General features: G+C 35.9%; 1 protein-coding gene and 1 long non-coding RNA gene across 9 annotated transcripts; one reads left to right on the forward strand and one right to left on the reverse strand.

Annotated features, from left to right (window-relative positions):
• Positions 1-11,184: 11,184 nt before the first annotated feature.
• On the forward strand, positions 11,185-28,335 carry LOC121239872. Its single transcript, XR_005935402.1, has 2 exons — positions 11,185-11,388; positions 27,967-28,335. It is a non-coding gene; the product is annotated as an uncharacterized LOC121239872 (long non-coding RNA).
• Positions 28,336-37,796: 9,461 nt separating this feature from the next.
• LOC121239916 (peptidyl-tRNA hydrolase, mitochondrial) lies at positions 37,797-46,621 on the reverse strand. Of its 8 annotated transcripts, XR_005935409.1 has the most exons (11): positions 44,757-44,906; positions 40,674-40,867; positions 40,474-40,558; positions 40,301-40,368; positions 39,830-39,880; positions 39,665-39,738; positions 39,485-39,543; positions 39,247-39,323; positions 38,265-38,405; positions 37,993-38,048; positions 37,797-37,894 (listed from the first exon to the last, which is right to left on the reverse strand). XR_005935409.1 is itself a non-coding variant. In XM_041137290.1 (9 exons), the coding sequence occupies exons 2-9, from the start codon at positions 40,779-40,781 to the stop codon at positions 38,274-38,276; spliced, it is 654 nt and encodes a 217-aa protein (XP_040993224.1). In that variant the 5' UTR covers positions 40,782-40,867; positions 46,487-46,621; the 3' UTR covers positions 38,117-38,273. The 8 variants fall into 8 exon arrangements, 7 of the variants coding, with proteins under 7 accessions (XP_040993224.1, XP_040993228.1, XP_040993229.1 ...); XM_041137290.1 differs by lacking the exons at positions 37,797-37,894; positions 37,993-38,048; positions 44,757-44,906 and adding an exon at positions 46,487-46,621 and having other exon boundaries at positions 38,117-38,405; XM_041137294.1 differs by lacking the exons at positions 37,797-37,894; positions 37,993-38,048 and having other exon boundaries at positions 38,117-38,405; positions 39,194-39,323; positions 44,757-44,907.
• Positions 46,622-57,400: the final 10,779 nt, after the last annotated feature.

Raw genomic sequence — 57,400 nt, forward strand, 5'->3', positions numbered from 1 at the left:
AAAAAATTAAGATCAGTACTTTAATTCTCGCCCACCGGAATTTCTTTTTTTCTTTTTTTTGAAAAATTCTACTAACCATTATCCTCACACACACCACACACCACACTTTATTTATTTTTTTTTTCTTACCAAATGTATGGTATATTAATTATGAGTAAAAGAATTCAATTAGTTTAAAAAGAATAAAATAAAAAATAAATAAATAAAAATGTGGTGTATAGTGTGGTGTGTAAAAATGATAAATAGTGAAGTTTTTTTTTTTTTTTTTCTTTTAAGTGCAGTCATATATATTTTCCCTAGCTAGGCACTTCGGCCCAAAGTGGCTAGAACAGTAATATTACATGATAAATTAGTTGCAGCTAACGTGCGGGCCGGAATATATATAATGAGATATATTTTGATAAGAAAAAGTAATACAAATTAAATATTTAGAAAAATATTTTTATTTTAAAATGTTTTAAATATATTTAAACTTTTTAAAGAAATATTAAATGTGTCTTCTAATGCGTTACTTAATTGCATATATTATTTATTTTTCACTTAATAACAGCAAATTAGAGGGATGATGTCATTTTATAGGAATACTAATTTTCAATTGATAACAATAAAATGAGATAGCTAGTCATCATGCATGCTGATCTTGGCTTCATGAGAAGAAGATTTATGCTTTGAAAATCCTTTGGCCGTGTACATAATATATGTATGAAGAATTTTATATATTATTAAACCGGTGGGTAGAGCACACATGATAGTAAAGTAAATATATGACATAATTTAATTTGAAAAATAAATTTAAAAATTTGAATCTTATTAATCAAATTTTATTATTTAAGTGATGTGGATAATGTGTTCTACACACCATCACGTTGATATGTGTATATGTGTGTGTGGATGTCATATATGTTTAAATTAGCGGAAATAAATTGATGTATAGAAAGATTACTTGCAACTTCTACAAGCAGTACGTACGTACATCATGCAAAACAATAAAATATTTCAATACTGACCTAGATCAGCTGGAACTCAAACAAGATATATACAAAAGATCATCAGTTAATTGGAAAATGCAGATCGTGATAGCTAGCTAGCTAGTAGACCTGTGCATAAAAGGCCATAAACCGATCCGTCCGCAAGACCCGCATTTCTCAACCCGAACAAACACGGGTTCATCGGGTCAAAACTTAATTACGGGTTTTATACCAACAACCCGTCGAATCCATCGAAACCGAAAGAAAAACCCTATCAAAGACTCAAAACGAAAACACCTCAGACTCAAAAACAAAGACTCGTCGTTCGCCATCACCGTCTTCTGTGATTACAGAGGTGCATTCTCTCTCTCTCGGTAAGATTTAGGTTTTCTGCTCTTGGGTAGGCCCGCAAGTCGAAGAGGGAGTGGTGGGCCTGGGGATGTGTTTGGGACTTCTTAGTTGTGCGCCATCTACTGTTGTGTTCCTTTTTCCTTATCTCAATAAGTATTTAGATGAACTTGGACGAGAGCAAGTGTATAAAGCAAGTGGTGAATGGCAGATTCCTATATTTTTTAGTGATATAGCTGTAAACTGAAAAATCATGTTCCTTAGTCTAATTATGCTGTCTATAAATGTTGAATGATAATTATTTATTCGAATCTAGCTATATTTGTTAGTCTTTTGAAGTTCAATTTGGGTTTTTGCCGTAGAAGAACCTATTCTCCTAGTTATTAATAGGAATTTTGCCGCGTATGGTCAATGGGTAGAGCCCCGGAGTTTTTGAAAGAAATGGTGACTTATAATTGCTTGATTGATGGGTATGTTAGTTTGGGAGATGTGGAAGGAGCAGGAGGGGTGTTGAGGTTGTGAAAGGAGGACTTCGAGGACTGCGGTGACTTACACCCTTTGTTTGTGGAATAGTTGAATTGCAGGGTAGTTTGAAATAATACATAGTAGTTTGAAAATACCCTTTGTTTTGTGGAATACCTAGCTATCTGCACTATAATTGAGTTGTGTCAATGTGCTGTTATTATAAGAACTAAATAAATAAATACATTGTGGTTTTTGTTTCCTCTGGGTAGCTTTCCTAAAACTGGTCTAAATACATTGTTTTTTCGCTGAAATTCTATTATGAGGTTGAGTTTGAGGATGTGTACAATGTAGCTACGTATAGCAATTGGTATCACTTAAACCTAAGTACTGAAAAATAATTTATTTCGCTTGTCTTCTCATATGTTTTCTTCTGAGATTGTCAAGTAATGAAGAGGAGGACTTGGAGCATTGTTCATTTTTTTGTTTTTTTGAATTTACCTTTTACTGATCTGACAAATATTAGGGCCATAATTATATTCAAGCCTTTTCTTTTTTGCTTCTTTACTTTTTTTTTTTTTTTTTAACTTTCTTTAGCCAGGCAAGAAGTATCTTTACATTTTTTCCCCCTCTCATATTCATTATGTTGGTGCGGCTCTTTGTTTACACTGCTTATGGTGCTGCTTTTAAATTAGTGATTTTTTCTCTCCTTTCGATTTTACTGTTTTTTGCTATGAACTGCAGATCAGATCATTGAATTATTTTTACGATACATGTACGTTATATTACAGTATTAGCATCACTAATATATTAACTTTTGTATGTTATATTATATGTCAAGGCTTATGGTCTGAATGATGGTATGTTTTTTATTTTCACTCATTTGTTAGAGAAATTAAACCACTTTGTGTTGACTTGAATTATTTGATGTGCTATTATTAATTTGGTATTAGACTTTTTCATAATAGCAAATATAGAAGAAGAGATGGGAAGCTGTTGTAATTTGATCGTTGGATGCTCCTTAGTTCTTTATCAGTTATATTCATATTTTTGTAATTTAGATAGTTTTTGTAATAGATGGCTTTTGTACATTTTTTTATTAGTTCTAAGGAAGGACCTGAGGTGATTACTAATTAGTACGTATTATGGGCAGTATGGATAAAGTCCATCCAATGGCTCCTTATTTTTTATGAAAGTTTTTTTTTTAGTAAGTATTGCTGAAGTGAGGTTGACTGCTTTTTTATTACATTGTTATGCATGGTGGTTGTTGTTTTTAATTAGATTATTAACAGGATTTGAATGCAATGTAATAGGCCTGAATAGTTCTTTGCATATGCTTCCTTTTAATTCACATCATGCCTTTGCACCTTTACTTCTTTCTTCGAAGAATTAATATCCTTGTTCTTCTGGTCTATTTGTTTTTATTCATCTGGTTTATGTCAATAACCGTAGACATATTTGGATTGTTTACTCATTTTGAATTATACTATCTACAGAACGTTTCATGAACTTTCAGCTTGTGGGATTACCTCTTGCATATAATAAGTTCATCTTTATATTTTTGAGATCTTATTGACTTGTTTTGCATGCAATAATCCGTCCATTCAGCTGGTAACTTAACACAGGTTACTAACATTCATATATAGTTTATATAGGAGGAGGAACTCAAAAAAAAAAAAAAAAGGGACCTGCATAGTATGGGTCGGGTTGGACCGGTTTGACGCGCAAATAGTATCAGGTTGGGTCAGACCGGGTTCAGACCCGGTTAGATGGTATCGGGTTGCAGCCCTACGAGCTAGGGCATGCAGGTAACCATTTTTGACAAATAATCCGGCCTCGGCCTTACGCTGATCAGATGATGATCATATAATATTAGAGTTCATGCTTCGATCGTGCATGCTTCACGTATTGACGTACGTACATGATCATCGTAAATATAGCTTGAGACGAATTTAAGACTTCTCATCATAATTCCTACAGTGACCTGATCCATATATATATAAATATATATATATATAGAATAAATGATATTTCTAATAGGAAAATAATTTATATACAATATTTTTTATAATATATTTCACAATAATGTATTAAATAAGGAATAATTTTATAAAATATTTTATAAAAATAATATTATTTTATAAAATTACTTTTATCTTATTATATTATTGTAAAATTATGTATGAATACTCACCCCAATAAAGTAGCATTGCATGCATCCTCGAGGCCAGAGAGCTGTTTCCATTAATGCAGTACCAATGCTTTTATGACAAATCTAGTACATACGTACTCCCACGTACGGTTCGCTCATCTGTGCATGTAATCGGCCATTATAAGAATACTAGCTAGTTCCAACCATAAGGCCGCCGCCAGCTTCATCTGTTAATTAATTAAGGATGGAAAGGTAGTACTAGAAAAGTTGCTCATGACATCGATCCTATCTTCCTTTCTAGCAAATTAAGAAACTTGAAACACCGGATATACACACCTTGCAGGATCTGATCCCTAATTTGGAATAGCCTAACGACATGCCACGTACGTACGTACAGCCCCACCTCGACGTACAACAATGACTTGAAATGAGCCGAAACAAACAGCAACCCAACTTTTTATGTTGTGCTCTTGATCAGCAATGTTAAATCTCCACATGATCATCACATGCATATGATATATAGACCCAATCACCTGCAATATGCATGCCATAAAGTTTTCCTCCCTTGCATCAATTTGAGATCAGGGATATAATGCCTGATCTCCCGTAGGCCATAGCTTATTATCAATTAACAAAGAGCGATGTGCATGGACCGGTTGAGTAGGGATATATGCAGCTGCATGAACTGGTCGGGCATGATAGGCGCGCGGTAGTGTCACACACTTCTCAAAGGTAGCACTGTTCATCCGGGCCGAATTTTTTCCCGGCCCGGTCCGGAACCCGGAAAACCGGATTCCGGTTCCAGGTTCCGGCCCAGATCAAAACTGATCCGGAACCCAGATTGCAAAACCCGGACCAACACGGTCCAGGTACGGGTTGGGGACCTTGGTACAGGGTTTAAACCCGGTACCCGGGTTTTTTTAAAATGAATTCCGTGTGATTGCCCCCCCAACTCACCTCTCTCTCTCTCTCTCTCGTCTCTGGTTCTCTCTCTCGTTGCAGAAGCAGAAACCCTAGGTCCCTAGCCGTCGCTATCGTGACCCTATCGCCGCATCTCCTTCGTAGTCGCCGCATCTCTATCGTCGTAGACCTTTGCCTGTAGGTCGTTGTTCCGGTACTTTCACCCTCTCACTCGCTCTCTCTCTCTCTCTCTCTCTCTCTCTCTCTCTCTCTCTCTCTCTCTCTCTCAATCTGAAGAAACCCTAGCCTTCCCCCTCAGTGCCGATCGAAGAAATCTCGTCATCCTCGTGACCCCATCATCGTTGTTGTTGACTCACCTCATCGTCGTGACCAAGGTTTGTTCTCTGCAATTGGGTCCCTTTTATTCCGATTTGGGTCTGTTTTATTTCCTTGGAATGACGACGATGAAATGCTACGGCTTGTGTAACTTTTGTTCAGGTAAGATCTGGGTTTTTTTTTTTGTGTTAAATATGGGTATAAAGTATATGCTGTAAGTTTGATAGATCTGAGTTTTTTTTTTTTTTGTTATTTTGCTAGTAAAATGGCTTAGATAACGCGCCCTTTCTACAGAAGACTACAGTTTCTCATTTGGCCTTAGGTATTTTTCTACAATGAACATGCTACTGGGGTCCTGCATGCCAAATATTAATTCTTTTCATCATTTATATGACAGTGATGGCAGCAGAACTAGTTCGTGCTTCAAGAAGTGAAATTAATGGTGAGCCAGAGAGACTACGGTAATTGCTTCCATTTTATTTTACATGTTATTTTTACTGATAATATATTTAATATGTTTATTTCTTTTGTTTGGCACCGCAGCTGACACATAGAACTATAGATAGAGTTGAGAGGAAACCAATGTACATTTCTTTTCCCTAAGCATGTACAAAAGTCGTGTTAAGAAAATCATGTATATCAGAGTACAATCAGGATGCAAAGAACCAGAGACATCAAAAAGTGAGGGTGAGAAAAAAACTGTTAAGATTAGTAATCCTTGCAGAAAGAATGTGTAAAATGGTTAATTTATCTTGAGCCAAAAATACAATCTCTGTGGAAGTACACTAATTCTGCTCTGTGCATGGGCCTGCAAACATAACAGAGTAGCCCACCAAGCACCCAATTAGGAGGTGAGCGACAACATACCTTAGATAAGATAAAATGACAGAAAAAGATGCATGTGGTTGTCTCTGATTATTTGCAAATTAAGGCTAAGTTTGGTTGTGTTTATATGAGTTCTATTTTTCTTAATTCTAGCATTCTGACGTATGCAGCCTGGTATCCTCATCTCAGTCACACCAAACTTATGCATCTATAATCCTAACATGATTTTTGATTGACTACTTCATGCTCAAAGGAAAAAAAAAAATAGAATTAACTATGTAGAAATACAATTATGACATGCAAATGCAACATCTATAATCCTACTATCTTAGCTACTAGTTTTTTACTTCTTGGAGAGGAAGTGGCTGCATATAATAAAGGTCAGTTTCAAAAGCACTATACAAATAAAGAATTCATTTTCTCTTTAGATAGCTCACGATTTTGCATTTGATGCTAACTATGATGGTTGACTATTCAATCAAGATAAATGATCAAGCTGAAGGCTTATAGTGGGATGCTCAATATTGACTTCGGAAAAGGAATTGGAAAGAGAGATGTTTATCTTCTGTAAGTTCTGTTGGCAACAAAAGCTTTCAAAGCAGTGAATTTCATGCACCTGATGCAAGAGTTTCATCCATTATGTCCACCAATGTTCAAGTTTCTGGTCTGTACATTATTGGTGAAAAAAGATCTAAGACCTTAGATCTGGTTTTTTTTTTGTTAAACATGAGTATAAAGTATATGCTGTAAGTTTGAAAGATCTGGGTTTTTTTTGTTATTTTGTTAGTAAAATGGCTTAGGTAACGCGCCCTTTCTACAGAAGAATTAATATCCTGATTGTACTAATATAAATCATTGTAGTTTTGTATTTTGCAATGTAATGTAATGTAATATGTAAATAACAAAATAGTGTAATATGTAGTGGATTGCATGTACTTATAAAAAAAAATGTAGTGGATTGCATGTATTTTTGTTTTTTATTTTTATATATTTTTAATATTCTGGAAAATGTTAGTATTATGCTTTTTAATGAAGACTGAGAAATTGCTTTCATAAAATATTATGATTTTATAAAAAATTCGGGTTTCGGCTCGGATTTGAAATCTGGGTTCCGGTCTGGGTATATCCGAGTTCTCAGGTCAGAACCCGGATGAACACCCCTTCTTAAAGAAACTGTACGTGACACTCTCACATGATGCAACTTCGTCTTGAAATAGGACCTCTTCTGTCCTTTGACCGAAGGACTCTTGAGCAATGTTTTAAATACCGTACCGGATAGCGTACCGGTCAAGGCACTGGAACGAAATATTTCGGTACCAGTACCGTTTCGGGATAGCGTTTCGGGATAACGTTTCGGGATAGTCGATCTATAAATAAATTATATATATAAATATATATAAAAATTATATTCTAAAATAATAGTCTATATATAAATAAATTATATACAAATACATATATATATATATAAATTATAAATAGTCTAGTCTGAATTGAGGGTTAAAAAATAAGTTTGTAGTTTGAAAAAAAGAAAAAATGAAAAAAAAAAAAAAACACAGGCCGAAATATCGGCCGATACCGGCCGAAATATAGGCCGGTACATGCCGAAATTGAGGCCGGAATGACCTGTACCGGTCGATATTTTGGTCGGTACGGAATAGGTATAATACCTGTACCGGCCGGACGGTCGAAACGAAAAATTTCGACTGTACCAATCGGTACGGTACGAAATTTAAAACTTTGCTCTCGAGCCAACCTATCCTCCCACTTTAAAAATATTTAAATAATGAATTTGTACAATATCCTTATAATATTTAGTTATTTATTAAAAAATGGAAAGGAGTTAAGCATCCTTAATGGCCCACATCATATGGCCGTCCTTGGCCACCTCATGTGTTGTGGGTACGTGGCCCAAGTCCCCACGCCCCTCGGCCGGTAGTGGTCATGATCAACCGTTCTAGGCCATCTGGAGCGAGGTGGCCCAAAGATCCGGCATTAACCGGTCATGAAATCCGCTCCAGATTTGGCCTTAAGTCACGGGATCCAATTAGATTTGGCGAGATCTCTTCGGCACCCGAGTAATATTATCCAGACTTTCTTATAGCATAATTATACAAATGCAAATCCAATAAAGAGTTTAGCTAATGAATCCCAAAAATAGTCTACATTAAATTATGTAAATCTAATCAAATTGATTAAAATATATTTTCTCTTTCCTTCGATACTCCTCTCCCGAACGCATTTTCCCTTTCTTCCTCCCGCGATTTTTCCCCTCCATTTCTTCTTCCTCATTCCTTTTTTCCTTTCGTTTCTCCATTTCTCCATTTCTCCATACCACCTTCCCATCGCAGCACCATTTCTCCATTTCTCCTTTCTTCCTTTCATTTCTCCATCGTAGCACTGACCAGAGGCAAAAGATCGAAGGTCACCTGCACCCGCGGTATTATTGCTGGTAAACTCCCCCTCTCTCCCGTTTGTTTCTCTCTCTCTGTCTGATTTTCTCTCTCTCTCAACATTCTCGCAGACTCGCATCTGGTGTGGCTATTGAGGAACGCCCACACATCTGCCTGCCCCTCTCGGTTTTCTTTGAACGCCCTTCCTTGCCCGTATGTGTTACTTGCTTCTTACTTTTACATAATTTTTGAAACGTGTCAAATAGAAAAGGAAATATGACTGATAGAAAACATCCAACAGTCCAATTTCCCATGTTTGGAACTTTGAAATCCTCGTGGCCCAAGTGTCAATCCCAGATTGGGATGGTGAAATCATTAGGTCAATCTGGTTTCATTTCTGAGGTTCCTAAGGCGATTGATGCGGTACTTCTCCGTGGACTTGATTGCCATTTGGTATTCTTTGCTTGCGAGGCATTGGGAAGTAAAGAAAAGGGGAGTGAGAAATGAATACTGGTGAAGGATGCCCACAGTGAAAAGTACAAGAAAAAGCAAAAAGCATTGATTATTACATCACTAATTTTTAGTTGATATTTTTCCTCAAGCCTAACTAATTTTTGGAGTTAATCTCTTATATTTTCCCATATATGCCTGGATTTATACTTTGGGATCTTAGTTGATTGGGAATTCCTTGAATATAGACATCACTGTTACCTTTTACGTAAACAAATACGATGAGGGGGTTAATTATTTAAGTGTGATGGGCAAAGTAATTTGATGGCGAAACTGTGCTTTCTGTGGTAGTTGAATCTGAGAGATAATTCAGCAGAATAATAATTGTGGTAAAGAAGATTAAACAACATAGTATGAGAGGTTGCTCAATGCCCCCAACTCCGCTCACTTGAACATGTAAACTTGAGGTACAATTACTAGGTTCGAGAGAACTTAGATGCATCTTTACAACCTTAAAAGATTTATATGCTTACTAATTTTCAAAGATGAAAAGCAATTGAAGTGACTTAAATGGAACAGTAGGTGGTACAGATCTGGAGTTTGGCCTTTTACTTTCTATAGGGCTCTTGGCCTTGTCCTTCTTTAGCTCCTAATACTACTTTATTGAGCAGGGGACTTTGTAGGGTGGTAGACTAACAACTTGTTAAAGGCTCAAAGCAATTTATCATTAGATTCATTACCGTAGAGGAAAAAGAAGTGGTTTTAAGGAAGTGCTAGTTCTGCTGTATGGATTTACTTTGTCAAAACGATAAAGTCATATGATTTACATCCTAAGATTTCAGAGTCTGGCAATGCAAGCCTAAAGATCAGTGACAAATAATCTGTGTGAGAGAGAGGGGAGAAACAACACTTGTGGAGAGATCTTCTGAGTCTGACAGCTGGTGAACCCCTCTTTTTTTAGCATTATAGATGCCTGATGCCAGATGTCATTAGGACAATTTTTTTAGCTCTTAAAACTGAGACTCATCCTTTAGGACAAAACTTTCGACATGCTTGATGCCAGATGTCATTACTTGAATATCATGTGCAGACTTCACCTTGTCCCTCTTTTGGGAATTAAAAAATAAAAACTAAAGTTGCTCAAGAAAAAAAAAAAAAAAAAGGTACTAAGTAGTAGAGAGGTAGTGATTTTGTTCTCATGAAGAGGGATTACTAATTAGTGAATTTTCACACAGATCTTTTGAGTACAACCCAAACTTTCTGTTGTCATTATTATTGACTTCGGGGATAATATTGAAATTGGGATGATAATGGCCATGGGGACCATGATTTTGTTCTTGCTTCTATTTTCTTTTCTTTTCTTTTCTTTTCTTTTCATGATGATGTATAATAAAAATTGAAAAAAATATATTATTAAATTTATAATATTTTATTATTATTTTGACTAATAGATAGATAATCCAATGTGGGAATAAGTTTTGAGTGGAATAGTCAAATGCAAAATCATGTCATATTATGCAAATTTTGCATTTGCATTTGCATAATCCAATGCTAATGTTTAGGATGGCGGTGGTCACCCGAGAGACTCGGGCAAGAAGTGACTGAAAATAGTAAAAAATGATTTATAGAGTTAGGGTGGAATTTTTTGTGATTTTAGAATTTATGGTTTATATTTTGGAAAAGTCTTCTTGCAAGTGAGTTCGCGCACCAAACCGCACACCAATGCTGACATGTAACGCATCCGTTTAATGAAACAATGCGAATTGAAACAAAAATAATTTTCGTGAGACAAAGGACCTTATTCTCTCAAAAATTTCCTTTTTTTGTTTTTCTTTTCAATAAAAATAAAATCATGTCAGCATCGATAAGTAGTTTGGTGCGCCAAATAATTTGTACCTAGCTAGGCTCGTCAAGTAAAGATTGGAGGGTGTAAAACTTTACACCGCATCCGGTACCAAAAAGGGACTGTTCTCTAAATATTAACATGCAATATCCAGCTCCTGGTCCCGCTGATAGGCAGGTGTGCAAGAGAAAGGTTGGTGTGTCTAACGAATACTTGGAACGTTTGGTTGATCGCACATTTTTAGTTCAGCCCTAGTCTACCCCGGCCCGCCATATTTATATACAGATCACAAAACTACCAGCCAATCCAAACTAACCCCGGCTCCCAACTATATATATTTTGGTAGTACTCTTCGATCTCAACATATATTGGATGGTACAATTTTTTTTCTATCACCCACCATATAACCTACACATGTCCATCATGAGTCTTAGAGATCTATGGGGACATATATATATGTGTGTGTGTGTGTGTGTATGGTCATCTTTGTGTGATATAGAAGATTTTATAAAAAAATCTCAGCTTTTCTTTCTTATGGCACATGAAGTTTCTTTAACTCTCCTGATCTCTCCTGTCATACCTTTTCTTCTTCATTTTTAGCAGCTCAAACTCGCTTAGATCGATTTTCCTGATGATCACTGTGATCAGATCATGCTCTGCTCTGCTCTGCATTAATGCAGTTTGTTCTTGTTTCAAGCTGGATTTTTCCCGCGGGTAAGTCATCAATCGTATATAGTTTCAAAGCTTTTCCTGCTCTGTCATATATATTCTTGAAAATTAAATAGTTAATGGCAAGGAACATGTTTCTTCTTTTCTGTTTTCGGAGTTATGATCTGCGCATATAATATATAACTTTGTCGTCCAAGTTTGTGAATGTTAAAATTCCTTTCTTCTCTGGAGAAGAAAGTTGTTTCTACATATAATGGCCGGGTGTTGCTTTTTCTCTTATAATGTCAAAGACGTGAGCAAACAGCTCTCAAAATTATATGTTGGGCCTAAAGTCTCGAATTCACTCCTCCCTTCAGAGTGGCTTAAGTTGTAGGGGCATTTCTTTTGATTTGCTATATAATATATTAAGCTCTGTACGTAGGAAATGCAACTGTCGTATCGATGCATTGAATAGACAGAATTAAGCAAGCAGCACCATCCTCATGACTGTATCCTACCTTAAACCAAAGAATATATGGAAGGAACCAATGAAACCCATGAGTACCCCATATTTTTGGTTGCTCAAGTTTCTTGAGGTTCAAATATTCAATATTGCTGGATGCCCTATATATATACGTACAAAACCGTTGTAGGAAAATGCTATGGATTTGTTGAAATATTGGGTTTCATAGTGTAAGTATTTGTCTTTTCTGTTTGTTGTAAGTCTTTGATTGTAAGTGTTGTAATTGTTAGGTGTAGGTTTCGGTGATTGGAAGTGTTAGGTGCATGTTAGGTGTGGACAAGTAGCATGATTGTAGGAAATCCATCTCTATATGTAAAACAGACTCATTGAGTACAATCCCTGCGTTGAAGGATGAACCTTCGGATTGAACAATAATAGGACCAGATTTGTTCCCAGATTCTTCAGAATCTGACTTGCTCATGGTGTGGCGTCGTTAATGGAGGACAAGATAAAAAAAAAAAAAAAAAAAAAAAAGAGAAAAAAAGAAGAAGAGAGGTCCTTACGGAGCTCTGATACCAACTTGAAATGATATATTTTTTCCGTATGTATTTCTCAATGAGTCTGTTTTACATATAGAGATGGATTTCCTACAATTATGCTACTTGTCCACACATAACATGCACCTAACACTTACAATCATCGAAACCTACACCTTACAATCAATAACAACACTTACAATCAAAGACTAAAAACAAGACAAATAGAAAAGACAAATACTTACACTATGAAACCCAATATTTCAACACGATTCATGACTCTCTGATCTCTCTCTCTCACACGCACACACAGAGAGACACAACACAACATACATATCATGTATAGTTTTCTAAAGCCATTTTTTTAGCATTTGAGAGTACTCAGAAGGTCAATATGGATAGTTTGAAAAGCATATATACACCAAAGTTTTGTTAGCTACTTGCATGGTGAATGTTTTCTGTTTCTAGCTATCAGATGTTTTTGTTTTCCATGGCTAAAAATTGTCTTCCATATGATCTAAACGGTAACGTCGTAGGATGCGAAACTGATCGTAAAGAATTAACACAAATACAACATTGTACCAAAGTTTAAAGAACCAAAAATCTAATGTAATGTATGTGTCGGTGTCAACCGTAACTACCACTCCCAACGTACGTGCATGTATATATGTTGAGTGGTAGTTTGAAGCAGAGGGTCAGACAGATATGTAACGACTGCATGCTTTCAACCATATTGCATACACGATAGATAGATACTGCATGCAGCTTTGGAATATTATACAATTAATATTAACTCCGAATAAACAGATGGAGCAAAGGGCTGTTAACTTTGGTCATTATTTAGTTGACATTTCCCAATAATCTATGATCAATTCAAGGTTTTCTCCCATAATTACTATAAGAAAACTGCTTAATTGTGGTCAATTATTTCTGATAAAAATAATTATTTTTTGTCAAAATGAGTTTGTTTTCGTCACAAATAATTATTCTCATCGTAAATAATCTATCACAAATATATATGTTTTTTTAAAGGACTGTGGCATGGAATGTGGTTTCCATATCGATGATTCAAATGCAGGCAGGCTGTCCTGCTACTACGACTACTCTCGATTGCACAACTACTACTTGGGTCTAGTACTACTAGTCTACTACCGCTGCTGCAAATAGTAAGCACGCACTTGTTCCTCTCTCTAGCTACTGTACATGATGGCTTGTTTCAAATTAATTAATAAAATACTCAATACATATATGAACGGGAAATATGGCTTTCTCAGTCTTAATCAATCTCATTAATTTGTTAATGCAATATTAATTGTTTACTAAATTAATCTAAAAATCTTTAAATTAGTTTCCAGTTGCAGTCAAAATACCTTATTCTTTCACACACCCAAGAATATGTATATCATGTCCGAGTAGGGGCACTGATACTCTCTCTCTCTCTCTCTCTCTCTCTCTCTCTCACACACACACACACACACACTAGTTGACTGTACTGCAACATGCAAGGGACGTTTTCCCAATTGTAAAAAAAAAAATTCTAGAAATAACATCTATAAACATTAAATAAAATATGGTTGAAAATAAGATAATGTAGAGTAGCATAAAGACTTGGAATAAAAATCTGAAATTTGTTTCTTGTCAAAAACCTTTAGTGGTCACATAGCCTAAAATAAAAAATTTCTACTCAGTTATTTGAATTTTATTTATGCTGTTTGGATTGATGTTTCATGTCTGGGTGAGTTCAAATAAATTACATAGAGTTGCATCGAGCACTGAAAGGAGTATACACAGCTTAGAGATGGACATAGATGTAATGCATGCCATGAAAATATTTTTATTTCATCATCTCAAATGACTTACAAAAACTTGAGATTTTTAGCCTCATTTTTTAAGCGCTCTTGCTCTCCATATATTAACATGTTATCCTTATCTAAAAGTGTAGGAAGTCGAACTGAAGAGGCAAGTAAGGATTTTAAATCCTTATTCTCCTGCTTTAAGTCTCTGATTTTTTTGTTAGACTCATGATCAAGTCGTTGAAGTTCATAAATCTTCTCGTTAAGATTTTCAACCTCACGAGTTCTGAATTGTAGTCGTCGGAAAAATGCGACAATGGATTATGAGTATCGAGTACCGAGATGCACCAGTTCATAAATGACATCATCATCCAACTTGTTAGTCAAATCATTTTCATGCTGCATCATGGCACTTATGGTGGATGCAGAAATAATTGGTTGCCGAGATGCAAAATGCCCCATATAGTGAAAAAGAGGATTGTTGGAAGAAAAGTACTGAGCCATTAAAGAAAAAGTTTAGAAAGCGATAATGCAGATGGATTTCAAAGAACAAAAAAGAGTTGATGCAAATGAAATGAAACACAAGACTGATTTTATAGGGATGGAAATGAGAACAAGACAAGCTATCAGATTATAAGATATGTTGGGTACATATTTTATTTAGCTAAACTAACGAGATTAACTGCAGACTGTCCCTATATTTCTCATAAACGTTGAACCTCTGCTATTAACCGTTGCTGTTAACTTTGTATTTGTAACCCCTCTCCTTCCAGCTCCTCTATGCATGGTTGCAAGTCATGAGCATACCGGTCCACAAATTTCTTCAACTCTTTATTTTCTTGTTTTAATATTTTATTCTTTCTCATTTTATTGGTAAGCTTTTGTTACAATTCAGATATTTGATTTTTAAGCTGATTAGTCTCACTCACATGTTACAGTAACCTTCGAGACATGGTCGTAATAGAGACATCATATTGAGCATCGATCATTCTCGACCCTACAACAACCTCAGTATCAGCCCTACTAGAAAAATACATATATGCTCTTATCATGGCATTGACGGCTTTAAGGGAAAAGATTAATGGTTTAGGCATAAATGGTTCTTGATTCAAATCGGGAATATTATTGGAAGAATGTTGCTCGACCATTTGACAAATTGTGAGAAATTGTGAGAAATGAGAGAAATTGTTTTGTGTGTATTTCGAAGGGTGAAAATGGTCGTTTAAATAAAAATTCAAATGGAGTCCGACAAGTGCTGTAAATCATGGAGTCTTGGATCTTCTTTTGTGTTGTAAAGCTCATGCCGACAACGCTTTAGAACCTCGAGCCCCGCCCCGGGTCTTATCTAGATCAACTTTTGCAGAGCCTTGAATGCTCTGGATTTTTATTTAAACGACTATTTTCACCCTTCGAAATACACAACAATTTCTCTCATTTTTAACAATTTCTCACACTTTGTCAAATGGTCAAGCAACATTCTTCCAATAATGTTCCCAATTTGAATCAAGAACCATTTACACCTCAAACACTAATATTTTTCGATCTCCTAAGTCGGTTAATGCCATAATAGGAGCATAAATGTATTTTTCTAGTAGGACTAATGTTGAGGTTGTTGCAGGGTCGAGAATGCTCGGTGCTCAATATGATGCATCTATTACGACCGTGTCTCAAAGGTTACTGTCACGAGTGAGTGAGACTGATCAGCTTAAAAATCAAATATCTAAGTTGCAACAAAGACTTACCAATAAAAGGAGAAATAATAAAATATTAAAACAAAAAAATAAGAAGTTGAAGAAATTTGTGGACCGATATGCTCATGACTTGCAACTACGCATAGAGGAGCTAGAACGAGAGAGGGTACAAATACAAAGTGAACTGCAGCGATTAACAACAGAAGTTCAGCGTTTACGAGAAACATAGATACAGTCTGCAGTTAATCTCGCTGGTTTAGCTAAATAAAATATGTACCCAACATATCTTGTAATCTAATTGGTTGTCTTGTTCTCATTTACATCCCTATAAAATTAGTCTTGCATTTCATTTCATTTGCATAAACTCTTATTTGTTATCTGAAATCCATCTACATTTTCACTTTTTAAGTTTTTTCTTTAATGGCTCATCAATCTTCTCCCAACAATCCCATTTTTCATCATATGGGGCATTCTGCATCTCGACCACCAATTATTTATGTATTCACCATAGGTGACATGATGCAACATGAAAATGATTTGACTAACAAGTCGGATGATGATGTCATTTATGAACTGGTGAGTCTCAGTACTCGATACTCATAATCCATTGTTGCATTTTCCCGACGATTGCAGTTCAGAACTCGTGAGGTTGAAAAGTTTAACGAGAAGATTTATGAACTTCAACGACTTGATCATGAGTCTAACAAAAAAATCGAAGACTTAAAGCAGAAGAATAAAGATTTAAAATCCTTACTTGCCTCTTCATTTCGACTTCCTACTCATTTAGATAAGGATAACATGTTGATGTATGAATAGCAAGAGTGCTTGAAAAATGCGGCTAAAAATCTCAAGTTTTTGTAAGTCATTTGAGATGATGAATTAAAAATGTTTTCATGGCATGCATTACATCTCTGTCCATCTCTAAGCTGTGTATACTCCTTTTAGTGCTCGATGCAACTCTACGTAATTTATTTGAACTCATCCAGACATGAAACATCAGTCCAAATAGCATAAATAAAATTCAAACAACTGAGTAGAAAAATTTTTATTTTATTTTTTTATTGGCTACGACATGCATTGATGTAAGAACCACTAAAAGCTTTGAACAAGAAACAAATTTCAGATTTTTATACCAAGTCTTTATGTTACTTTACATTATCTTATTTTTAACCACATTTTATTTACTGTTTATAGATGTTATTTTCAGGATTTTTTCCACAACTAGGAAAACGTGCCTTGCACGTTGCACCGTCAATATATATATATATATATATATATATTTATATGGAAACATTAATGCTATCAACATAAGGTAAAGTAACAAAAAGATGCAAAATATTGCAAGAAAGTAAGTGACAAGATCATAGGAGTAGTGTGCAAGTAAATAAATAAATAACTACTCAAAATACTCACAAATTATCAATTGAAACAGTTGGTTGTTCTTCATATTAGATGAATAATAATACATGAAAAAATTTTAAGAATTACAAGGGGAAAACAAGAAAGCAGGAGAAGATCCTTAGGTTCTGAAGCTCCTAAAAGATTTCTTAATAAAGTTCTGCTCTTCAACAAAGTCAAGCATTCCTTATATAGGCAAAAAGTGGCTTAATACATAGTATAATAATTCTAGAGATGAATAGTAATGACCAATAATTTTAACTTTTTTACTATTCATTTGACCAGAGAAAAGCTATTTAAAACAGGGGTAAAGCAGCGAGAATCTCTGACTTTGCCATGATTTAATGTTGCTAGTTCCGTAATTCCAGCTATTGTAAAGTCAGAGATTCTCACTGCTTTATCCCTACTTTTAATGGTTTTTTTTGGACAAATAAATAGTAAAAAAAAGTCAAAATTATTGTTGATCTCAAGCCTTATTGTACTAGTAAGCTGCTTTTTACCTACATAAGGAGGCTTTCACTTTATTGAAAGGCAAGATCTTATTACGAGAATCATTAGGAGTTTCAGAACCTAAGAGCCATTCTCTTCTCTTGCTGTTTTGTTCTCTCATTGTAATTCTTAAATATTTTTCATGTATTAATATTCATCTAATATGAAGAATAACCACAAATGTTTTAATTGATAATATGTGATTATTTTGAGTATTTTTTTTTTTACTTGCACATTACTCCAATCCGCTGGTTCCTTTGGACTCCAATCATCTTGTCATTTACTTTTTTGCATATATAAATATAATATATATATATATATATATATATATATATATATGTTAGCTAGGTAGCCTATATATAGTGCAAGCTAGCGCATCAAGCAAAATGCCCTTGAAAAACCCCATGTTAGCATCTATCTAGGATAATAACTTCCAAAATGCAAACGTTGTTCAATATTAAGGTCCACATACACAAGTTTGGGTGTGAAATTCAGAATAAATGAAGTTTAGGACGTCAATCTCTCAAGCGCCCATACTCTCTAATGATGTGGGAAAAATCGTACAACAGGCTGGAAGGAGATAAAGAGTCATTCCTGGTTTACTAGTCGACTTGGGTCTTAATCAGTATTGTTTGGAGCCCCCAGCAGTATTTCGGTGTGGCTATATTGTATCGATGCGTACATCCATAGAGGTGAATAGAAAACAAGTGCAACGAAAATAAGAGAAATGGACATACAGATTTACGTGGTTCGGCATGTTGTCTACGTCTACTGGTATTTAGGGAAGGAAAATCCACTATAATATATTTTTTTACAATCTTTCATGGCCTCTCATTTCTCACTGTACAAAAAAAGTTGAAGATTTTCTTGTTGGAGAATGTCTCCCTCGAAAGGTTGAAGAAGAAGAGAGCCCGATTGGTCATCTAGTCCCTTGTTTTTATCTCACTCCCCTTGCGCGTGCTTACCTGCCATGATGTGACTGGTTCCTTTCAGTGTCTGTCAGTAAATGTGAGGTTTGACCCTTGGCATATCTGAGCATCCCTTCCATAGAGGTGAATAGAAAACAAGTGCAACAAAAATAAGAGAAAGGGACGCATAGATTTACATAGTTCGACATGTTGCCTACGTCTACGGGTGTTTGGGAAAGGAAAATCCACTATAATATATTTGTTTACAATCTTTCATGATCTCTCATTTCTCACTGTACAAAGAAAGCTGGAGATCTTCTTGCTGGAGATTATGTCTCCCTCGAGAGGTTGAAGAAGAAGAGAGCCCGATTGGTCATCTGGTCCCTTGCTTTTATTTCGCCCTCTTGCGCATGCCTGCCTGCCATGATGTGACTAGTTCCTTTCAGTGTCTGTCAGCGGGGGTGAGGTCTGACCCATGGCGTATCTGAGCATCCCTTCCTTTTTCCACTTTCCTCTGACACCCTCATCTTATACCTCCTGTGCCTATGGTCATTTCTTGTCTCCTAATCCCTTCCTTTCCATTTTGTCCTCTAGTGTGGTTTGATGGGCTGGGTCTAGCCTTCAATAGGCCGGATATTTTATCCTCTACAGATGCCCGTGATTCTTAAGGGCAACTCGTTCCAACAAAGACCTTGAAAATCCTTAAGATAAAATATGCAATAAAGGTCGTCAGTAAGAAAACAAATTTCAGAAACGGGTTATTCGTTTTCCATTTTGCTTGTGTTAAGTGATAAATGCCTACGGGGGTGAATTTAGGTGGGAGGTGAGTGCAACTGCCTACGGTGCGAGCGCAGATGTGGCGAGAGGTATACTTGACCACATATGATGCAAGCACAGGGCTCAGACGTGGTTGGAGGTGGACCTGACCGCGTGAGATGCCAGCGCAAAGTTCGGATGTGGCGGGAGGTATACTAGACCATGTATGATGCGAGCACAGAGCTCGAACATGGCGGGAGGTGGACTCGATCACGTGAGATGCAGCACAGGGCTCGGATGTGGCGGGAGGTATACTCAATTGTGTATGATTCGAGCGCAAAGCTCAAACGTGGCGAGAGGTAGACTCGATCGTGTGAGATGCGAGCGACACAGTACAGTCGCACTGGAACATTGCCGAAGGCTTCAAACAACAACGATCAAGGCCCAAGTCGACTAGTGGATCGGGAATGACTCGTTCTCTCTGTCCTGCCTATTGTGCGATTTTTCCTACATCAACAGTGGCGCCATCTATAGGATCTGATTTCCTCTCTTAGTCGAAGGTGGGAAAAAGGACGATTTTTCGGCATACTGAATAATTACAAGACAAGCAGACAACAGTCTTCCAAATAAGTGTCCTTAATTTTTCAACTTTTATATTTATGAAAAATACTGCTGCAAAAAAAAGGGTGAGTGAGCTTTTCCTTGCCCAGGCAGGAGCCCAAGCTCCTCGCCATTGGACTCTATACACTTCAGATGCACCATGCAAATAAGGGGTACATGGCAAGCACTATTCACATAACAGGCAGGTTACCCAGGCACATACATATATTTCCCGAGCCGTTAGCACAATTAACTGCACACTCCACGATACTGTACACTTAAGTGCATAGTGTCGTGCACAAGGGGATTGCACGGAGCCATGCACGTAACAACCACAGTGCCATGCATGGCAATGCACTTGAGACCCCACCTCGGGCACACACCGTGGGCCCACTGGAGAAAACTCCTAGCCACCATGGAGGTCGTCAGCATTGTCTGTCGTGGCCGTAGTGGTCACCGAAGATGATGGTTGTGCATGGCGGGCAACTATTGAGCATCAACTCACAAGCACTTGATAGGCTCACGAAGGCTAGGCTCACGGAGGCTAGGCCGTGAGCCCAACCCCCTCCAGCGGCCACCATTTGGGCCGCCGAGTTTCTGTTCCCAGTCAGCTACCTCCCGTGAATAGGGAGCAAACCGAGCCCGGTGCCATGCCCTACCCGGGGCAGCACGAGACTTGAGGCTCATGGAGAGCAACCGCGGGTCCAGCAAACCTGCCGGCGGCCACCACATGGTCCGCCAGTAGTTTCTGTCTGTACCGACTTATCTCCACCACTGGGACTAAGCACGGTGCGCCTACCGGGTGCACAACAACATGCACCCAAAAGGCTCACGACCCTCCTCTACTCATGGTAAGGGTGCTACCCGTCCCCGACCCGCTACCGGGGGGCGGGGTTGAAATCGCATCTCGGCCTGCCCACAACTCAACCCAATGTCTAAAAATTTTTTTTAGTCTAAAATTTTTTTGTAGACCTAAATTATAATATAATTTCAATTATAAATTGAAATTTATACATTTAAAAAATATATAAACTCATTAGAGTTATATTTTAGATTGTCTTGGCCTCCTAAACCTACTATTATATAGGAGGCTAATGTAATACAATGGTCATACTTAAGCAATGTGAGACTTACTGATTAACTTGAAGTTGAATTCAAGTTTTTAATGAATTGTATATATTTATATACAACAATATATTTATATAAATATTAAAAATTATAATTTTTTATATTAAAAATGGGGGGGGGGGGGGGGCGGGGTTAACCCGCCCCCCGCCCCTGCATGGGTGTTCCATGCTGGGCAGGCATGGGCAGTGCAAGGTAACCCGCTCGCCCATGCGGGGGCGAGGGCGGGGGCGTGGCCTCGTTGTCCACCCCTAGCTCACGACCCTCCTTGGCCACCCCATGGCGAGCAACCACCTCAACCGCACGAGGCTGTACTAGCTCGGGACTCAACCGCACGGGGCCCTCCTCTGCTCACGGCTCTCCTCGGCCACCCATGGCAGGCAACACCTCAACCTGCACTGGGCTCTCCTCTGCTTGGGACTCAATTGCACGGGGTTGTACTAGCTCAAGACTCAACTTCCACAAGACCCATCTGATTAGGTGCAGTACCTCAACTGCATGGGATCTCCTCTGCTCGGGACTCATCTACGCAGGACTCACTTGCTCGAGGCAATTCCTCAAATGCACGTGACCCATCTGATCAAGGGCAGTACCTCGGCTACACGAGACTCATCGGGCCACACATTGCACAGTCGCCCACGTGGTCGAAGTTATACCGCACTGACGGGTTTAGAGAGAGAGAGAGGAGAAGAAGAAGAATAAGGCGAAGAAATTGCAACTAGCTGCGGGCAATTTTCAGTCAAGCAAAAATTGACTATAGTGACTAAAAACTCATCGGTTTGTCTTTCTCAAAATTTGTGTGAATTTATTTCTACTGATAAAACTGCTTCCAGTGATGTAGAACACCGGTCACATAGCCCGACACTGGCGCGACCTAGACGTCCCAATATAACTCCATCAAGACAAATTGTTTGGCACTAACGCACATGCGAGCACAATTACCTCACTCGACGGGCAACTTCCTGACAACTAACAACCATTGTTTTAAGCATGTGCCACGCGTGTGGAATGTGCACCATGCATGAGCCATGCACGGTACACGTAGAGCAGAACAATGAACAACCCTTAAAATGCAATGTGTTCCACCAACTTGCTCGCCTAAGTCTACTCGATCGATTTCAGTCAAGTAATAATCGACTACAGCAACATTTACTCTCAAATTGCCTGGCATCGCAAGCACCTGAATCTACTTCATCACTGAAACATGACAATCCGCAAGCCCCAAGAGTGGCACATCTCCAACCTTCGCCACGCTCCGGCAGAGCAATTCAAGTTTACCACCCACTTTGTGATTTGGGTAATTTACGCTGACAGAGTTGATTTTTTCTAGCACGGACAAGCACTTCGCGCCAGCGAGGCTGAATCCCTTGACTCGCTGTGACATAAAGGTCGAACACAAATTCCTAGATTTTTCGACTTTCGCGCCAACAAAGCTGAGTCCCTAGACTCACCGCGACACAACGGTCGAACACAAGTCCCTAGATTTCTCGACCCTCGCACTAGCAAAGCCAAGTCTCTGGATTTGCCACAATGCATTGGCTAGGGCCACAGCCTTCCAAGCTCTGTCCCATTGACAGCCAGTCAGACATAAGTCCCTTGACTTGCCAACCTTTGTGCTACAAGTCGAGTCTCTGGAGTCGCACGATGCATTGACTAGGGCCAAAGCCTTCCGAGCTTTGCCCCATTGACAACCAGTCAGACATAAGTTCCTTGACTTGCCAACCTTTGTGCTACAAGTCATCTTTGAACTTGCCACGATGCATTGGCTAGGGCTAGGGCTAGGGCTAGGGCCTTCCAAGCTCTGCCCCATTGACAACTAGTCGAACATAAGTTCCTTGACTTGCCAATCTTTGTGCTACAAGCCAAGTCTCTAGACTCGTCATGATGCATTGGTCAAGCTAGAGTCATAGGGCTCACCCACACGATCAATCGGACATAATTTCTTAGACTTGCTGACCTTTGTGCTATCAAGCCGAGTGTCGCACTCGAGCCATAACTATTGCCAGCGGGTTACCTTCGAGAATGAGCCTTCGGAGTTAACAGGCCTCCAAGCTCCACAACCGCTTTGCGCAGGTTACCTTCAGGAACGAGCCAACGGGATTGACAACCGCCTAAGGTGGACCCAGGGGGTCAACGAGCCCTCTACTCACTTTACGTGGGTTACTTCACACAAACTCCAACTCTAAAAGTAAATCAAAAAGAAAAACATAGAACGAACATACACTTCTTAATAACGAGAAATATCTGAGCTTTGCGCTCGCATCACACGCGGTCGAGAACTTCTCCCACCACATCTGAGTTTCGCGCTCGCATCATACACGGTCGAGTATGCCTCTAGCCATATCTGCTCTCGCATCACACGCAGTCGAGTCCACCTCCCGCCACGTCCGAGCTCCATAATTGCATCATACACGATCGAGTATACCTCCCACCATACCCACGCTCACACCGTAGGCAGCTGCATGCACCTCCCACCTAAATTTTCCCCCGTAGGTATTTGTCACTTAACACAAGCAGAATGGAGAATGAAGAACCTGTTTCTGAAATTTGTTTTCTTATTGACAACTTTTGTTGCATATTTTATCTTAAAGATTCTCAAGGTCTTTGTTGGAACGAGTTGCCCTTAAGAATCGCGGGCATCAATGGAAGATAAAATATCCAGCCTATTGAAGGTTAAACCCAGCCCACCAAGCCACAATAGAGGACAAAGTGGAAAGAAATGGAGTAGGAGACAAGAAGTGACCATAGGTGCAGGAAGTGTAAGAGGAGGGTGTCAGAAGGAAGTTGGAAAAGGAAGGGATGCTCAGACAGGCCAAGGGTCAGACGTCGCCTCTGCTAACAGACACGCAAAGGGACCAGTCACATCATGGCAGGCAGGCAAGCACACGCAAGGGGGGTGAGATAAAAGCAAGGGACCAGATGACCAATTAGGCTCTCGTCTTCTTCAACCTCTCGAGAGAGACATCTTCTCCAGGAAAAAGATCTCCAGTTTCTTTGTACAGTGAGAAATGAGAGGCCATGAGAGACTGTAAACAAATATATTATAATGGATTTTTCCTCTCCAAAAGCCCATGGAAGTAGGCAACATGCATAACCATGTATATCTATGTGTCAATTTCTTTTATTTTCTCTGCAATTGTTTTCCATTTACTGCCATGGACTTACACATCGACATTGTGCAACGGTACTGGAACACTGTCAAGGGCTTCAAACAATACCGATTAAGGCTCAAGTCGACCAGTGGGCTAAGAATGATTCTCTTCTTCTGGCCTATTGTGCCATTTTTCTTGCATCAACACTCTCAATTACTGGGAGAATGTAGAAGGAAAAAGGAAGATCAAGGTGATAAGGAGCTAAATCTGGAAGTCAAAGTCTCTCTCTTTTCTCCGTTGTAGCCTTTCCTTTATGTTTTGAGTAATGATACTCACACAACATTTTTCACAACACATTTCACAATTATGTTTTAAAATAAATGTATTTTTGTAAAGTGATGTTACTTTTTTGAAATATTTTACAAAAATACCTCTCATTTTAAAATATAGTTGTGTAAAGTGTTGTGAAAAGTATATATTATGTGTTTATCTGTTTCCTTATATTTTCTGATCTGTCAACTTTCACACTTTTCTTATCTAGCCTTGTGCCATGTCCAATCAACACTTCTTTGACTCTTCTTTTAATGAATGTGGGACCCATTATGAGGTTTTGTCCCCAACAGTAAAACTGTCAGGATAAACAGTTAAATTGTTACGGTAAAATTTGACAATGGGCCCTAAAATAATTAAACTTATAGAGAGATTTGATTGAATGAGACATGCACAAAGCTCAAAGAAGAAAAAAAATGTAGAAGTTAAACAAAAGGTTGGTAGGAGGAATAGGGGCAGGGGGACTTCTTCTTGGCCTTCTCTCTCTAGTTTTTGAAGAAATTTAGGGGCCTAACTCATCTCATAAAACTAATTCTACAATAAATGATTGTTTATTCCTTATAAACATGCTCAAGACCTTGTCTACAGGCAATGTAAGATTATTCTTCAACACCCTCCCTCACGTAGATGCCAGTATTTTTCCTGATCTTTGTCATGGGGGTAAGTAGTGTGGGCCCCCATTTATCCTGTGACAAACTCTGATACCATAAAGAAATTCATGGGCCTAACTCATCTCATAAAACCGATTCTACAAGAGATGATTGTTCATTCCTTATAAACATGTCCAAGACCTTGTCTACAGGTAATGTAGAATTATTTCTCAATAGTTTCTTTTTCCTCAACTTCTCCTTCTCCCTTCATCGACTGTAACATAGTAGAAGAGAGCTTAAGAGCTTGTATTTTATTGATTTTATAATGAAACTTTTCCCCAAAGTTCCTTTGATGTAGGCCACAATGTCAAACTACATAAGATCCGTGCCTCACTTTTTTCTACATTTTATTTATTTATTAAAGAATGGGTGAACACCACAACCACCGTCAAATTGTGAAACAAGGATCATGTGATTAACTATATATTGGCCACCGTCAAATTGTGAAACAAGGATCATGTGATTAACTATATATTGGCCACCGTCAAATTGTGAAACAAGGATCATGTGATTAACTATATATTGGCCACTGCGTCACGATAAAGGCATCAACAATGCGCGTGTGAGTGTGTTTTGCAATGATCTATTGCACAATGCATGGGAAAACTTATTGATCAACTAATAATTCTATATCTATTATTATCATTCGTTAATCATTGAGTCCAACTAGTCGTAAAACAGGGTAATTTGTTTAGGTGAAGTCGGTATTTGATAATTGCTAAATATATAGATTTATGGATATGAGATGAGCTGATCACAATATCTGCGATGAATAAATTTGCCACTTTGAGAAGTCAATTATATGCATTATGCATGCACATTATAAATGATCTTATCGTGAAGAACTCATCTATAGATCATCATATGTGTATGCATAAGTTCGTTACAGATATTATTAATTAAGGATCTTTTAAAGATGACAATCTAGCTAGCTAGGCTAATCATGCTTCCATGAGATCATGTAGCTAGCTCGAACCAAACCCACCAATATAGGACGTGAAGTAATCATAGAACCAAACCCACAAATGCATGTAATTAGATATATAGACATTATATATATATATATATATTATATATATAAGAGTATATATATAAGAGACTTCTAAAAGAATATGGGAGAGCATGGCATCGTTTAATTTCTTGTTAATAATCTTGAAATTAATGCCTATATATGCAAAACAAATTAAAATGTAATGTAATGGAGGTTAATTCTATTGACAATAAACAATATGCAACAACAAACACCACAACAAAGGAGGGCCCATAGTCATGAAGACTTACCACCAATTTCGGCACTTTAAGCAACGGCTCCTTACGACATTTCATGCAATGGCTAAATCACTGCTTTGGCATTTTGTATTTGATGTAATAAACACTATAATGATAAATGGAAGGCTCTCAGTACACTCACAGTGACTGAAATACTTTATCAAACATCTTGAATTATTTACTGTCTTCATGGTATTAGAGTTGTGTGAGTGAAGAGAGTCTTCCTCCATGGCCACCATTGCTCTCAAAGTCGGAAATTTCATCACTCTACGCCTAAACAACAGCAACTATCATCTGTGGCGAGAGCAACTCCTAGCCTTGGTTGAGAGCCAAGACTTGGTAGATCACTTCCTTCGTGAGGACACTGCCCCTTCCGAGTTTCCATCTCCATTGATGGAGCATCAGACTCTGCAAAACTAGAAAAAAATCTGGAATATCTTCAAAGGCTCAAATCAGACCGCCTACTCAGAGGGTGGATAATTGGCACCCTCTCAGAAGAGGCACTCAGCCATGTCGTCGGGATGGACTCCGCTCATCATGTATGGATGCGACTCAAATCTGCGTATGCACATGATTCACAAGAATGTGAATTTCATTTTACCAAGTAGCTCACATATCTCAAAAAGGACTCAACCACACCACTTGCAGAACATCTCCGCATCTTCAAAAATTTGTGTGATAATTTGGCTTCAATCGGACGGCCAGTTGCAAACAAGATGAAGGTGTTCTCACTCTTGAACGACTTTGGATAAGAACCATTCACCACCGCAATGCTAAAGCCTGCCATGCCTTCGTACGGCAAAATCATCTCATTACTTCAAGGGTATGAGATTCGCACAACACGCCATGAAATTAGTCCCATTGTTGCTTTCTATGGTCAGCAGACAGGGACATCGATCTTCAAGGACCACTGTGGTGGTCGTCGTGGTGATGGCCATGGGCAACCAAGGAGCTTCACCTCACTGGGGCGAGGGTTTCACCCTGCCAGTTACACGAGACGTGAAGGAGATCCTTCGTATGAAAGGGGCTCTTCTCACGGGCCTTCTACATATTCACGGGCCACTTCACACGACCCTCTTCAACACGAGTTAAGTGAACAGCCCAACAAGGCCCGCGACCCACCACACACATGTCAAATCTATGGAAAACGAGGTCATATGGCCCTTAAATGCTGGAGCAGATTTAATAACTCATTTCAGCCTGACGATATCCCTCAAGCACTGGCTGTTATGACATTGGATCATCTGTCCCCTAAAAATGAATGGATTGCAGACACTGGAGCATCTGTCCATATGACAGGAAACTCAAGTATGCTTGAAAATTTACGTCGATATTTTGGTACTGATGTTGTCATTATTGGCGGCGATAGTTCACATGCTATTACACATATCAGTGATACTTACATAAATAATGGTTCCACTTGAATTAAATTACGTGATGTTCTTTTAGTACCAGCACTAGCAAAAAATCTTTTATCTATTGGACAACTTACCAATGATTATCCCTATAACTGTGAATTTTATTATAGTCATTTTGTTGTAAAGGAACAGGAGACCAACCACATCCTTATGAGCAGGCGACGAAAGGGTAACATCTACTCTTTATCTGCTCCTTACGAAGCACACTTCTCAACTCACTTTCGAATTGTTTCTTAAAATGTGTAGCATCAGTGTTTGGGACATCCTCATGCCTCTGCTATCCAAATCCGTAAATCCAAAGGACTTATTCAAATTTCTAGCACCAATAAAACATTGTCTATTTGTGAAAGTTGTCAGTTAGGCAAACTAAGCAAATTTCCTTTTTTACCCTCTACTAGTTTAACTCATGCTATTTTTTATAAAAATTATTGTGATTTATGGGGTCCTGCCCCTATTGTTTCTGTTGGTAAATTTTCTTACTATGCCTACTTGATTGATTTTTTTCTAAATTTATGTGGTCCATAAGCAAATTTATGGGGTCCTGATTTTTTTTTCAGCCTTTTTACTTTTTGAAAAATATGTCGAACACCAATTCAATAAAAAAATAAAAAAAAAAATTCAAACTGATGGGGGTGAAGAATTTGCTAATACTCAGTTTACCTCACATTTACAACAAGGTACTATTCATCAGTTTTCATTCCCCCATACCCCTAAACAAAATGACACAGTAGAACGTCGTCATCGCATTATTCGAGAACTTGGTATGACAATGCTTTTTCATAGTGGTGTTCCAAAACGTTTTTGAGTTGAAGCTTTTGCCACTACTGTCTTTTTAATAAATTGTCTTTCCTCCTTTACTCTGGATTTACAATCACATTTCTCAATTTTGTATGACACTTTGCCTGATTATCAATCCTTGCGTGGTTTTGGCTCCAAATGTTATCCATACACTTGGGACACTAAGCAAAATAAATTTGATCCCAAAACTCTACCATGTGTCTTTCTAGGCTACAGTGATCACCATCGTGGGTACAAATGCGATCACCATTCTACAGGTCACACTTACATTTCTTGTCATATTATTTTTCATGAACTTAATTTTCTTTATAAACATCTTGGGAACCTTCACCTTCCAACACTTTCTGGCCCAACTTTATCTATATTTGACATCTGGATTACACCTCCCTCAGCCTCAGCCTCAGCCTCACCCCCTGACTCCATCCTCTCTCCCGGACCTACATATTCCCTTACCATCGGCCTTCTCTCTTCTGCTCCTGAACCGCAACTCCACATCCGTATATCAGTCACATCCGACAGCTCTCCTTCTCCTCCACCTCCATGTACTTCATCTCCACCAACCCACCTCCGCCTCCTCAACACACAATGATTACCTGATCACTTGCCGGTATTCAAAAATCCAATCCTAAATATGCAAATCTCCATTATCTCAGCATCATACCCAAGGAGCCCAAAACCATACGCTCTGCGCTCAATCACCTCGGGTGGACCCATGCTATGCTTGATGAACTGAAAGCCTTATATGCTAACAATACCTGGACTCTTGTGAAACGTGATTCCTCCATGGATGTTATTGGTTGCAAATAGATTTTTAAAACAAAACTCAATGCAAATGACACACTTGATCAACTGAAAGCTCGTTTAGTAGCAAAGGCTTTCACCAAATAGCTTGTGTTAACTATCATGAAACCTTTTTCCCGATGATCCGACCAAATACTATCTAGACTGTTATTAGTATTGCTCTGGTCAACCATTGGGACATTCGTCAATTGGATGTCAAAAATACATTTCTCCATGGTGATCTACATGAACCTGTCTACATGGAGCAACCTCCATGTTTTATCCACTCCACTCATTCCTCTCATGTTTGTAAATTAAACAAAGCTTTGTATGTCTTAAAGCAAGCCCCACGCACATGATTTGATAAATTTAGTAGCTTCTTACTTACTTATGGTTTTAATTGCAGCACTGTCGATTCCTCTTTATTTATTTACCATTCATCTCGTGGATCTCTTATATTACTCTTGTATATTGATGATATTCTACTTAGTGGCTCCTCCACTGATTTCCTTTCTGAGTTTATCTCAACCCTTAGCAGTCAATTTGCCATGAAAGACTTGGGTCCCATTCATTGCTTTTTAGGAATTCAGATTACTCACACTCCTGACAGCCTTACCCTAACCCAAGCTAAATATGCCCATGACATTTTAGACCGTGCCCAAATGAGTGATTGCAAGCCCATGGGCACTCCCATGATGGCTAAGACCAACAATCTTAAATCCACAACTCCTTTTTCTAACCCAGCTCATTATCACAGTCTTGTCGGTGCTATTCAATATCTTACCCTTACTCGCCCTGACCTGGCATATAGTGTTAATTTTGTGTCTCAATTTATACACTCTTCTACTGAAACTCATTTTAAAATGGTTAAACGTATTCTTAGATATGTGAAAGGTACGGTTAATTTTGAGCTTCATTTCAGCTCCAACTCTACACTTGATCTTTATGCCTTTTCTGATGTAGATTGGGTTAGCTGCTCTCTCACCCGACGCTCCATAACAGGTTATTATGTCTTTCTCGGCAGTAACTGCATCTCTTGGTCTGCAAAAAAGCAGCATACTATCTCTTGCTAAGTATTGAAGCTAGTATAGAGCTATGGTCCAAACTACTGCTGAACTTACATGGATCTCTTTTCTTCTTCGTGACCTTGGCATCAAGCTACATGCACCACCTTTATTGTTTTGCGATAACCTTAGTGTACTTTACATAACTGTTAACTCAGTTTTTCATACTCAAAGCAAATACATTGAGATCGACTACCACTATGTACATGAATGTGTCGCTCTTGATCTTCTTCATACCTGTCTTTTATCGGCCTCCTTGCAACTTGCTGATCTCTTTACCAAACCGCTTGGGCGCCCGGCTCTTTTTCCTCTTTGCAACAAACTTGGCCTCTTACCTTGACACAGTTTGAGGGGGCTTATTGACAATAAACAATATGCAACAACAAACACCACAACAAAGGAGGGCCCATAGTCATGAAGACTTACACCAATTACGACACTTTAAGCAACGACTCCTTACGACATTTCATGCAACGGCTAAATCATTACTTTGGTATTTGTATTTGATGTAATAAACACTATAAAGCTAAATGGAAGGCTCTCAGTACACTCACGGTGACCGAAGCATTTTATCAAACACCTTGAATTCTTTATTGTCTTCAAATTCTGCGGCTTAATTACTTTGTCAATTTGTTTACTTTCTGGCAAATAATTCTCCAAACACACATTCAGCTAGTGTGTGTGTATATGCAATCGAAAATGAAGTGACCATCGATCCATTTTGTTTCCTAGCTTTCATATATTTTTTTAAGCACCTACATACATGATTATTCAAATTAAGGACAAGTATGAGGAAGATCAAATTGAAGGAAGTCACCAACAAAAGTACTTTTTTTTTTTTTTCTAATCAAGCACACCAACAAAAGTACTTACTACGTATGTAAGAATAGCAGATAAAACTAAATTGCAGAACAACTAACTAGAAAATGAAAGAAAGAGAGAGAACTTTTCTGAATTCAATTCATTCACTATATCGATTACAAACAAGAGGAAATAGGTGCTGGTTTATATACAACAAAGAATAACAAACTCTGACAAGTCAGAGGTAAAAAAGAATATTCATCTGAGTGCTACAGCTACGTAACAAACTGTACAATTACATAAAATGACACAAAGACTTAATTACAAGAGGACCCTTTCTGGTAGTTTGAGAGGAGCATTATCATAAGCTGCGAGTGCATGAGGCTGCAGGTCAGATGTCTTCATGGTAGTACTATCAACTTGATCTTGATCATCTTGATGAATTACAGTAGAGGAGCTGTGATGAACATGCTGCTCTAATAACGTACGAGAAAGACACATACATATCAATTAGTTCGACTAATAATGATCGTCATATATATCATGCACAAGTGATTAATCAATGAAAGCTTTTATGAAGTCCTTAGATCACAACAAAGGACAAGTACTAGCTAGGAGCTAGCTAGCTAGCATATAACATAACTTGGACCCTAGCTTTTGGATATGATTGGCAGAGAATTTTTGCTTAATTAATTAACCATCGTACGTTATCCCCGACTCTTGTTTTCCGTAGTACTTCATATATATTATCATTGTGTAGCTATGAGCAGTCTCTTTGATGATTAATCGTGATCTAAGATCATAATATTGATCAAGTGATGAATGTGCTTACGTACCGCGTTGATCTACAGCTTATGAAATGAAAGCATATTCATGACACTAATTAATATTAAAAATATCCATTCAGATAGAGAGTACTATATATAAGAGTAATGCTACATGCAATCGTGAAGTGTGCAAGCACCATGCAGTCACTTTGAAAAAGAGTGGAATTCACTATTAAAAATTTAATTTTTTTTTCATGTGGATCCTATATATATTCACTTTTTCAAAGTGATTGTGTGGCACTTACACACACACTCATGACTGCAACTATCATTTCTTATAATAATATGATCATATTAAAAAATTTCCATATAGTTATATGCTTGGTTTCATCATTATACACAGAGAATTGAATCTGATCATGAAAGGGGGAGCCTTTTTACTATATGAAACTTACATGAACCCTATCCCTAACTGCCAGCTTGGAAGAGGTAGAGAGGAGCACAGTGAAACCCTAGATAGCTGAAGCGATCAATGTTCAACTAGATTTATATGTTGCAAAAATGACACACCCCAAAACTGTAGTTTCCAATATTTTTTTGGGTAAGTTCAAGTTTCTAATCTATTTAATTATATAAAAGCTGAGTTTGAGACATCGGAGTTGTCATTATCGGTAATTTTTTCGGTTATGTAAAATACAGGGGCCATAACTTTTGCAACCTCAGGCTACACGTGTCCAACTGCTTTCTTCAAATTCAAGAATTGCATTCCTTGGTTCATTTGGTTTTATTGTGTCAGTTCGTCTACAAATTGGTTACTTCATCTTTTCATCATGACTGTTCATGCAGGGTGGAAGTGAAACGTCAACCGGTGCAATTCCAACTCTCTCCCATGGCATTCGTACTGCAAAAATCGCAAATACATTTGAATATTAGCAACCGTTTGAATATTATTAAATCTTTTCTATACAAATTATTCATATTTTAAACCTATTATCTTATTTGGACACACTTTTTTTATAATTATTAAATATTTGGACAGTTTAATTAACTAATAGTTTCATATTCAACCGTTAGATTTCTATACTAATTATTCATATTTTAATCCTATTATCTCATTTGGACACACTTTATTTACGAAGTATCAAGTGGTGCATGCAATTATGGAATGGCAACCGAATAATATTTAACCGAATGACAAGTGATTTTCTGCATTTCAAAAAAAAATCGAAGACGCATTTTTCTTTCACTCTTTCCTTACAAAATTGCTTTTCTTTCTCTCACTTTCTTCTTCGCTCTCTCTCTCAAATAAAGTGAGGCCCGACCACTGTACTTTCTACATTCAACTATTTTTCAGGTGTGGAGGTGTTGAAGTTCAAAGGAAAATTAAACATGTGAGTTTAACTACCTTTTGTGTGTTTATGGTTTATATAGTCTATCTATGCATTATACATGTTTGTTCATAATCCTAAAAAAATGAAGTAACTGATACCATAAATGAATCATAAAACTTAAAGACATAAAACTTAAATATTCATAAAACTTAAGGGTTACAATTAAAACTTAAAGTCCCAATGATTGCAGATATATGATGTGCAGACTCAAATAAATTTTACTTTTTTAGGTTCATTTGTTCTTTTAGATTGCTTTCCACACAGTCACAAGTTCCACACAAAATATATCAGAAGAGTATCTATAAGAATAGATGATGTTTTGGTTGTTTGGAAATTATGGGTCAAGGAAATGTTAGTTTGGGTGAGGAAATGATTCATTTGTGTTTGAATGATGTTTTTAGAAATTATAAATTTATGATGTTTGCAAGAAATGATGTTTGAATGAGTATCTACAATAAATTACATTATTTGGTATTTAATCATATTTTCTATCAGATTTTATATTTATAATGATTAAAATATAATGATTAAAATGTTTTATATACAGACATTTATTAATGATATTAATTTTATTTCAGGAAATTACTGTAGACATCGATCTCGACATCAACTCAAATACAGAAGAAGAGAATAAAAAAACTCAGGCTACATCCAAGAGAAGTAAATTTCAGAAAAAAATAGTAGATTGATATAATATTTTATAATATAATTTTTATAAATGTAAAATATAAATATACAATCGTGTCTCATACTAATTGTATCTATTTTACATTTTTTTCTTAAATTGAACAATCATATATATATATATATATATATATATATATTACATTTTTAATATTATAAATTGACCATGAAATATTTATTGGTAAAGTGAACTCTTTTATATATGCATGCTCCATTTAATATATATTTGATATACATTTTTTTAATAGTTGTGGTAGTAATTATGTATAATGAATTAGTTAGAGTTATAAAATTCCGCATAAATAACGATCTACACATTGCGCAGGATATAAGCTCGTGTTAAAAAAATACCGGTTGTTGAGGAGGTGATGAGGGCGAAGAATGAGATATTCTTCGTCTGGGGTGATCTCGTCGTGCTTGACAGGGGCAGAGATAGTTCATCCAGTAGAGGCGGAAGCTTTTGCCGCAACGAAGTAGGCACTACAAATAAACAGCTTTTTGCAATGATCTATATCACTACAATAAATGGTTTTTCTCGCCGCAATAGATCTTGTTTGGTGAATTTATACCGCCACGTGTTGGTCGCAATAACTCGTATGGGAAGGATTTTTATAATGAAATAGAAAATATAGTATTTGCAACCAATTGTGTTGCCGCAATGAGTCTATATTTTGTTCTTTTCAAAGTAAAAGTATGTTGCGGCGACAATAGGCATCTCAAAAAGTTATTAGTGACATGTGAGATGTGTAGCGAATACGTTTTTACGAAGATCAAATGTCGCTGCAAAACGATATTAATCCCGGGGAGAATTAGTTGTTGCAATAACAGGTATTTGCCGCTAAAATGAGTTGTTGCAGTGAAGTTAGTTCGCTGCAATAAGTTCTACCAAAAACAAAAATTTTACAAATAATTATAGAAGATATTTCTTCTATATTCATTTGTAAGATTTTTTTTTTTGAGTTTTCAAAAAGGGTTGCACGCCATAACAAACATCAGAAAAATATAAAAAATAAATAAATATTACTAATTAGATAGAAAAATATACATGACAATTAAAAGGAAACATCCCCAACTAGTTCGCCGTAATAATTTCTCTAGAAACATACAATATATTTACCTATAGCTTAAAGTTTGAAAAGCTTATTCTAAGAAAAGCAAACTTTGTTTTCATGAAGAGCACACAATTTCCCATAAAAAAGAATGGTGCTCCCACAATGATCTTTGTTCTCAGTATTTTTTGAAAAAATTTAATTGTAAGTAATCATGCGTATTAATACGTGCACTTATTTAATATGATTGGTTATAAAGTAGATTTTATTGAAAACAATATTAATTTAAATTTAGAATATGAAAACAATAATATTAATATGTAGATTGATATACAAACTTACTTATACATAATAAAACTCTTATTTTTTTCACCAATATTCTCCACTTAATATAGCCGGCACGCTTGGGGAAGGTCCGCCAGAGCCCCTTGCCTTCCTTATTGATGTAATTCACGAGAAGCTCGTCCTCCTTGGGCGTCCACGACCCCCTAAGGCCCACTTTGCTGCAGCATGGGGTCGTTCTCGTCATCGCCAATATTCTAGAAAATGTAATAAATAAGTTTTTCAATTATTTTATAGGTAAAAAGATAATAAATTCTTATAATATTAATCAATCATGTCTAATAGATTAATTTCTATTCGGGCATTAAAAATAGACAGCAATTATCTCTATATATGTATAATTGTTAGTAAATTAAAAAGTGTAACTCTTTGATCAGTTAATAGAACAAAGTTCAAACACTAAGGGGTTGTTTGAAAAGTTAGTGAGTTATCATCTTATCTCAAAATTTTTCATGATTTTATTTTCAAATATCACTCAAATATAAAATACTTTTTATTTTCAACTTTTTTATCTAATTATTATAGTTTTTTCAAACTACCAAATAAAACATAAAAAATAATACAACTTTTTTAAATTTTAAAAAAAATATATATTCAAAATTTTTTAACTTTATAATATTTTTATTCAATTATCTCTCATTTTTTAAAATCTAATAAAACATCTTAATTCAAATTATTTCACTACTATTCACAAATTATTTCATTATTATTTACAAAATCCTCATATTATTTCATTACTCAAACGTGCCTAAGCTAATTTATACCCGTAAACTTGAAGTGTGGTTTGGATAGTGAGTTGAGATAAGATGAGATAAAATAATTTTAGATGAATTGAATAAAATATTATTATATTATTATTTTTTAATATTATTATTTTGAAAAAGTTAAATTATTTATTATATTTTATATAAAAATTTGATAAAATTTTAATAATGAAATAAAATAAGATAAATTAAGATGACTTATTAATCTAAATGAGGTCTCAATAAATGTACCATGATTTGACGTTAGTTAATAAAGTATTGTTGACTATTTGAACTTTTCTTCATCCGTCAACCATTTTTTTGTCTCCTCCTTTTTTAGCGAGTAAAGATCTTACATCACTTAATAGCACTCTAATGAATGTTGTATAATATATTTTTTTCTACAAATATAAAGAAATGCTCTCAAAACACCTTTCATTGGATCTTCTATTTTAAAGTTATTTTTACATTTTGCTACAGGATATTGCTAGATGTAGAGGATTCTATTCATCAATAAAAACATATTTAATTAATTTCTCACTCCTCTTTCTCCTTAGTACATTAGTATGTTGAAAATATTCATGTCCACCCTTACATTGGAAATATTCATGTCCCCCCTTGCGTTTGAGAGAGACACAAAAGTTCTCATTTTTGATGTACGTAACTATAATTATTCAATTAGTTTGACTACAAAACCAAATAAAACAAGAATATTTTCATTATATATAATTTTTAATTATAATTAAATAGAATATAATTATATGACATTGTATATTGAGAGATATTACATATATCAAAAGATATGAGGATATTATTGATAGTTAGAGAAAATATTTGAAATGAATAAAAAGATTAAAAAGTATAATATTTAAATGATATAAAGAAAAAATAGATAAGCTGATATATGGTATATTATAAAAGTTAGTATATAAAATAGAAAAAGTGAGTTTTGATGATGTATTTTAAAAGATAGAATGAAGAAGCCATTGAGAGTGCTCTAACACAAAAAAATATGGCAGTTGTTCCTAAATTGTAGATCAGTATATGTTGTCATACATAATTTACTATTCATTTTCACACTTTATACTTATAATTTTTTTTATAAAATGTGAGAATATTTTTTAAAAATGTGAAAATATTTTTCATAAGTTGTGAAATGTGAAGCGGTGAATATTAAATTTTTCTAATCCAATATATAAGAAATAAACCAAAATTTTTATCGCGCCATTTGGTAAAGTCGTGAAAGAGAGCGTTTGGCTTACTCGAGTGCGTGTGCTTGTTGGCAGTGCCTCTAAAAGCAGAGATAGCCTATAGAAACAGCTTGGATGGACCAAAGATATATGGACCCCTTTAGCCATTTTAGCCCCTTTGAAATGATTAATCCAAATTATATATATAAATTACTATGATTTGATATATATATATATATATATATATTAGAGTGTAAAATTATTTTTATTATAAAGTACATCCAACATCATAGGAAACAATATATACTACAAAAAGCTCACGCCTTGATTTTAATTTCAAAGTTGTAAGGCTTGTAAAATTATCATGTATGTATTACAAATTTTAAGGAAGAAAAGAAAAAATCAATTAAAAATTGGAAGACTCGAGAAGTTATATTGGGATCTGGATGAATGCCAAAGGAATTGGTAAAAGATCATGAATGCCAAAGGAACATCATGAACCGTGCATAGCATGGCTGGAAATTGCATACAATTTTTTTCCCGCTTTTAGCAGAAAATAAAATAAGCATTTGCTGCATTCAGTCAGTAACTCTCCTCACCTGTCATCATTATTAACCATTGTTTCAAAGTCCCAGACCAAGCAAGCCAATAATAATAGTAATAATAATAATAATAAAAGCTCTTAACTATTGAACCCACAACCATGATTCATGAAGAAGACATTAGTGTTTCAACATGTGTTCGCTATACACACTCCATGAAGGCTCCTTGACATCATGTACAGCAATCTAAAATAAATACTGAATGAACTATACCTAAGCTGCTCATGTCGGCATAGTCTGCAATCTTATATGCTTGTACTTTTGCTCCCTGTTAAAGCATCGTGCACTCTCTGTCAATCCTTTGGATAACAGGAGCTTCAATACGCCAACCCCCTCTTCCAAAGCGGCATCAATCTTGAACAAAAAAGGCCAAAAGCACATTACTACAAGTGAAAACAAAAATGCCCTTTTCACTACTCGATCAAGAAAACAACCAAGCCCTGTCATACATAGAACACTTGAAGCCTAGTTTGATAGTGATATAAGATGAGATGATCTGTGAATAATAGTGAAATATTTTATAAATAGTAGATAAATGATTTGAGTTATGTTTATGGGGTTTTGAGAAATAAGAGAAACAGTTGAATAAAAATATTATAAAATTAAAATATTGTTATAACATAATTTTTTAATATTAGTTTTGGTTTGGAATTTGAAAAAAATGAATTATTTTTTGTGTTTTGTTTGGAAGTTTGGAAAAGTTGTAATGATTAGGTAATGATTAGATGAAAAAGTTGAAGATTTAAAATTGAAAAGTATTTGTGTTTGTGGTGTTTAAATATTGAAATGAAATGGAAGTATCTTGCCCGGCCCAAGTCAGATGACAAAGCAAGCACTGAAGTTCCGTGCATGACCTGATGTTGTAAAACAAACGAATATCTTTGAAAACAAACTAACTTCTTTTTTTTTTTTTTTTGATAAGTTGAAAAGAAACTAACAACTTGAATTAATATCATTCAGAATCTGAAAGGAGAATCCGTAATCCATTTGGAATCCAAATTTTGGTGAAATTCATATGCATTAGATGTAACAAAGAACCAAATTCACATCAAATAGCTTTGATAAAAGCTCCAAAGTGTCTTCGAGTATTACTATGGACTGGTTTCGGAATCCTAATAAGGTTCAGGTTGTGTTGAATGTACGGGTTTGTTACACTGTAGTCTAACATATTCAAGAGCACATAACCACAACTCACTCGTTCTCGGGCTGTTGCATTGAACTTTTGGAGCAAGAATGCTTTGGGATCCATTTGTCCAGGAGGCCTCCCAATCCCTAACAAGATTATCAATGTATTTTGCATTACAAAAGGACATTTTTTATAGCAAAGGAGCCACATTTTTTTGCATTACAAAAGACATTAAAACGGATTAAAAAAAAAACATTAGAAAGGTAAGGATCCACATTTATATTAAATTTGGGAAATCAAAACTAACCAATTCTTAGCCGGGGAAATTCTCTGTTCCCTCGAAAATGATCGATCACACTCTTTAACCTAGTTTAATTTATAACAAGAAAACAAAGAAGAAAACTGATTATTTTGGAAAAACCAGACCAAAACTTATGAACAAGGAATGAAAGATGCTTAAACAACACTCGTTCTTTTTGAAACATACCCATTGTGGCTTCCATGACCTCCTTTGTGGTGAAGTCGAAGCACCCCACAGGGCAAGTCCAAGTCATCATGAAACTGCATCCATGGAACATAAAAGGTAAGGAACCGTAGCATCAATATTATCTTATGAGCAAAAGCTTTAAAGGTCACGCAAGAGCAAAATTACCACAAGAACACGATTAAGAGGTAGCTTATAATAAGCTGCAAGTGGTCCAGTCTGCAGTTAATCAAAGAAACATTAAATGTTAAGAGTCATGGCATAAAACTTGTATCCCAAGTGCAAATATCACCAACACAGTACCATTAAAAAGTTTAAGAAAAAGGATAAATATAAGCCTTATGTCTTACTAGATAGGTCTGCATGATATAGTGAACAGAACAGCTCAAAAGAAGTTGCACTTATTGTCATTGGTGACATACAAAGTCTATGGAGTAATCGCTCCACTTATAAGAAATAAATCATATGTTATTTAAATGACTTTTTTTGTTTTTTGATAAGTCATATTTAAATGACTTGATTTAATACGGATATATTAGCTGGAGCAAGCAACCAGTGACAAGATGAAAAACTTCACGTTGAAAAGTACAAGCAATGAAATTTTGTCAGACACTGAAAATATATAGCTCAGTCACTTACAGATTCCCCACTAAGATTCATGTAAGTTTGAGGCTTCGCAATAAAAACAGGGACTTCATCAACAAAACCTGACAGAGATTGCATCCAAGCATTTGACCAAGATAAACAAATAATTTAGGTAAAAAATATAGAGCATATACAAAGAGGGTAAGCTGAACAAAAAGTGAGCATGCCTTGCCCAAAGATAGCTTTGCAATGAACTGTGTTCATAGAGATCCCTTGTGATTCAGCAAATGCATCAATTAGCTCAAACCCAACCTGGTTTAAACCATGTTTAGAATGTATTATAAAGTTTAAAAAAAATTATAAGAATTATGAAGTTATATAGCATCTAAAGAAGCTGAAGTTAGGGACTTGAAATTTTGTGTAGTACATTGTGTCTAGTTCCTTTGTACTTATCCCCAGGATTTCCCAAGCCTACAAAGAGCCATGGGCGAGGAGTAGCAGTGCAAAAGCAATGCCTGCTTAACCTGTTAAGCATCTTGATTCATGTCCTCCAATGCCTAATAGGGGAACAAAACCATAACTCAAAATGGAAGGTCACCTTCTTCATCAAGTTTCAATCATCTGCAATGATTTATTCCATAAGAAATAAGAAAGTTTCCGAAAGAGGAGAACCTTAAGTGCACATAATCATGTATAATAAAGGTTCACATAAAAATTAGAAATCACTAGCAACGATAATATCAGAATGAGAAATGATTTGTACAAACCCCAAATAGACAAGCCCCATACAAGCCCTTGTAAAAAAGTGGCCCCCACCTAAAAGAAAGTGTAAAAAACTATACTTTATTAATAGGAGCAACTTCTTTACAAAAGGCTTGTATGGGGCTTGTCTATTTGAGGCTTGTACCGAGCATTACTCGTTCAGAATACACTAAAGAGATCATAAATATGAAAGGAAAATCAGCTACTTTACTCCAAACATATAGGGTCTTGTCTGTTCGCTGTATAATGATCTACACAGAGTGGTTAACTGTATATTTTTATATACAAAAAGAGGAAATGCATATAAAATGCAGGATAGGCACCTCTTCCAAAACTCCACTCGTGACATTTTTTCTCTTTAATTAATTTTAAAGGTCCGGGTATTTATGTTTGTCATTCCACTAGATCATGACTTCAAGTAATTTTAACTTTACCATGTTTACACATCTAAAATACAATGCCCACAAACACAACAGAATTTCATTCATGTGAGATCAAGATGCCTGTTGAACAGCTAACAAGTAAGTTTTTTTCTTCCTCGTGTATCAAAACCCAAAATCAACAGGTTCAAGCTATATATTTTCTCAGGTAAACATGCCTAAGACCCAAACAATTAGATTCAGAAATTTATTAGACATAAATTCGTTAACTCCCCTATATTTTATCAGCAACCAAACAGAAAATTAAGAAGTGATAGAAACTTCATGTTGAGAAACCTATCTAAAGCAGCAAGCTCCATCGAGCCTAAACTTGGAATAATGCGTTATATTTTAAGCACAACCTTAGAAAGGCATCTGAAAAAGATATAAATACAAAATCATTAGCTATTCTTCCTGAGCTGCCTCTCTTTCATTCTTGTAGACAAAATCATTAGACGTGGCCTCATCGTCGCCCACCGCTTGAAGATGAGAATATTTACATTAGAGCAAACTTAAACTCAGCAATCAAAATTTATGACGCAATCCTCGGGTTCTAAATCTATTACACAAATTCAACAATCAAAATCTCATTTAATCCCAATAGAAATCACAAGCCATCAACTTCAATTCAACTTTATACAAAACTTGAAATCAACTCAAGACAAGTATAGCAGAACCTGTGTTTTAAAAGAATCCCAAGCAACAATTGAAAAATGAAGCCCAGTCTTTACCATAATTTTAACATACAAAAACCATTCAAAATTTCCCTTAGAAACAAACAGAAATTAGGCACTAAAGAAATGGGCACCTTTGGTGTCATGGGCCCGGCGGCTGGAATTCGGACGAGAGCATGAACCCTAGAACAGAGAAGTGAAGAGGAGAATAGTGAAGAGATTCTGGGCATTGAACTCGAAGTGTGAAGTGAACTGGCTTGTAGCGTGAAGTGTTTAAGTGAAGAACTCAGAACGACGACGTTAAGGAAAAAGGGAGAAACGGTGCGTCGCGAGTTCTGAAGGCAAAGTCAGTGTGCGTGCGTTTTGCGTGAGTTCTGGGCAGTGTGCGTGCGTTTTAATTTGGGCATGGTGTGCGTGCGTTTTACGTTATGTGTTGGGCGTTTAATCACCGTAGACTTCAAACGGTGCGTTGGGGAATTACTAGGACTGAGAACCTGTGTGCAACGCAGCGTTTAAGTTTAAGCTAAACGATGTGTTTGAGACAAATCTGGGTATTGAGTCTGTTAGTTACTTCAAGTGTTGAGTCTGTCATTTTAATTGGAAGTCAGTAATGGTTAGTTTATCAATTGTAAGGATTAATTACTGGAGAGAGAAATGTAAGAATAAGAGGGAAGTCAGAGAAAATGAGAATATCATTGAGAATGTCATTGTAAGAGAATTCCTGTAAGGAGGTGTGGGAGCCCTCGAAGTACTCCCGTGACAATATAATTTCTTCTAACCTTTTTATCAAACACCTTCTGTGCGCTCTGTTCTTCTTCTTGCAGCAACCATCTTCCTACATTCCTTCATCTTCCTCTATTACAACAGCATTCACAAGCAGGTTCTTAACATTCGGCTATGTACATTCAAACTCAACATCGAAAATATATTAAATAATCCAATTGTACCAATCAAAAATGTAAAACTACCCAAGTTTAAAAATCGAAGATAAAAAGGGAGCCCTTTTTATATTAACGACCAAAATTTTGATCCAAAGACAAATCTGCAATCTACTTATCTCCTTTCAACCTTAGTGCCCCATAACTTTATCCAATTCTAACTGCAAGCCACAAACACTTGAATTCTATGTGCATATAAAAACTGCAGAATAAACCCACAAAAAGTTTCAATAGGACACGATGGTGCAACATCCAAGTAAGTCGAGAAGTAAAGAAATCAAGGAGGTAGAGAGATATCAGAGTGTAGGTGTGGGAGCGAGGGAAAAGAGAGGGAATGTGAGATTGAGATTTGGAGAGAAAAGAAAACTAAGACCTTTAGAGTGGCGGCGATGGGCTATCGAGTGAGATACAGATGAGACGGCGAGAGAGGGTGGCGGAAAGCAATGCGTTTTCTTGTCTGCGTAAATGTGAGAGGCATGGCTCGAGAACAAGGTTTAAACCAACAGGGGTCAGCTTGAATCGGGCAAGTTTAAACCAAAGTTTTGAATTCCGTTTCAGTTGCGATACTTGAATGAAATATTTTAATATTGATATATTTCGATATATCATTTTGAGATAATTATTATATATATAAACAATTCTATATATAGAAAAAATATATTCCAAAAAGATAACATTAATACTAGTCTTAAAAATATGCATACCTGAAAACTCAATAATATTTTTCAATACAAGTCTTAAAAACATACATATATGAAAAACACAATAATAGTTCCAAGTTCTCAATCCAACTGTTAAAAAAAAAATAAAACTTCTAATTTCACACCATTTGTTCAAAAAAAAAAAGTATAATAATAATGGAACCAATCTTAATATAACTATGATCAGTATGTGATTGTGTTATCTATCCATCCCAAATGTAATGTATAACAGAAGCTCATTAGTGTCTAATTCAACCCAATTCATTAAAATCTCGACTTTTGAGTGCAGAATTAGGAATTCCAAAACATAAAGTCAAAGAAAAAGTCGGGCCAAGTTGTGGTGCGGGAACTTTTGTACATCTAAAATCTTAATGGTCAATGAGCATGGTCATTCAACTTTCTGTTTCTAAATTATCATTAGCCCAAAACAAGATATGGAAATCAAATTATCAAATTCAATTCCAGACAAAGCAAGTTAAACAAAATAAAATGCAAGCCAAACAAAGCAAAATGCAAGCCCAACTTACTATCCAGACCATCAACAATCAAAACAGAGCAAAATGCAAGCCAAACAAAGCAAAATGCAAGCCAAAGTTCAAACGGAGCAAAAAAATGCCGACCTAGTTTTTTTTAAAACAAAAATAAAAATCTCTCAACTTATCTTCACTTTATTTGATTAACAATAATAGTTTCATTAACATCTCATCATTCCTTAATGTTAAAATGTCATATTCGTGTTGTCAAAGTTCAAACTCCTTGCCTTCATTTCCCAATTTGAAAATTTATTATCCTATTATTTCTCTGCTTTAACAATGTTTTCAACATGGTTAAAGCTTAATGTCCTATTATTTCTTTGCCTTCATTTTCTTATTTGAAATTTTTTTCATGTTGAAAACATTGTTAAAGCAAGAAACAGACTAATTCCATCGCAGGGAAATAAGCTGGCTTTGCAGCTTTGCTACGTCGCAACTCAAATTGAGCAGATTAAGAAACACGAGTGTGGAGTGGGCTTATACCTGCGGCGTGGAGTGGGCGATGGAGTGTGGAGGTGGACGTCGACCTGCGGCTGAGGAACACGAGCTGTGACAGGGCTGATTGATCAACACGAGACTCGAGCAGTAATGGTGTGGAGGTGGCGTTGGCGTCATCATCGATCGTCAAAGTGAAGTGAGTGGACACAGTAAAAATGCGAAGAGAATAATTTTAGAAATAGGAATATCTAATTTCGTAGGAAGAGGAAGAAGTAAACGATGGAATTGCGAATTTGTCATTCATTATTCATGACATTTACGAAAATACTATGCATGAATATTTCGTACCAAAATACCCATTTTAGCTAGAATAGTGGCCAAAACAGGTGGAACGGCCGAAATTTTGTCTGGTATGAAATATCCACCTAAACCGTATAGGTTATTGTTCTATTCACGCCATAATGAAAATGAAAACAGGTTCTATTCACGCCATAAGCGGTTCTTGTCTGCATAAACATGAGAGGCATGGCTCGAGAATAGGGTTTAAACCAACGGGGGTTAGCTCGAATCCAGTAAGTTTAATCCAAAGTTTTGAATTCCTTTTCAATTGCGGTACTTGAACGAAATATTTCGATATCGGTACATTTCAATGTACCATTTCGGGATAATCATTATATGAATAAATTCTATATATATATATATATAAATTCTATATATAGAAAAACTATATTAAAAAAATATAACATCAATACAAGTCTTAAAAACATACATATCTAAAAACTCAATAATATTTCTCAATACAAATCTTAAAAATATACATACTTGAAAAACACAATAATACTTCTAAGTTCTCAATCCAACTGTTAAAAAAAAAAATACTTCTAAGTTCACACCACTTATTCAGAAAAAAAGTATAGTAATAATGGAACCAATCTTAGTATAACTATGATTAGTATTTGATTGTGTTATCATGTTCATCCCAAATGTAATGTATAACAGCATCTCATTAGTGCCTAATTCAACCCAATTCATCAAAATCTCGACTTTTAAGTGTAGAATTAGAAATTCTAAAACATAAAGTCAAAGAAAAAGTTGAGCCAAGTTGAGGTACTGGAACTTTAGTACATCTAAAATCTTGATAGTCAACAAGCATGGTCATTCAACTTTTTGTTTCCAAATTTCCATTAGCCAATAATCAAAATTTGAAAATCAAATTATCAAATTCATTTCTGAATAGTGCAAGTTGAACGAAATAAAATGCTAGCCAAACAGAGCAAAATGCAAGCCAAACTTACTGTCCGGACCATCAACAATCAAGATAGAGCAAAATGCAAGCCAAAGTCCAAACAGAGCAAAAAAATGCCAACCTAGTTTTTTTAAAATAAAAATAAAAATCTCTCAACTTGTCTTCACTTTATTTGATTAACAATAATAGTTTCGTTAGCACCTCATCATTTCTTAATGTTAAAATGTCATCTTCGTGTTGTCAAAGTTTAAAGTTAAAACTCCTTGCCTCCATTTCCCAATTTGAAAATTTACTGTCCTATTATTTCTCTACTTTAATAATATTTTCAACATGATTAAAGTTTACTGTCTTATTATTTTCTTGCCCTCATTTTCCGATTTGAAAACTTTTTCCATGTTGAAAACATTGCTAAAGCAGGAAACCGACCAACTCCATCGTAGGGAAATAAGTTGCAAAGGCTTTGCAGTTTTGTTATGTTGCAACTCAATTCGAGCAGACCAAGAAACACGAGCGTGGAGTGGGCATATTCCTGCGGCGTGGAGTGGGCGGTGGAGTGTGGAGGTGGACATCAACCCGCGGCAGAGGAACACGAGATGTAACAGGGCTGATTGATCAATACGAGGCTCGAGCTGCGACGGTGTGGAGGTGGCGTCGGCATCGGCGTTGATTGTCAGAGTGAATAGAGTGGACACAGTAAAAATGCAAAGAGAGGAATTTTAGAAATTGGGATTTTTGATTTCGCAAGAAGAGGAAGGAAGTAAATGATGGAATTGCGAATTTTGAAATAGGTGGAACGGTCGAAATTTTATTCAGTACAAAATATCCACCTAAACCATATTTGTTATTGTTCTATTCATGCCATAATGAAAATGAAAACATAGGTTTGGGGAGTGAGATGAAAATTTTTGGTTTTAGATGAAAGTTTAAAATATTAATTTCAAATATTATTATTGTTTTATGATTTGAAAAAGTTGAATTGTGATTTAAAAAAGTTGAATTGTTTATTATATTTTATGTGAAAATTTGATAAAGTGTAAAGATGAGATAATCTCATCTTATCTTTGCCCCAACCTGCCTAGCGAACTCACTCAATTCATTTTCAAATAGTCTACTAGAAAGCTTGAAATTATAGGTAAATATTAATTATAATTAATTATTAAATGATATAATTTTTTTTAACATTTTGATTTATCACATAATTTTAAATAAGATATATATGATATATACGTATATGTATGTTGATGCAACCCTTGCGCCTACAACTCTTCCATGACTAATTGCAATTAGAGAAACAATCTCTAGTAATCTTAGTAGGATGCCTTCGATGATTATGGTGTCTCATATGATGAAATCTTTATTAAGGAAATAATATTGGAATTAAAGTATTTTATCGATAAAGATATCTCTGTGATGCCTATATTATTGACATGAACCTCTTGTGAGATGAATCTTGCCAATTAAAATTCATTGCTAGTCATAATGAGTTATTGCATTATCTTATAACCCCCAAATTATGCATTTACTTAACCCCCAACCCTTTCTCACACTTTTCGTAATCGTTCTTTGGTCTCTTGGTAGCCTTTTATAGTCCTTAGCATATACTTATGCCTATATACTATATTAAATATGAGATAACAATATATAACAAAATATGTAGAATAACATATATATGTGCATGCATATATATTCCTTGTTATTCTTTCCTATTCGTCGTGTGTTCGCATTTTTTACTTCATGAGATTTTTATTTTTTATTCTTTTTTTTTTATGAGTAATACTATACTCCATACTCTTATCCTATTTTTATCTCACCATGTAAGATGTGACACATTTATTATCATTGGATGATAAAAAATATCCAATAAAGAATCATCCAATGGTGATAAATGTGTTACATCTTACATAGTAGGATGAGAGTGGGATGGTAGTGTGGTGTATAGAATTTTCCTTTATTCTTTATCTTTGATTGAACTCTTCATGTATATTTTGTAGTGTTCTCCCTTTTTTCACATAAAAATTCCCTTATGTTGTCCTACTATTTCTTTTCTTGTGCTTTGAGTAAAATTGGTCTTTCTCTTCTTTTCTCTCTATACACCCTCTTTGGTCTCTTTTGTTTCACGTCTCTTATGAATCTTGTGTTAGTGATAATCATCATTACTAGTTCTATTCTAGCAGCTCGATAGAGGTGAAAGTTCATAAGGTTGAGATTGATGAAGGTTGTTTTGATTGAAACTAAAATATTCAAGATTTTAGTTGAAGGTGGTCGTTTTATACACATTATAGAACGAAGGAGGAAGGTGACTAAAGAACTGATATTGGGGTTACCAACTGCTTTATGAGTTGCACAAAGCTTAAAAGAACGCTCAAGGTCAAATGGGGATGAGGAGTTCATGAGGACATCCAACTTAGTCAGTAGTGCTTTTAAAGCACATAGATCTTCTAGCATATATGGAAGGTACTTGACTGTAGTTGAGTGCAGAGGTGGTGGTAGAAAGAGCCTTATTATCATCCCAAAGAAGTGGAAGGCCAAGGGTGGAGGAAGATGTCTATGGAAATGCATGGGCTATGTGGTAGTGTAGGAAAAAATGAAGCAAAAGAATATGGAGGGGATGAAAAGTTCAAACGAAAAATCAGCAACCACACAGGTGGGGGAGTGCATTATAAGATGTGTGCAAATGTTGTCTCATGCTTAGTGCCAGCCATTAACAGAGACTCTAGAAAAATCGTGGTGAACTCAAGAGAGGGCGGGATGCATAACCAAAGGGCGAAGGGTTGTATGGGTATTTTGCAGCAGGAAAAATTTAACGTTTGCGAGACTTGCAGAGATAAGAGGTCAAAGGCATTGTCAACTAATAGAGCTTATACAAGAAAGGAAGGTGGCCCTCTGACTAAGGGGCGAGATGTTGAAAGAATGACTTTGCACACCCTCGAAGAAGAACTGTTGGACTTGAAAGAGAAGGTCAGCAATTTAATGCTAGGTAAATAGGAAATGGGGCAAGATAAAGGTTTAGGATCAAATCAGGCAAACGAGAAGGTTGTTAGCAAGACATGGGTTTGGAGTTGTGAAAAGGCAATTGCAAGCTTTAGTGCTACACATAGCTCATGGGCTGTGAAAGGGAAAATGAAAGCCGACAAGGCTAAGGGCTTCATGCATGACCTAGCATTGGCGGGCCAAACCCATGGGCGTTTCGCACTTTGAAGTTAGGTGCTCCTCCAACACAGCCAATAATCAACCAACTTTACTCAAATCAAGAACCACACAGAAACCACCGATAGGCCAAGGCGAGATGGCGAAGACTGACCTGGCTGCTGGACTGATGTCGTCAGCACCGATGACAAAATGTAACGATGTCGTATCTAGTTTTGGACCAAAAAATGCTGCCTAGGAGTCCCAAATGGAGGAGAACTTCATCGTATCACCCCAGAAAGGGTCGTCCTTGATTTTAGTAGAAGTATTGAGCCCTGGAAAGGATCCAACAAAAGGTAGAGCCTCTGAAGTGGATAATACAGAGGTCAAGGATATCTTAGACTTGGAAATTGTGAACTGCACTCTTGAGTATGACTTGGACATTGTGAACGATGGATTTGTGAAGGTGTTTGAGTCGCAATTGATTTGTTGGGAGCTAGAAGATGGTGCTAATTGTTTTTTTTTTTTTTTTTGTGATATAGGGGCTGTGAACACCCCCAAGCCCTATCTGTTATGTGCTGCCAGGTTCAAGTAGGACAAATTTACAGTCGGATTGGGTTCTACAAAAAGTGGATGAAATACGGGAATGTATAAGGATTTCATTGAAGACCAATTTAAAGCCCTTCTCATTGCTATTGAGGTGGGCCAGCTCCTATTGGCTAGATCTTATGTCAAAAAAGATAGGGAGTTGAAGAGACTTACTTACTCTATTAGTTATGATGCTCAGGATGGTAGTGCAAGTAGGGGTAGGAGCAAGGCTCGGGCGAACATATGTGATTAATGAAACGTAAGATTTTATCTTACAATATAAGGGGGCTGAATGATCCTCGTAAGCACCTCCGTGCAAAGAATTTGTCAAGAAGTTGGAAGGTCAATATCATTTGTCTTCAAGAGACCAAATCGAAGTATATTTGTTGGCTTGCTTGTTTCAAAATGTGAATGATGGTTACAAGTGGTCTTTTGTTGGTGTTTACAGTCCTAGTCTAGACACCAGTAGAAGGTTCCTTTGGGAGGAGATCGCTAGTTTATATAGTTGGTGGCAGGGGTGTAACCAATCCGATTTGGTCTGATTTTGGACAAATTTTGGGACCGAACTGGTATACACCGGTTTTGCATTTTCAAGAACCAATACTGTACCGATTACCCTCCTAAACCTGTACTTCCAATTTTACCGGTTTGGCCCTGTTTTCTGGTTTTTAATATATATTAAATATCTAATCTCTTATACTTATATATATATATATTAGTAATACACTAATACTATTAGTATATAGTAATATTATTGTTATAGTATTATTACTATAAGTTAGTGATAATATAATAATTAATATATTAATGTATATTAGTATTAGTAATATATTTATCAAAAGGAATATGCTGAGAATTTAAGGCCCGGTTTGTATTCGCAAGTCATCTTAACTCATCTCAACTCATCTCACTACTATTTATTATTATTCATCAACTTTAACTCACAAATCTCACTACTATTCACAACTCATCTCATTACTATTCACAACCCATCTCAACTCATCTCAACTCATCTTCGAATCCAAACGATACATAAATGTAATTAATATATATTTTATATTTAAAACATATGATCAAATAAATGTTCATGATTAAAATTAAAATTTTATGTTATAAATTATAATATAACATTATTTCATATATAATTATAATTTATAAATATTATATATAATATAAAAAATTAATTAAAACATAAAACTGAGACCAGACTGGTTATGACCGATTTTTAAAATTGAGGAATCAGTTCCAGACCAAACTAACCGGTCCGGTTGGTTTTCTAATTCTCCGGTTTATTTTTACAGCCCTAGTCGGTGGGATGAGACATGTTGTATCAGGGGCGCTTTAATATCACCCATTGCCCGAGTGAGAGGTCGGGGGATTCTAGTATTACCCAGGTTATGGTAGATTTTTATGATTTTATCTTTGATCTAGACTTAGTTGATTTACCTTTGGAGCGCCCCGGGGGTGGGGGGAATTTATATGGTCAAATGAAAGGGTGTGGTCAAGATTTGACAGATTTATAGTATATTCGTCTTGGGAATCCCTTTTTTCTGATTTATGTCAAAAAAGACTTCCGAGATTATGATCGGACCATTTTCCCATCGTGCTAGATTGTGGAGATCTTCATGAGAGGCGTAAATATTTTAAATTTGAAAACATGTGGTTAAAAACGTATGATTTTGTGGAGAAGGTCATATTGTAGTGATCCTCTTATGATTTTTCTAGCATGTCTAATTTTGTCTTGGTTGGAAAACTTAAAGTTTTGAAGAAAGATATGAAACTATGGAATGATGAAGTGTTTAAGAACAGGGAATTTATATGGTCAAATGAAAGGGTGTGGTCAAGATTTGACAGATTTATAGTATATTCGTCTTGGGAATCCCTTTTTTCTGATTTATGTCAAAAAAGACTTCCGAGATTATGATCGGACCATTTTCCCATCGTGCTAGATTGTGGGGATCTTCATGAGAGGCGTAAATATTTTAAATTTGAAAACATGTGGTTAAAAACGTATGATTTTGTGGAGAAGGTCAGATTGTAGTGATCCTCTTATGATTTTTCTAGCATGTCTAATTTTGTCTTGGTTGGAAAACTTAAAGTTTTGAAGAAAGATATGAAATTATGGAATGATGAAGTGTTTAAGAACATTCACGATCAAAGGAAGACTCTTTTTTAGGAACTATCACACTTTGATGAGAATGGGACTACAGGGATTCTCACAGATGAGGATAAGGTAAAGAAAATTACAGTAATGACTGATCTGGAAAAACTTACTCTTTTGGAAGAGATTTTTTGGTGACAAAAATCACGGACCCTTTAGCTAAAAGAAGGAGATAAGTGCACCAGATTTTTTTTCATAGAGTGATCAACTATCATAGAAGAGTTAACACTATTGAGGTGCTGCACTCGAAGGTAATATCCTTACAGATAGATATGATATTGAGGAACACATTATGCAGTTTTTTGATAATCTACTTACGGAGCAATAGGGCTGTAAACGAGTCGAGCCGAGCCGGTCTTTGGCTTGTCGAGCTCTGCTCGACTCAATATACTTGAGCTCGAGCTTGAGATTTTTTTTTATTCTTCGCTCGAGCTCGGCTCGATTTTTTTTTATTCTTCGCTCGAGCTCGGCTCGACTCAATATACTCAAGCTCGAGCTCGTCCCAAAAACGAGTTCGAGTCGAGCTAAGCTCGAGCTCGAACTGTGTATTTTTTTTAATAAGATTTAATAATTAATAAATAAATAAATAAAAATCTAATATTAAATTTATACAACTAACAAGTAGAACCTCTTTTGAATTATAAAATTTATAAATAATTAATATCTAACTAGTTTATATTTATCCAAAATAATAATATATTATATGCCTACATATATTATTAATACATACACTTAATATGATATCATATATCTATTTCATATATGGTTCTCATATACTAGTATATAAAATTATTAAATTTTATCTACTAATTATTATACAAATTATAAAATATACCTATGAAGTATATATTCACTATATAGACATAAGTAATTAGATTACATATTATATATTTAATTATAAAAGTGATATGTTTATATTATTAGTTACTATATATATGTGTGTGTGTATATACATATGTGTATGTATATATTTATCAATATATGAATGAGTTTTAATCGAGTCGGGCTAACGAGTCGACTCGAGCATAAACGAGCGAGCCTTAACCGAGTCGAGTCGAGTTTTGTCGGGTATGTGTCATTTATAATTCGAGTGGGTATCTGCTTTAACGAATGAGCTTTTTTTTTTTCACGAGTCGAATTCGATTCGAGTTTAACCGAGCGGGCTATCGAGTAGACTGGTTCATTTACAACCCTACGGAGCAATACCCTTGGAGGCCTAAGGTTGATGGGTTGATATTTGACATGATTGACCAATCATGTGTTGATTGGTTAGAGAGGATGTTTGAAGAGGAAGATATATATAATATGTTGAAAGGTATGGAAAGTGATAAAGAATTGGGACCTGATGGTTTTTCAATGGTTTTTTTCAAGTCTGTTGGGACATTATAAAGGAGGGTGTTATGAAAGTTTTTGTTGAATTTCACTTGCATATGAAATTTGAGAAAAGTCATAATGCAACTTTCATAGCCCTTATACTGAAGAAGGCCGAGTAGGTGGAGGTGAATGATTTTTGCCTCATTAGTCTTGTGAGTGGAGTTTACAAGATTATATCTAAAGCTCTTGCCAATTGTATGAGCACAATCATGGAAAAGATTATTTCAAAGCCGCAAAATGCTTTTGTTAAGGGGAGACAGATTCTGGATTCGGTCCTTATTGCCAATGAATGTTTGGATAATAGAATTAGATCCGGCATCCTAGGTATACTTTGCAAACTTGATATGGAAAAGGTCTTTGATCATGTAGACTGAGATTTTTTACTTGAGTCTTGGTAGATGTGGTTTCGAGGAGAAGTCGTGCAATTGGATGAAGTATTGTATCACTACCACTAAATTTTCAATGCTGGTCAATGGCACTCCCAATGATTTTTTCAACATCTCTTGTGGTTTAAGACAAGGAGATCATTTTCTCCCTTTCTCCTTCTCTTTGTCTTAATAATGGATGTTTTGAGTATAATGTTGAAGACAACGGTGAATGGATCTTTCTTGTCTAGTTTTTTAGTGGGTGGTTCATCATTTGGAAGAGTCAATGTATCATATCTTCTCTTCACTGACAATACTTTAATTTTTTGTGAGCAAGAGCCTAACCATATTCAATCATTTAGAGCACTTTTGGTTTGTTTCGAATTTGTTTCTGGCCTTAAGGTGATCTTATCTAAATTTGAATTGGTACCGGTTTGCTTGGTTAATTCTATTGGGGACTTGGCTGACATCTTGGGTTGTAAGGTCTTTCTTTGCCTTTGAAGTTCATTGGTCTTCTATTGGGACCCCCTTATAAATCCAAGTCAATATGGGAGGGTGTTATAAAAAAAATCGAAAATAGATTGGCTGATTTGAAAATGATGTATCTCTCCAAATGAGGTAGAATCACTCTTATTAAAAGTATGTTATCTAATTTCCTTGCGTACTTTCTTTCCTTATTCCTGATTCTTCTTGAAGTGGCTAATAGAATGGAAAATATCTTCCATGATTTTTTGTGGGGTGGACTTGGAAATGAGAAAGGTTCCATTTGATTAAATGAGATAAGATTTGTTCCCCCCTCCCCCCCCCCTCCCCCCCCCCCCCCCCTCTTTTCTTGTGGTGGTTTGGAGATAAGAAAACTGAATATTTTTAATAAGGCCTTATGTGGGAAATGACTTTGGCAGTACCATCAAGAAAGTGATGCTTTATGGAGGATTGTGGTTGATGCTAAATATGGGAGCACTTGGGGTAGCTAGATATCTAACGAAGTGTGTGGTTCATTTGGTGTGGGTGTTTGGAAATTTATTAGGAAGGACTAGGAGGATTTCTTTTGCAATTTCAGATTTAAGGTGGGTCAAGGCACTAGAGTCAGATTTTGGTATGATGTCTAGTGCAGTGAGATTGCTCTCAAGGAGGCTTTTCCTTCTCTTTTTAGAATAGCATTGCATAAGGAAGCTTCCGTTGTTGATCATATGGACATTTCAAATGGCTTGTTGCAGTGAAATGTGCCGTTTATCAAAGCAGTTCAAGACTGTTAGTTGTGAGATATTTCTGACTTATACAATACCCTATACGCATTGACTTTGGAGCATGGTGTAGAGGACAAACTGTTGTGGATTCATCCTGAAAACAAGAACTACTTAGCAAGGTCCTTTTATAATGCTTTGACCTCTCAATCTTCTACTGTTTTCCCTTGGAAGTGTATTTGGGAAAGCAGTCCTCTAAAAGTTGATTTTTTTGGTTGGCTGGCCTCTCATGGAAAATTTTTGACCATAAACAAGTTGAGGAAGCGCGATATTTTCATAATGAATTGGTGATTTAGCCTTTATGTGCAAAAGGAATAGAGAATCAACATATCATCTTATTCTCCATTGTGACATGGCAAAGGCTCTTGGGATGATATATTTATAAGGCTGGATATTGCGTGGATGATGCCTAAGATGGTGGTAAATCTCTTGGCTTGTTGGAGTGGAGTACGGAGAAATTGTCAAGTAGAGGAAATTTGGAAGATGGTGCATTATGTCTCTTGTGGTGTATATGGAACGAGAGAAATGGACGTTGCTTTGAAAATAGAGGACGTTCTTGGAGGTGCATTCGAATTTTATTTTATCAATCTTTGTTACTTTGGGCAAATGCGTATTAGAGGGGCCTAATCTTAATGACTTGTATGCTTCTTTCTTTGCTAGTATGCTGTAATTAGGTATATTTCTCTTGTATATTACCTGTGTACTTGGACTTCACCTAATTATGAGGATAAATAAATTCTTCTTATACAAAAAAATTAACTCATACATAAAAATTGTAATTATGATTTATTGCATTTATTATCGGATCTTTTTTGTTTTTTAAATTGAGAAAATAAGAAACTTCCAAAAGTGGGTGAATAGGAAGCGACTATTATCGACTGAAACTGGGTGAAACCAGTGGACAATTAGTCGACTAGCGATCCAAATAGATTGAAAATCGACGTCGGTCAGTTCAGTTCGGATTCAAGCCGGGTTAAAACTAGTTAACCGATCAATAATATATATTATTCCTATATAAAATGATGCTGTTTAAATCAAGTAAGTTAAATGATGTTGTTTTGGGTCAAGGTTGAATCCTTAACCCAAACTTCCATCTCACTCTTCTTCATTAATCCTCTTCTAGTCCAACACAATTTTTTTTAGCCTCTCTCATCTCTTAGACCTCTCTTGGTTCTCTCCCTTTGTTTGTCTATCCATCGATGAGACTCAACCCATTAGCCCTGTCGCTCCAACTCTCTCTCTCTCTCTCTCATCCCATCTCCCATACCTTCACAAGCTATCGATAGATGCCACTCTAAGTTAGTTTTGAATTTTTTATTTATATTTTTTATGCCTAATTTGTCAATTCAAATTATTTGTATATGCTAACAATTGTCATTTTATTCTTTCCCAACTTTTGATCATGCGTGTAACATTGTATACTGAAGCAAGGTAAAGAGTTTGGTCGAGAAAATGTAGAAAATTAGAAAGGCCCAAAATCGACCTCAAACCGTTGAACCGACCGATCCGGTAGATTCTCTCCCATTGGTTGATTTTAGGCAAATAAAAAAAATCAATTGGCTTGATTTTCAAACCTACTTTAAAAAAAAAAATATTTAATCGAATTAAGCCAAACTTGATTAAGTGTTTGACTCGATTATAATTTGAGTTTCAAGTTAATTTTTACATATCAAGTCGAGCTTGACTTGGATTTTAAAACTCAACTCTTATATGTAGAGAATTTGAGTAAAAACTATATTTTATTTAAGGTTAGACAGTCTTAATTTATCTGAACTCAACTTAATACAAAGAAAAATAATCAAAGATTTCTTATTTATACATTGAGAGTAAATCCAATGTGGCTAAAATTTTTTAAACAACAATAGATGGACACTTCCCTTAACGTTCTACAAAAGTTCTCTCTTTGCATAATCATAAGTTTCTAGACATTAGTATGCAGGACTGAACCAGAATGTAATAGATCCAGAATGGCAAGTTTTAAATAGGGATTTTATTAAGACTAATTGGGATATAATTGTAGCAAAAGATTGTGGAATGATAATTGATTGGTATTGGTATTGTTCTAAGGGATGATATAGGTCAGGTTTTAGTTTCTAGACAACTTTTTAAACATGGTTGTTTATCTCCTAAAAATGCTGAAGCTTGGGTGGGGGGGTTTTGTAGTAGTCTATTTCTGTTTGGGATTTGAAGGTGATGCAGAGCATATTGTTGATGCTATTATGAGTGAGAATGGTGACTTTAGCAGCTGTGGCTATATTATTTCATGCATTAAGGTCCTGTTTAGATAGTGTAATGAGATAAGATGATTTTAGATGAAAGTTGAATAAATATTATTATAATATTATTTTATAATATTATTATTATTTTGAGATTTAAAAAAGTTAAATTTTTTATCATATTTTGTGTGAGAATTTGAAAAAATTGTAATGATAAAATGATATGAGATAAAACCGTTTCTGTATCTAAATATAACCTAAATTGTTATTAATTTCCTTTCAAGAATGGTCTTTTAATCATGTAAGGAGGCTTGCTACTTAGGTGGCTCATTACTTGGCAAAATGAGCTGCTGAAGTATTTATGGAAGA

Source organism: Juglans microcarpa x Juglans regia, chromosome 7D (assembly GCF_004785595.1).
Source record: "Juglans microcarpa x Juglans regia isolate MS1-56 chromosome 7D, Jm3101_v1.0, whole genome shotgun sequence".
NCBI lineage: Eukaryota > Viridiplantae > Streptophyta > Magnoliopsida > Fagales > Juglandaceae > Juglans > Juglans microcarpa x Juglans regia.

Coding starts and splice junctions, on each gene's coding strand:
- LOC121239916 (XM_041137290.1), bottom strand. CDS start 40,781: ATGCTTAACAGGTTAAGCAGGCATTGCTTTTGCACTGCTACTCCTCGC. Junction 40,559..40,673: donor ACAAAGGAACTAGACACAAT/GTACTACACAAA, acceptor GGTTTAAACCAG/GTTGGGTTTGAGCTAATTGA. Junction 39,544..39,664: donor GGTCATGGAAGCCACAATGG/GTATGTTTCAAA, acceptor AAATTAAACTAG/GTTAAAGAGTGTGATCGATC.